Source organism: Scaptodrosophila lebanonensis, unplaced genomic scaffold, assembly GCF_003285725.1.
Source record: "Scaptodrosophila lebanonensis strain 11010-0011.00,11010-0021.00 unplaced genomic scaffold, SlebRS2 tig00000224-arrow-arrow-pilon, whole genome shotgun sequence".
NCBI lineage: Eukaryota > Metazoa > Arthropoda > Insecta > Diptera > Drosophilidae > Scaptodrosophila > Scaptodrosophila lebanonensis.
Genome location: NW_022060621.1, coordinates 397,301 through 468,364, shown reverse-complemented (window position 1 = coordinate 468,364; position 71,064 = coordinate 397,301). Strand labels below are relative to the sequence as shown.

Genomic DNA, 71,064 nt, shown 5'->3' with positions numbered 1-71,064 from the left:
ATTTGCCGACACTTCTATATTCAAATTTGGATGAACAGCTGGATTAGCCATATTTTGGGAAATGTGTTGTTGTTTTCTTGTTTGGGCCCTAGTTTGATGTTGTTTTGAACCAGAAGGTGTATTATGGTCCGTAGTAAGGCCACTTAACGAACGGGCCTCGGTTGGATTCAGAGACTGCCTACACACTGGACAAATTCCTGCTGAGCCTACTTCTGTATTAAAACAAGCCTTATGAAAAGTATGGCCGCAAGTTGTAATCAGAAGCTGAGTCTGATGAGCAATTACTTCAGAACAAATGAAGCAGTTTTGGTTAATACTGTCAACCAAAAGCAAACTTTCTGGGCTGCGCGCTAAAGGCATTTTCAAATTCCTTTTTAATTTGTTCTATATAACGAATAAAATATACGATACTAATTAATAGCTATTCAAATCGATTCAAAATAAAAATATTCCAAAATTTTCACAGAAGATATTTGAAGCCATGCGATTGGTTTGCATTTATTAGGTATGTTAGAACTTTTATGTGTTTTCTTTGAACGACAATTTATGAAAAATAAATAAAAGGAAAAATAAAGGAGGAGGATCAACTAAACAGTAACACTATGCTGCCTATGTGGGGTAGTTTTCCACCCTATCCTACACACGCCTAGCAATGTATACTTTAGTTTAGCCGGATCCTGGTAGAAAGCTAGTTTGTTTAAGCACGTCTTTGGATTGAAAAGGCAAAAGACAACAATTCGATCACCTGACCGTTGCGATTCCAAACTGAAGCTCAAAAATGAAATTAAAAGAAAAAGTTGGGAGGGGATTGGTTGCCTAGGCGACGCACTTAATATTGAAAGTGAAGTAACTTCCATCATGCAACCGAAGGGTGTAGCTGTTCAACTGTTTGCGCCAATGGAATGGCCGTAGCTCAGTACTCCACGTAAAACCAATAGACAACATTGGCTCCCCAGTTTTGCAGCAGCACAAGGATTAAATGGCTTAAGCAGAATTAGACAGCGGAGTCATTGCTATCTGAAGCTATGACATATCCAGCGAGTCTTGCCTAAACACATAAGATAATTGATATATTTTTAGCTATTTCAACAATTGTGAACAATATGCTAATTTCTTCAATCACTAGGACAAGGGAAGGACTAAAATATTCAACCAAGATAACAAAATGATGGTGGGTGTAGCGGCTAAGCGGAGCACGCGCTTGTTCCGGCTACGGCGGTTGTCGGCAATATGGGGGTGGTTCTTCTTTATGGCTGCAGTGCTACCTGCTCGATCGCTAATATTTAATGCCATTAAAATTCGCGTGCTTTTATTTATTTTTTTTCACGGATATTTTGTTTTTGGTATGTCTGGAGGAAAGTATTAGATCGGAAAAGAAAGCGAGTACGGAAAAACTAAATTGTCGTTGTAAAGGGTTCTACCTCTGGTCTCTGCTGCGCTGCTGGTGTTGCGTCAGCAGGTTCGGTGCCCACCCTACCATGATCACCTTTGGCCGCAGGTCGAAACCGGTGATCCCTAATATTACCAGAACCTACGTCAAAAACCCACCTCTCGTCATGGCTTCTAATAAATTACGACACGTTAAAACATCGTGGTGTAACTATTCATTTAATTTAAATTTGGAATAAAATTCATTTAGATACCTATTCGTGGTGGTTAACCATACAATAAAAATAATTTCAACCTTGCTTATCAATCGTACCAATTCATATAAAGATGTATATAATGTAAAGGCAAATATTAAAATTTATAAAATAATAAAAATTATGGTTAACAATTTAAAAATTCAAAGGTATAAGTGCAGCATCAGGGCAAAATAATATGACTGGCAAATTTAAATAATTTAAAGGAAGTTTTCCAAAGTTAAATTCTTTTAATTACATTTTTTTTTTGTAATTACTATAGACAGCAAGTGGCCTGCCGTATGCAGCGAACATATGACAAACAATATATTTATCGTAATAATAATTCATATATATATATATATTGCTTGCCGGTTTGTGGCACCCGCGCATTCGCCCTCAGACACAAACAAAAAAAAAGAACAAAAAAGCTCTCTCAGAGAGGCGGAGTAAATAAGTAAAGCGAGTACTCACATTCACAGCTGGTGGATCCACGTCCAAAAGATCTTTTGTGAGCGGCGGCCAGCTGATAAACAGAACAATATTACGCGAGAGAGGCGGCGGCGTCAAAGCAAATTGCTGTACATTTTTTTTTTTCACTATATTGGTGGTGTTAAAACTTATTTTCTCTTTTGCATTGCGCTAGCGCATATTTTGGCTTCTGCATATATGTACATATGTATGTAATATTTCACTAATTTTTATCGCAATATATGCACTATAACAAAAAAAAATGACTTCACAGAAAAAAAAATCCAAACCATAAAATAAAAGAATATATAACTATATAGGAAATGGGTGTCGTCTACGCCCTTTTTAAGGTTAGGGGACGGACCCTTAGCCGACTTTTGTCGCAGCTTCAGCTTCAAGCCGAATCTTCCACGTAGACCCGTTGCTGGCCCGTTCGACGCGAGTTATTATTTCCCTTTTCGGTGGCCCGAGGTCAATGACTCCACTGGGTAAAATCTCATAAGCAGCTGACTCGGCACACTACGTCCGAACTAAAAATTGAACGGCACGCGGCGACTGTCGTATATAAAGGCCGACGGTGAACTGTCGCCTATTTCCTCAGGGTGACGGAGTCGGTGCAGAGCTTTTCGAGGGGTAGGCTGCACTTGTTCTAAGACCTCGAACAAAATAGCAATTGTGCTTGAAACTGCACTTGTGCTTGATTTTGCACTTGTGGTGCCAATTCTAAATATAAGAGAGCCTTGTTACAAACAAAAAAACAAATATATATATGATGCCAATGACCTACCCTAACTGGAACAGCACCACAAATTATGTGAACTAATTCCCTCGGTTCTGGGTGGGCTTCTATTGCTTCATTCGCTCGCTCTAAATTAGAATTACATTCCTACTAATCAACACATATGGAAATGGTGCAAAAAAAAGCAAAAAGTCAACACTAACCTTGTAAAATTTGCAGGCAAGACACAGACCACTTACTGGTAAATACGGCGCTTGGACAGTGACCGAATAAATAATTATATCTCTGGGCTACGTTCACCACAATATTACTTTTAAATAATCTGGTATAAGTTAAACTTTTCCACTTATAATCGAGCTAAGCGCGCACAACTGTTCACTACAGGGGTCGAAACCAAAAAGAAAGAGCTTGACCAACATCGAAGAAAGGAAACCTTTGTTTGCGGGAATTCCTCCTTTCTTCCGTCCTTTGACAACGAGTGTCATGCCAAAAGAAATTCTTGATGACGTTACCACTTTCACTATCCACCAGAGGGCGATAAATCCTACGAAATAGGAACAACCAAACAGAAGAGAACCAAAATAACTCCTTTGCCTACTTCTGGGCTCAAAAAAAAAGAATTGAAAAGCGGTTATGCTGCGCGAGGCAAGCGCACTACACTTGTTAAGATATATATTTTTGTTTTCTTTTCCTTTTTTTTTCTTCTGCAGAAACTTAAAGGGGGCGGCGTGTGGGACCCGGCAGGTACAGCTCACATCAACATTATAGGACAAACGGCGCGTGGGATCTCTGCCTGGTTGTTGCTGCTCAACCGCAAACAACAGGCACGGCGCGTGGCCAAGGAACGGACTCACCGGCTTTTCTATCCTCCGCTGCTGATGGCGCAGACTGACGTGTCTGCTGTTGCGTTGTGGATGGCGGTGTCGCTGCCGTTGTGGAATGGGCTGCTACTGGTGCGCCAAAATTACGCTGCTGCCCTCGCGATGCCGCGTATGCTGCTGCTTGAGATGGCCGCTGATGGTGGTGCCGCTGCAGCCAATGATGGCGGTGCCGCTGAAGTCGCGCTGGCGCTACTGCTCGTTTGGAGTGGTCGCCTTTGCTACGGCTGCCACTGTTGTTGCTGCTTCTGATGACCGCTGCAGCTGTTGTGCACGGTTCCACCGCTTTCCGAAACTTGGCGATATGCCGGAAAATCTATGTGCCGAGGAACAAAAGGCATTTAAGCATGGGTCAGCACATTCAAGTGGATATATATATATATATATGGGTACGTATACATGGACAACGGCTCTGCCTTGTATTTCTGCCTCTGTTTGCTCACCTTCGAACTGCTTGTAACCCGCTTTTCTTTTGCAATTCCAGGTCTCAGCTCACTCTAACGAAAACCGGTCGCCGCCTCGTGGGTCCAAAAGGTCGCCCTAAAACAGGAATGGCGTGTTGCAGCTTGCCTTTTATAGGCCGGATGTCATCTCGCTGCGGATTTCTATGTCCTTGCGCATCCGTTCATCACGGCCTTGACGTTTCCCCCCTTCGGGGTGCCATCGGGACACAACCCTGCGCCTGTGCGACTGCAGTTGCCACCCCGGCTCCTCGCCCGCTAGATGGCGCCGCAGTACCAACTTTAAATTTCGGCGCCTCCCTTAGCGCTGCCACACAGTCTTTTTTGTGCCCAGCCCGATGCAACAAATTTTGATTTTAAAATTAGGACGTTCCGCCATAATCGGAACGTCCGGCCATGCTGATATGTACATACATATGTACATTTTAAATTTTCATACATATGTATGCGTGTGCATATGTATGTATTCAATTTTGCAATTCAACTCTCATATCTGTCTCCAATTCAAAATATGATTGTTGTGAATGTAAAAGGCGTGTTTCTGCTTTTGTAAATCGCAAGAATACATTCACAAAATAAGCTTAACGCTAAATGACTCCCAGAATTCTTCATAATACATTTGTAGCTTCGTTACCGATTTACGGTAAATCGCTGTAAATATGCGATCAGCTGAGATGCTAGAGATGGGCATGTGTCAGTTGAATCCATCGATACTATAAATAGTTCCATCGAATGCAATAAAAAGATGATTTAAATAAAAACATTTTATAATTTGTTGAGAACAATTACAACAAATCATTTGTATTAAAAACAATGGTTTATCCACTGCTTATGGTTTAAAACAACATCAGCAATCAGAAATTAATTGAATGTTCAAGTCAATTTTTAAAATCTGTCGCTAGTATCGATAGTGCCATTGATACTATTTGGTATGGCTGTGAGTTTTGTGATGTCCCCAACTGTTTGATATTAACGGTTGTTTGTTTTTTGTTGTTGCTGCATCAAATTAACCAAATTAACTATGGTTTTTTTTGCCCGTTTTCTGGCAGAAACTCGAAATATTAAGATATTTACCCCAAATTAAGTTTGTACGCATATTTTGGTACCTCAAGACGACATACCAAGTTTGGTTCAGTTTGGGCCACTATTTCATATAGCCGATATGGCCGACTTTCACTAACTTCAGTATTTTGAACTGTATCAAACCAGAAACTGGCCTATATTTTTCTCCCATGCAATATATTTTAGTTCACAAAATATAAATAATTGAATATGATTTTATTTTATTTTTTTTGATTTTCTCCCTCCCCTCTCGCACGCGCTACAGAATTTCGTTAATACTGTTTACATTTCAAAAGCTACATAAACAAAACTTTCCATTCGTATAATCGCCTCAGAGACTGCAAACATGCTTACACAGACATGAATGGACACGCATAGACATGCATACACTGACATAGACGCAATTGCTATGTGAATGTGCAATTATACACCCTTTACGTGAGTTCGAATAACGAGAAAGGTAAAATCGATCCACTTTTTTTTTAAATTCTCTTAATTTGTTTAATTTCTATAATTATTCTAAACATATGTATTTACAGAGTATTTCAAAGTCAGGACACCCGACTTTAGCTGTCCTACTTGTTTTACAATAAGAATGTATTAAAGCAAATACCTTCAACTTCAAAATTTATTTTAAATTATCAATTTTGGAACAGTCTAGCAAAAGTTTGACCACTCTGAAATGAGCTTTTGTTTTCACAAAAAGGTTACTAAGCGCTGCAGTGTTGCAAAAATGAACACGTGTTCATGCTATTAATTCTATTTTTAGAAAGTCCCGTTAGATTTCCGGAAAAACAGGGAGTCATTAGGGAGATTGGACATTTTAGGGACAATTTGTTTATATTTTTTCCAATTATTTTGTAATCATTTTTATACCCTGTACCCAAAGGGTGAAAGGGTATACTACCTTTGTGCGAATACATGTAACAGGCAGAAGGAGGCGTCGCAGACCATATAAAGTATATATATTCTAGATCAGGGTGACAAGCGGAGTCGAGTCTAAGAGTTTAAGTGTGCAGAGAGTCAGCTGTAAGTCGAGGCACAGCAAGGTCAACCAGGCGACTAAACTAAATTTCCGCTAAAGGTTCTACCAATTGTTACACCAAAACATTTAAAAACAAACAATAATCGCAATCATGTCCGATAAAGTGGTTCAGCATTTCCAAACAAGGCAGATCTCCATAGAGAAATATTAGAAATAATATATCTAAAAGGAGACCTGTCTAGGATTGAGTCGAAAGCGACGGAGTCCGTTTAAAACAACTCAGCTCGCGTCAAAGGTGGAGTGATCGATCACCAGTATTTCAACGAGAGGATCTTCGACACCACCATGGCTCGCATCCAACAATATAGTCCTTGATGAAGAGATGAGGTTTTGGGCTGCAAAACTTCTTTCAGAGATATTCCAACAGCTTCAAAGCGGAATTTAAGCCCAGTTCATCAACTGGTTGAGATGGCAGACAAACGGGCAGAGCGCCCCAGGCAATACCTTACACAGGTGCACCAATGCCTAATGGGTAATGATATCGAGGAATTTCTAGATGCCAAGGACAGGAAGCAAGTTTTATGGTCAACCGTCCAAGGCACGCTCGATAAATTGGAAAGCAGATATGAAAGTTTCGTCTTTAATATAGACGAAATCGATTTGACAGGAAGGCATATAACCTCAAGATGCAGAAAGAATTGCCCGAAATAGAGCTTCCCAATTTGAACTGGAACTCGAAAGACTGGCCAATATTCTTAGAGCTGTTCAAGGAGGTCATACACGAAAGGAAAGATCTCAGCATCGCATCGCAATTACCTGAAGACTTGCCTCAAGGGAGAGGCCAAGATGGTAGTTGGCCACCTGCTGAACCGTTCAGCATCAAACTATGATTTAGCATGGGACCTAATTTGCAAGCGATATGAAAATAATTCGCCGATCGTCTGCGCAAGATTTTAGGGCTGGAACCACTGAATCATGAGTCAGAGGAAAGCATACACAAGTTTTTGAATACAGCAACGGAAAGTATCCATATCATTAAAGAAAAGGGTAACATTGGGCAGGACTCAGACGTAATTTTTGCGCAAATATTGCTAGGCCGATTTTCAGTATAAGACAGTTGTATGAGCAACACGTGAAAAGGGAAGGACAGATCCAGAAGCTGCAAGACGTTTTTGAATTTATTGAACAAATTTACAACTATGACTATGACAGCAACAAAAACAACAGCTGCGAGCAGAGCATGGGCAGCGATTTTATTTATGGCTATAACTTTCTTCAGAATTTACCAATCATGATGAAACTTAACATACGGAGGTAACTGGAGGTATTTGCCAAATTTGAGTTCAAAATTCCAGGAGTTATGAAAAACACTAGCAGGTATTGCCCGTCTTAACCCGGCTCAATATGTTTCCAATTGTATTTATTTTGTGTGTGCATAACCTACCCATATGTTTTCACCTTAAAGGTTACCAATAGGAAGGCATTTAAGGTATTTAAATTAACATTTTCTGTTCTTGACAAAAAATTGTTCAGTAGTCCGTTACATTTTTGTTCTTGACGAACTAATATTTTTTAAAGCTCGTTTTCCCCCCGTTGGAGCTAGAATTTTCCAAAAGCCTTTCTTAGTGTGCTCCTACACTATGATGGATACTATGAAACAATACTTGAGTCCAAATTTAAATTCACATTTGAGTCTTTTCGTGCCATATTGAGTCAATACGGCCACGCACAAACTCGGAATATGAAACACGGCACTCGTGTCAATGCCGTGCAGCGATGAGCCACGATCAAAAAGCACTGGCACCGATACCATAAAAATATCAAAGTTTGAATGCAATAAGCAGAATATTTAAATAACAAAATCTAATTATTTACTGACATCAATAAGAACAAATCATATGCATACATACATCTGCCCGCAATGCGAAGCAGAATATGCGTAGCTCCGTTATTCGGTTTCTGCTTTACTATCGCTTACTCAGTCGTTGCCTAGCGACGGTAACTGTAACATTTTGGCGTTTTGCCTTTGCAATTAACATTAAATGGTCAAAACGAAAGAAGAAGAGCAAGCTAATGACTTGCAGTTGTTGTTGTTTTTAGAGCATGCTTTTTTTTACAATCAAACAACTGTGTTTAATTGCCCAATGTATACATTAATACGAATGTACATACATGCTATATTCATACACAGGCATACATATGTACATATGTTTCTCTTTACTTTTTCAACCGTACGTAGAGAACCGCACACATAGACACGAACTGTTGCTTGTTGTGTGTGAGTGTGTGTATGTGATGTCCCCAACTATTTGATATTTGTTGTTGCTGCATAAAGCTATTAATGAAAACACTAATGCCAAAAGCACTAAACAAAGAAAAAAGTACTTTTAAAAATGTAATATAATTTTCAATTAATTAACATTTCTTGCTCTGTCAGTGCAAGACGAATGTACATACATACATATGTAGATACATATGTACATACATAGATGTGCACATATGTAAAAAAAAAAAATTTACAAAACCGAGTATGCAGTTTTGTTTGTATTCTTTAATTGATTTTAGAAACTAAGTTTTAAGTCGATCGGTTGAAAAATGCGGATTTTTCAAACAAACTTTGGAGCTATTTCCCCCCCCTTTGGATCTCGAATTTTCCAAAATCCCTTCTTAGTGCTCATCTACACCATGATAGGATACTTGAGCCCAAATTTCAGCATCCTAGCTTTTACCGTGTGGGCTGTTGACGCGGTTTGCTTTTGTGCCCCAACATTTTTTTTACAGGAAAACTCCCATATTTTAGGCCCCAAAAAAATATCAAAAAATCAAGTATACAGTTTTTCTTGGAATTGTTCTGAGAGTATACAAACTAAGTTTAAAGTTAATCAGATGAAAACTGTAGATTTTTCATACAAACGTTGGAGCCTGTTTTCCCCCCTTTGGAGCTCGAGTTTTCCAAAATCCCTTCTTAGTGGGGACCTAGACTATGAAAGGATACTTGAGTCCAAATTTCAGCATCCTAGCCTTTACCGTTTGGGCTGTGCGTTGATCACCAATTAGTCAGTCAGGACAAACTGTTTTTTATATATAGAGATGAATTGCGGGGGAATGGGGAGGTGTATCAGAAAAAAGCTCGTCCTTTCTTAGGAGAATCTTTTTTTTTTCTTTTTATTCTTTATTATAGGTGACCAGCAGCACTTATGTGCCATATTCCACATATATAACGCTTACAAATCTAGGAGAATCTGGATACCAAGTTTGGTTATTCTTGTTCTTATACTTTCTGAGATCCTTGCGTTCATACAGACAGACAGACGGACATGGCTATATCGACTCGCCTTGTCATCCTGATCAAGAATATATATACTTTGAGGGGTATGCCACAGAGCTCGACACACCAAATTTTGCACAAATATGCCTTATGTGTGTACGCTGTGCAAGTTTGTTTTATTTTTTGATTTTCCCCCCACTTCCCCCTATGGGGTTTGCCCTGATTTTCCAATCGCCCATATCTCGGAGACTATAAGACGTAGGAACACAAAATTGTAGTCCAAGATGCCTTATGTGAATACGCAAAAAATGGGTATTCATAACTCCCATATTTATTGTAATTTCTAACTCAATTTTTTTAGTGATTATGTGTCCGTATGCTAAGTTTCACTATTATGGCCGATTTAAAAGGAAGTTATAGCCATATATGTAAATGACACCAAGCAGTGCCCGCAGCTGTTGTTGTTACTTGCTTTGCTCAGGCTAACGAGGCATACAAAAACACACACATGCACGCATAATTATTCTACACATATGTGCAGAATATTTCAAAGTCGGGATACGTGACTTTAGCTTTTTTACATGTTTTATATTAGAATTAAAAACATTATCTGGTTAATTTTGTCAGGATTGGTGGAATAGAATAAACAACGCTTTTCTGTTACTAAATTTCTAGCGTTATGCGTTCCGAAGCCGCGCTACTCGCTGGAATGCAATATATTTTGCAGCTTGTTTTGTGCAACAGAGAAACTCGCTTTCATTAAATTAATTAATTAATTTAATTTCTTTTTTGTGGGGTGGTACAGGGTATTTAAGAGTTGAGCCTGCTCGACTTTAGCATTCCTTTCCTGTTTACTACTGGCTTTAGAATCATATTTTTGCATTCGGTTTCTTCTAAACTTGGAATCTTTACAATATATAGCAAGGTTGTGCAAAATGGATACGTCTGCTAATTCTAGCATTTCTTCAATGTTTAAAGGTGGCATATTGCTTTTATTAAAACAAGTAAAAAAGCTAAAGTCGGGTGTCCCGACTTTGAAATACTCTGTACATATGTTTACAATAATTATAGAAAATAAAAAAAATTAAGAAAATAAAAAAAAATTCAATGATCGATTTTACCCTTCTCGGTATTCGAACTCACGTAAAGGGTTTATATTTGCACATTTACATAGCAATTGCGTTTGTGTGAGTGTATGTATGCCTATGCGCATCTATTCGTGTCTGTGTAAGCATGTTCGAACTTGCATGACCAATCTTTCTATTTTTACGAACAATTGATTGGTTTGCTTTCAAACAGTTCAGGCTCGGTCACTTCGTTTAAGATGACTGGGTCCTGATCGAAACAAACCAGACTTTGCTGAATGAGCGTTTGATCGAACGAGTATAGTGCCGTTATTGGTCGAGTATTGTTTGGGTAATGAGCGAGCTATACTTGGGTATTGCGCAGGTTTTACCCGAGTATGTCTCGAGTATTGCGCTGGTTTTACCCGAGTATGACCGTATAAAATGTGCATGTATGTTCATATTTATGAATTTGTGCGTGCATGTGTTCTTTGCAATTATGCGCAAACATTTGTGTTGCCGCCGCAGCACAGCCTAATTTGAAGTCATCGTTAATTTGAATTTTTAATACATCACCTATCTATCTGGCAACACCAAAACTTACGATCAAAAAGCTGGAGGTACGGCAGTTGCAGCACAGAGGCCGACGGGAAGCCACAAGATTATTTAAAGCTCTCGCTATACCTATTTTCGCGGTCGCGAATAATTTGTATTAATATCCAAAACTATTGAATAAATAATTACTAATAGAAATGAGTGCTATTAGAAGCTTGTAACTTCCTTGGCTTATGCCGGCTGCAACATTTCTTTAAAAAATCTTTATGGCTTTTGCGCGTCGATGAACAGTTGAGTTCCGCGCATTAGTTAAATGTGTAAAGTGAAATTGTGAAATACAATGCTTGTGTTTAATATTCTGGCAAGGGCGTCGTTAGAACATTAAGTTCCGCACTTGCAAAACTTAAATATAGCACAATATTTCCACAATATCAGTTTGTGCTTCCAGAAGACTAAGACGCCACGGAGCGCCTCTGCAGCTAACTGTAATCTTCTGTATGTAGCACGCTGTATGCAGCACTAACACACTAACACACACAATCAAAACAAGTAAACAAGCTAAAGTCGGGTGTCCCGACTTTGAAATACTCTGTACATATGTTTACAATAATAATAGAAATTTAAAAAAATTAAGAAAATAAAAAAAAAATTTGATCGTTTTTACCTCTCTCGGTATTCGAACTCACGTAAAGGGTTTATAATTGCACATTTACATAGCAATTGCGTCTGTGTGAGTGTATGTATGCCTATGCGCATCTTTTCGTGTCTGTGTAAGCATTTTCGCAGTCAACCAAACAGCAACATGAACAACAGCCGCTGGCAGCGCTTGAGCAGCGCTGCAGCAGCAAATATATTTATGGCTATAACTTCTCGGACGGACAGACAGGGCTAGATCGACTCGTCTCGTCATGCTGATCAAGAATATATATACTTTGTGGGGTCTGTCACGCCTCCTTCTGCCTGTTACATTTTTCAGCTCCCGCAAACCTAATATACTTCTGTACATTTCATGTACAGAGTATAATTATACCCGTGCATATAGCGTGTGGTGAAATTACAACAGTGTGGTGTGTATAACGCACATCTAAAGTACAGTCACTAAGCGTGAGTGCAGCGTTGAGATAAGCGGCAATCCGGACGAATGGCCCACCTTTATCAGTGCGTTCGAGAACAGCAGCGCTGCTGCCGGGCTCTCAAATATTGAAAACATGCTTCGCCTACAAAAATGCCTCAAAGGGAAGGCGTACGAACTGGTGAGAGACAAACTTCTTTTACCGTCAATGGTGCCTGAGGTTATAGGCACATTAAAAACATTTTATTGAACGCATGATTGAAAAGGCAAAAAATATATACATAAGTAAAGACAAGTTGGACTCACTTATCGACAATGCATTGGCAGTGCGAAACATCTGCGCCACTATGGAGGCTTGCAGCTTAGACGCGCACTTAAATAATTCAATGCTTGTACAGGAGCTGGTGACCCAACTTCCAAACCAATATAAGTTGAACTGGGCTATGCATCCAAAAGAAACATACGTGCCAACTGTAAAGGCCTTTAGCGACTGGCTATATAGGATCGCCGAGGCAGCATCAACAGTGATTTCAATATCATCTACAAAACCACGTACCGTACACACACATTTGGGCCAACGAATGCAATCTCCAGAACGAGCCAATGTGAGACGTGACAATGATCCCCCATCTGAGAACAATAACAAATGTGGAGCTTGTACCGCAACACATCATCAGGTGACTCAGTGCGAAATGTTTAAAAATCTCACTGGCGAAGAGAAAGAACGTGTAGTTCGCGAAAAAGGACTATGCTACATGCGGAATAGCTGGCTGTGAATCGAGACATCATCCGTTACTCCATGAATCTCAGCAGCAGAGACCAATAAAACGTATTGGTTGAATAATGTGCACACAGTTAAAAACCTGGCTCTACCGAAGCAGACTGTGGATGTCAATTATTTGAAAACAAAATATAACTACCTGGACGGTATACCTTTAAAATCATACCAGGACGCCATACCCATGGTACTGATCGGCGCAGACAACTGGAAATTGGCAGTACCACGGAAGCTCAGAGAGCGCAAATGGGAAGACCCTATTGCCTCCAAATGTATGCTGGGCTGGGGACTGCAAGGTATGTCAAAGCCACACAACTACATCTCAATGCATCATTGTCAGTGCAACTGGGATGAAATTGACAGAACGATAAAGGAGTGCTTCAGCGTAGACCCGTTCCGTTCGGTCGACGACGAAACTGCTCTTAAAGTCCTAGAGGATACGTGTATTAAGCGCGAAGGACGCTTCCAAGCGGGACTGCTTTGGTGTCATCAGAATCCAGTATTGCCTGAAAGTTTTAGTACGGCACAAAAGCGATTGAATTGTCTGAAAGCGAAAGTGAACAAGGATCCGGAATTGTTCGAAGCAATTGAAAAGCAAATCAGCAATTTGTTAGAAAAGAGATACGCCATTGAACTGACTGACGACGAAATAATGAAAGGAAATGATCGCACATGGTATCTCGCCATATTTATCACCCGAAATCCTAATAAACCACAGAAAGTAAGACTAGTGTGGGATGCCGCCGCCCGATCTCACGGAAGATCACTTAATGATTTTATGTATAATGGGCCCGACCTTCTGAACTCATTAACGGATGTCCTTTCGGGTTGGTAACGTCGCAATATGTGGCGACATTGCTGAGATGTTCCATCAGATCAACATCCAGGAATCTGATATGCACGCTCAACGCTTCCCATGGTTCAGCAAAGACAAAGCTACAAGAGTCTTCGTCATGCGAGCAATGACATTTAAAATATGTTGCGCGCCATGCATTGCACATTATGTGCGCGACAAAAATGCAGAGGAGTACCGCCAAAGCAATCCACGTGCATTTGAGGCTATCACCAAGGCGCACTACGTCGACGACTACATAGAAAGCATGGAAAGCGAAGACGAAGCAATCGAGTTGACTTCTAAAGTTCGAGAAATACACGCATCAGGCGGCTTCTATATTAGAAACTGGACATCCAACTCGACCAAAGTATTTGAACATTTGCAAGGCAATAAAATGGACTCCCAAAGCCCCAAAGAAATCTGAGATACTGAAAAAGTTCTCGGTATGTATTGGGACCCATCAGCTGACGTGTTCAAATATATTTTCAGATTTTCGAGATTGAGACGAAATGTTCTTACTGAAGAAACAATTCCGACAAAGCGAGAGGCGCTACAAATTTTAATGTCGATCTTCGATCCATTGGGCCTACTCTCGTGCTACACAATTGGTCTGAAGATGCAACTTCAGAAGGTCTGGCGCTTGGGAATAGGCTGGGATGACAGCTTGCCGGAAACACTCCATAAGTTCTGGGAGAAATGGAAAAACTTACAAGCGCAAGCCGCGACGGTCAAGATCTCCCGTCAATACTGTCGGATTCTTCGTACAGCCGATTGTGTCGAACTACATACCTTCGTGGATGCAAGTGAATACGGATATGCAGCCGTCTGTTACCTACGCGTCAAAAAAGGCGATGAGCTAACACTCTCCTTGGTCGCAGCGAAAAGCAAAGTGGCTCCTCTCAAGCCGCTTTCTATACCAAGAATGGAGCTTATGGTAGCCGTGATCGGAACACGTATGGCTCAAAAGGTACGGTGCACTCGCAACTTAAAGATCAGCCACGAGTTCTTTGGGACCGACTCCAAAACTGTGCTTTCTTGGTTAACAATGGATCCCCGTAACTTCCACGCCTTTGTGATGCATAGAGTTGGTGAAATATTGGAGAGCACTAACGTGACGCAGTGGCGATGGGTGCCAACAGAATCAAACGTCGCAGATATGGCAACGAAGTTTATTCCAAAGCCGAATGTGGAAAACTGGATTAACGGACCAAATTTCCTTCGAGAGCCAGAGAATGAATGGCCGCAACAAGGCGCGTGCGTCAACAATGATGACTGCAACACCGAGATTCGCAATCATGTTATGGTGACGAAAATAATAAACATGACACCACTGCAGCTCATTATCGAATGCTTCTCTGACTGGAAAAGGTTGTACAGGGCAACTGCGACGTTTCTCCTCTACTTGAAAATCCTTCGAGCCAAGGGTACCGAAGATAAGCTAGCAAAGACGCTTACAGAGGAGTTGACGAATTCAGCTAAAAGGATGCTCTTCAAAAACGCACAACAGGAAGCTTTCAACAAAGAATTAACAGACCTCCAGGCTACGGGTATTATCCTACAACCAAGTAAACTTATCGGAATGAATGTTTACCGTGACGAGAACGTATTGATGCGTGTACAAGGTAGAGCAGAAGGAATCAATCCAAATGACGATTTTATCGTTCTGTCAAGGAGCACCTACACCACTCAGTATTAGTGAAGTACTTCCACGAAAGAAACCATCACCTATTACATGAGGGTTCGATCAATCTAATACGAAGTAAATATTATATCCCTTAACTACGAATTGTGTACAAGACTGTACGGAAAGCATGTCAAAGATGCAAAATTAATTCTGCGAAGCCGCAGCCACCCCAAATGGCCCCACTACCAGTAGCAAGAAGAGCCAATTTCGAGAAACCCTTTAGGTACACTGGCGTGGATTTCTTCGGACCGATGCTAGTAAACGTAGGAAGGCATAAGGAAAAACGCTGGGGAGTCGTCTTCACTTGCCTAACCCTAAGAGCAGTTCACATCGAGATAGCACATAGTCTGGACACGAGCTCGTGTGTCATGTGCTTGACAAACTTCATGTCGCGCAGAGGTACACCACGAGAGATATTCTCAGGCAATGGTACAAATTTTAAAGCAACTGCAAAGGTCGTCAAGGAGGAGCTGAAGAAAATTGACTTCGCTGGCCTAACCATAAAGTATGACGAGATTAAATGGCATTCCAATCCACCAGGCGCACCTCACATGGGTGGGGCTTGGGAACGACTAATACGCACTATTAAATCGGTGCTGCAATCGATCTGCTCTACAGGAAGTTACAACGACGAAACACTTAAATGTGCCCTGATATAAGCCGAGTATGTAATTAACTCTCGCCCACTAACCTTTGTATCCTTAGAAACAGATGATGATGCTCGGATCCGCCGATGGATATAAGCCCATTGCTTCAAGCGAGTGCGATTTAAAGCAACGCTGGACTCAGACTCAGCAGTTTGCCGATCTTTCCTGGAAACGATGGGTAAAGGAGTATGCGCCAATGCTGATGCGACGTTGTAAGTGGTTTTGCAAAATGCCACCAATATCCATCGGGGACGTCGTTCTCGTGGTCGATTAAAATCTACCGAGAAATTGCTGGCCTAAAGGACGCATTGTGGACGTCGTGGCAGCGAAAGACGGGCAAGTACGAAAGGCAACTGTGAAAACTCAACATGGTCTCATGGTTCGCCCATCAACAAAATTAGCTATACTGGACGTCGACAAATAAGTAAGCCCCTAAAGCTCGTTTACGGTGGGGGGAATGTTGCCGCCGCAGCACAGCCTAATTTGAAGTCATCGTTAATTTGAATTTTTAATACATCACCTATCTATCTGGCAACACCAAAACTTACGATCAAAAAGCTGGAGGTACGGCAGTTGCAGCACAGAGGCCGACGGGAAGCCACAAGATTATTTAAAGCTCTCGCTATACCTATTTTCGCGGTCGCGAATAATTTGTATTAATATCCAAAACTATTGAATAAATAATTACGAATAGAAATGAGTGCTATTAGAAGCTTGTAACTTCCTTGACTTATGCCGGCTGCAACAATGTGTATATGTATGTACGTATTTAATATAAAGAGCCACAGAATGAAAAGAAAACATATGTAATACATATATTTATTTTTATAGTTGTATTATGTAATTTAGCATGATTTTATTTCTTTAAAAAAATAACTCTGTTTGGTCAAGCAGCAGGCGCAGGCAGCGCAGTCGTCCCCAGCAGACGCATAATTATTCATATATACAAATTGTATATTGTAAATTGTATTGATCGCGCTCAATATTTGCTCTCTTTGTACATTTCCTTTTGTTATCCTTTTCTTAGTCTCTGCAGCTGCCAGTGCAGCTGCAATCGAAGTTAGTTGACCTAGATTCGCCGTGCCAATCTAACGCTTCTCGCTGTGCTGGTGTACGATACAACGCACTTCTACTTTGGCGCATATTGTTTAAAAGTTCAACTATTTGAGTTGGTGGCCTCTTAAATTCGTGTATATCAATTCGGCTTATAGACAAACATAATTGGCCCTGCGCGGCAGAATATACATATGTGCATTTAAAAAGAAATCGTTCTTGTTTTAATTGTCGTGTCTGACGCCCGCTTCAGACAAAACCCATAGACTAAAAAAGACTCCCGAAAAAGCTCGGTGCCTCAACAAAGTCAAATATCTTAAAATAAACAAATTAATATAGCATAACTTTTTTAAATTTAAAAAAAAGGAAGGTATTTCTTTTCGCTAATAGCTTTGTTGGATTCTTTAATTTATATGTATATACATACTTGTGTACGAAGTTACTATTCAACTAATAGCCGAAAAAACAAAAGAAAATGCAAGTGCACGTGCACCCGCCGATATCATTGGTCATTTCGGTCATGCGGGCATGATTGTAAATACGGCGTTCGATCATTTCTAGTACGCAGGCAAAAAGTTTCGGTCACCGCTGCTCATTCTGAGTCTTTGCAGTTGTGAGTCGAACCGACTGGTTGGCGAGCGATCGTTTAAAACCAATCATTGCTTGTCACTATACCCAAATGAAATAATCATACCGAGTATGGGTAAATACTCGAGTATGACCGAAAATGTTATACTCGTTGCAGTTCTCTGATACCGACCTCTGCTTTTGGTAACGATTCCGCCCTAAAAAATTAAAATTAAATTATTCAATGTACTTGTACATATAAGAAATGTATGAGCATGAGTTTCTAAAACTTTTAAAATTTTCCATGCTTTCTCTATAAATGTAGGAAAAGCTACGTGTTGGTAAAAATCTTTTACAGCGACCTTCAGGGTATATGCTGCACATTTTATGGAGGCTATGGAATATATATTTATATCTTTAAACAGTGAGTCATCATCCAAATTATCAGAAGAAGAATATACATATGTATATACTTTGTGGGGTCTGCCACGCCTCCTTCGGCCTGTTTTTTGTATGCTTTAAAAAACGCGCCTGTGTGAGGGAGTTCTTAAAACTTTTGCAATGCATAATCATCCAAATTATCATCGCTGCCATCAGTCCCGTCCCGTGGCATCAGTATTTTCAGCCGGCCAATCAGTTACCAGCTCTACTGCTTTGAGGATGTTGCGGTTATTGTCAGTTATTGTTGTGTATGTTTAATTTTTATACCCTGTACCCACATTATGAAGTAAGTCTATCCGCCTGAGCGTACATAACCCAAACTTTGTATGCAGACGCTCCTAGTCCCTAGTCTATACGAGTTTAATTTATTTTACTGTTTTATATATAGAGATAACGCAACGTTTTAAGATAGACTATGTGCAAAAAAGGGGAATAATTATGAGGGTATATCCTTATTTTTAATTCACATTTGAGTCTTTTCGTGCCATATTGAGTCAATACGGTCACGCACAAACTCGGAATATGAAACACGGCACTCGTGTCAAAGCCGTGCAGCGATGAGCCACGATCAAAAAGCACTGACAATTCTCATCTCAATTTGCTAGAGTAAAACTTTCGATAGTTGAAGCCACCGATACCATCAAAATATCGAAGTTTGAATGCAATAAGCAGAATATTTAAATACAACATCTAATTATTTATTGAAATCAGTAAGAACAAATCATATACATACATACATCTGCCCGCAATGCGAAGCAGAATATGCGTAGCTTCGTTATTCGGTTTCTGCTTTACTATCGCTTACGCAGTCGTTGCCTAGCGACGGTAACTATAAACTTTTGGCGCTTTGTAATTAACATGAAATGGTCAAAACGAAAGAAGAAGAGCGAGCCAATGACTTGCAGTTGTTGTTGTTTTTAGAGCATTATTTTTTTTACAATCAAACAACTGTGTTCGATTGCCGAATGTACACATTAATACGAATGTACATACATGCTATATTCATACACAGGCATACATATGTACATATGTTTCTCTTTACTTTTTCAACCGTACGTAGAGAACCGCACACATAGACACGAACTGTTGCTTGTTGTGTGTGAGTGTGTGTATGTGATGTCCCCAACTATTTGATATTTGTTGTTGCTGCATAAAGTTATTAATGAAAACACTAATGCCAAATGCACTAAACAAAGAAAAAATTACTTTTCAAAATGTAATATAATTTTCAATTAATTAACATTTCTTGCTCTGTCAGTGCAAGACGAATGTACATACATACATATGTAGATACATATGTACATACATAGATGTGCACATATGTAAAAAAAAAAAAATTTACAAAACCGAGTATGCAGTTTTGTTTGTATTCTTTAATTGATTTTAGAAACTAAGTTTTAAGTCGATCGGTTGAAAAATGCGGATTTTTCAAACAAACTTTGGAGCTACTTTTTCCCCCTTTGGAGCTCGAATTTTCCAAAATCCCTTCTTAGTGCGCATCTACACCATGATATGATAATATGATGCACAAAAGGAAACCGCGTCAACAGCCCACAGCCTAAACGGTAAGAGCTAGAAAGCTGAAAGCTTTGGGGTCAAGTATCCTATCATAGTGTAAATGTACATTAAGAAGGCATTTTGGAGAATTCGAGCTCCAAAGGGGGGAAAATAAGCTCCAAAGTTTGTTTGAAAAATCCGCATTTTTCAACCATTGTGTTGGAGCTTGAATTATTGGGGTTTTAATATTTATTCACTATTTCAAATGAAAAGTTTGTGTTATAAATTTAGTCCGATCGATTTAAATGTTGGGTAATGTAATCTACGTAACTAAATCTACAACTTTGCATTCAAGGATTTTCAAAATATGTATGCATTTTACAAAAGCAGGCAGAACAAACAATTAAAAATATCAAACAGTTGGGGACAACTAAGTATACATACACACAAACACACACACACACACACACATATATCCAAGCAGCTGTATGTATGTATGTATGTATGACTGTAGTTGAATATAGCATGTATGTACATTTGTATTAATGTATACATTGGGCAATCGAACACAGTTGTTTGATTGTAAAAAAATAATGCTCTAAAAACAACCACAACTGTCATTGACTCGCTCTTCTTCTTTCGTTTTGACCATTTCATGTTAATTGCAAAGGCAAAACGCCAAAAGTTTAGTTACCGTCGCTAGGCAACGACTGCGTAAGCGATAGTAAAGCAGAAGCCGAATAACGGAGCTACGCATATTCTGCTTCGCATTGCGGGCAGATGTATGTATGTAAATGATTTGTTCTTATTGATCTCAATAAATAATTCGATTTTATTATTTAAATATTCTGCTTATTGCATTCAAACTTCGATATTTTTATGGTATCGGTGGCTTCAACTATCGAGAGTTTTACTCTAGCAAATTGAGATGAGAATTGTCAGTGCTTTTTGATTGTGGCTCATCGCTGCACGGCATTGACACGAGTGCCGTGTTTCATATTCCGAGTTTGTGCGTGACCGTATTGACTCAATATGGCACGAAAAGACTCAAATGTGAATGTAAAATTAGGATATACCCTTATAATTTTCCCCTTTTTTGAAAGATGGTGCCCCCCCCTCGCAGCTATTGAGAGCCCTAGTCGGCAATAGCTGCGATAACAAAATAGGCACGATCCTAGGTGGAGACGCCAATGCTCACCATACTCAATGGGGCAGCAGTGACATCAATGATAGAGGTGAGTCAGTATACGACTATATAATGAGTAGCAACCTTCTAGTCTGTAACATAGGGAGCGACCCCACATTTGTAACAAAAAACCGCAGCGAGGTGTTAGACGTCACAATGGCGTCTGATTTTCTCGCACGCAGAGTCCTTGCCTGGAGGGTCCTTAATGATCACTCATTCTCAGACCACAGGCTCATACACTTCAGGCTGGGGTACCACACCCCTGCCGCCATTAAGAACTTCAATCTGAAAAAAACCATTTGGGGGTATTATTTGAGATTGCTTATCAGAAAACTACCCCCCTACAAAGCTCTGAACCCAATACGGGAGAGAAATTGGACAAGTTGGTGGATACCTTCACAAAAACCTGCTCGGGTGCGCTCAAGAAAGCCTGCCCAAGTACAGTTTATAAAGAAAAATGCAAACCGCCCTGGTGGTCTACTGAATTGGATGGTCTTCGGGTCGAATGTCGAAGACAATTCAACGAGGCAAGAAGAAGTAGCACAGAGCCCAGTTGGGTACTGTATAAGCGCAAACAAAAGAGCCAAGCGCACCTCTTGGGCCAACTTCTGCTCAAGCATTGAGTCAACGTCTGCAGCATCGAGGCTCAGAAAAGTGCTGGCCAAATCATCCTCTCCACCAACTCTTCTGCAAGGGGAAGACGGCAGGTGGCTGGACTCCTGCAGAGACTCTCTAGATCTGCTCACTAATACACATTTCCCGGGCTGTACCGACAGTAGTAGTACACCCCTTATCCCCCACGTAACGGGGGTACCCAGCCATTTGATAGAAGATATCATTACCGAAGAACGCATCTGCTGGGCTGTTAAGACTTTTCAGCCCTACAAATCTCCTGGACCGGACGGCATCGTCCCGGCCCAACTCCAACATTCTCTGCGACACGTTATGCCCTGGATTCTGACAATTTTTAGAAGTTGTTTAAGAGTCAACCACATTCCGGCAAGCTGGAGAGAGGTAAGGGAGGTGTTTATTCCCAAGGACGGGAAACCGTCTCACGTTACGCCGAAAGACTTCAGGCCTATCAGCCTATCCTCGTTTCTACTTAAAACCTTGGAAAGGCTAATAGAAACATACCTAAGACAGTCTATCAATCCGGATCTGCTGTCGAACTCACAACACGCATACAGTAAGGGCAGGTCAACTGACACTGCCCTTCACTCCCTGGTCTCTAGAATAGAGAACTCACTCCACGTTAAGGAGTACTCACTGGTAGCCTTCTTGGACATTGAGGGCGCCTTCAACAATATATTACCGTCGGCAATCACCCAGTCGTTGACGGACCTTGGGGTAGATGTCTCCCTGGTAGGCTTTATCAGTCAGTTGCTCACTAGCAGGGTTGTAAGTGCCGAACTAGGGGGACAATCCTGCCGCAAGTTCGTTAGCAGGGGCACCCCACAGGGTGGAGTTCTGTCTCCGCTACTGTGGCTGCTGACGGTGAACCAGCTGCTGCGACGCATGGAGGTGGAAGGCCATGCAGTCATAGCCTACGCAGACGACGTATCAATAATCTGCAGTGGTAAATACCCACAGACTCTCTGTCACCTCATGAGGACGGCGCTATTGACGCTCTCGCAATGGGCGTCCACATGCGGCCTAGGAGTAAATCCTACAAAAACTGAGCTAGTACTTTTCACAAGAAAGTACATGATTCCGGAACTCCAGCCGCCCACACTAAAAGGAGTTCCTCTTAAATTCAGCCACAGTGCCAAGTACTTGGGAGTCATCCTGGACAGGAAACTGCACTGGAGTGACAACACAATAGAGCGGGTGAAGAAAGCCACAAATGCACTCTACATCTGCAAGAGAGCCATAACCACCAGATGGGGGTTCTCACCAAATATTGTACACTGGATATATACGGCCATCGTTAGACCGATTCTTCTGTACGGAATCGTAGTATGGTGGCCTGCGATGGACAAATCAACTGTTCTCACCCAACTCAGTAGGGTGCAGAGATCGGCAGAATTATGCATTAGCGGGGCACTTCGTACTACACCAACAGAGGCTCTTAATATATTCTTCCATCTTCTCCCACTAGACATAGTCGGCAAGGAACTTGCTACAAACTCAGCCCTAAGGCTAAGAGAGGCCTCTGCCTGGAAAAGCACGTCAAAAGGACATGCAGGCATACTCCTTCTTCAACCCGGGGTTCCGACCCATACGGATTACTGTGTACCAAAACTTATTTTTGATAAGAAATATGCAGTCAGGATTCCCGCTCGTGCAGAGTGGGATAGCCTACCACACAGAAGAAACGATGCCATAAACTTTTTCACGGATGGCTCTAAACTGGAACAGAGGGTCGGAGGTGGCATATTTTCTCCGGACCTGGAGATAGGACGGTCATTTCGTCTCACTGATCATTGCAGCGTCTACCAGGCGGAAGTGGCTGCGATACAAGAGGTCACAACGCACCTATCCCCTGATATGGAAGGCGGTAGACCAATATATATATATTCAGATAGCCAAGCGGCACTAAAAGCGTTAGACTCCAATGTGGACAACTCCAAAGTTATCACTGACTGTCGCAGATCCCTCAACGAGATGGCCCAACTAGTCAGTATCAGCCTTATATGGGTGCCAGGACACAATAATATTGAAGGTAATTGCATAGCAGGTGAGCTGGCAAGGGAAGGAACCAACGCAAACATCCTTCCCGATAGGGAAGGTATGGGAATGCCGTTAGCATCCTTTCGGCTTTTGACGCGCAACCATGCACGTCAAATAGCACAGCAGCGCTGGGAGAGCACGAGCTCGTGCGTTCGAGCTAAGCTTACCTGGCCATCCCTTAACATAAAAAGGACTTTAAAGCTTGTGAAGCTGAAAAGGAGTGAGATCTCCATGGTGGTGGGAACTCTCACGGGTCACTGTCCGTTTGGCAGACATGCATCGAGACTAAACATCCCGTTTAACGATTTCTGCAGAAGATGCAGAGACGAAGAGGAAAGTGTGGAGCATCTCCTCTGCCACTGCCCGGCGCTGAGCAGGCGCAGACTACGCACCCTAGGGAAGCCGTTCTTGAGCGACCTCTCGGAAATGAAAAATGTAGAGCTCGCGCATCTAGTTAAATTCTTAAATATCACCGGGTGGCTGAAGACTGACCAGCACAATTAGGGATTACATGGTATCACAACGGGCCTTAAGGCCTAAGTGGGCGGGTGAACGTTATCACCCCAGCCATTTCAACGTAACCTAACCTAACCTATCCTTTCATAGTATCCATCATAGTGTAGGAGCACACTAAGAAAGGCTTTTGAAAAGGGGGGAAAACGAGCTTTATAAAAAAATTAGTTATAGTGGTCATGTTCGTTTAACGAAATAGTTTGGCAAGAACAAAAATGTAACGGACTACTGAACAATTTTTTGTCAAGAACAGAAAATGTTCATTTAAATACCTTACATGCCTTCCTACTGGTAACTTATAAGGTGAAACCATATGGGTAGGTTATGCACACACAAAATAAATACAATTGGAAACATTATATTGAGCCGGGTTAAGACGGGCAATACCTGCTAGTTGTTTCATAAAATTGAATCTTAACTATGCCATACTGCCTCAATAAATGGATTTATTCGCCTTATATGTGTTTGGCTTGCTGAAACGAAATGGCTATATATGCGTACTTAAAAACGAAAAGAGACGAAAAATTAACCGGCCGATGCCCGAAGTTAGTATAGCCATGTATCACTTTTAACAACCATCCATGCTTTTAATACCCCGTACCAGAATTATAAAATCGTCTGAAAATAGTTATTAATGCAATTTTAAACTATAATCACAAAACAAAGATTGCAGCACTGTGGTCCAAACACATAAACAAATTTTAACAGGACCCAGTTGAGAAGCATGGCAGGAAGATTTAATAGCGCGACTTTGCAATCAACCAGAAATAATAATAATCAATATTACTATTAGATCACATTTTATTAATGTTGAAAAAATCGCAATACTTACAGAAATGCTTGGTAGCTGTGAGTGGTCGGTATTCAATTTTTACCCTCCCCCACGGGACACCCAAGGAGACAAAAACTTTTTTAGTTGTATTTATTTTTCTCTGCTTTATTTTCTTCCAATTTGATCGCACGACGCGTTTTTTTTTTTCATTATTATTAATTTTTGTTTCAAGGTCCTGGCTAAAAAATATTTTGCTTTTAGTGTTTGCTCGCTAGTTAAAAAATATTTTTTAGAGGAAGCAGAAATTATCTGGCATTCAGTTAATGATCAGCACTAAACCTTTTTACAGAAAGCGTATATTAACTATACTTCAACTGAGTAATAGATTTAAAAACGTGCCCTTTTTACATATGATGACAAATAGAAATTTAGAATGGGCAAATGCATGAAGAAAAAAAAACAAAAAATTACTAAAAACAGTATTTGTATTTCTATTCAAATGGACTTAATGGTCAGTTTCGCTCGGATGTGTGCTGGACTTGCTTCTAGTGAGTTCATATTGATTAGGAAGCCGCTGCCGGTTCTTTTGTGTGGATTTGCTGTCTACCGTGTGTGTCTTTCTTTGTGTATACATGTGTAGGTTCCTCCCTGATTTTTACTTTTTAAACTGTTTGGTTAACAAAAACTTAGAGATCTTCATCCTCATCAGGTAAAGCAGTTTCCTGTGCTTCCTGTAAGTCGCGTTCAATTTGCAACTGCCAGTCTTTGTCCATTTTGACCTCGGGAGGCAACAGGGCCGGCATTGCAACGAATTCTAAATTGGGATCGCCAACCAACTTACGTGCAAGCCAAAGGAATGGTTTCTCGAAGTTATAGTTCGACTTTGCAGAGATGTCATAATACTGGAATAGCAGAAGAAAGTACTTATTGTAAGAAAAGTACGAGTCACTGTAAACTAATAGAAACATAAGCAATCAGGCTATTAAAAAATATGTACATAAATATATTAATTTCTAGATTCACAGGCTTATGATTTCGAAAATCGTATAATCAAGTAAGTGAAAAGTCCGGTTTCCTAACTTTAAAATACGCTGTATCTATGTGTTAATTTATATAAAATTAAAACAAAATTAAAATGAAATTACACCAGTCTGTCTATGTAGCTTAAACGACTCTTCTTGCATGTTGATCAAAAATATATAGAATTTCGGAGTTTAGAAGGAGGCATCGTTCTGCCTGTTACATTTTTCACTTTGCACAAACAATATATATTTTGTACATTTAATTTACAACACTCACCTGCAAATTCTTCTTTCGGTGGAACACAATGCTTTTTGCCTTGACTTTGCGGTCTTTAATGTCCACTTTATTACCACCAGAGTGAGAATGAGTGCATACTCGTATTTCCATACATAAATTGTTGCTAAGGTGAGCAAAACTTTATTTCTTCAAACGTAGTAAGATTAAAATTGTTGTGATAAGTGAAAAGGTTTAACCGTTGAATGAGATAAAATGGTATAAAGTAAATTATACAAATTGCAGTTTCTACAATGGCAGCAAAAGAAAATAAACAATATATGTAAGGAGTGCTGCTATGAAGCTTTAAGAGCCACTAAATAGTCAAAAATTACCATATACAAAGTGTTGATTACAAAACTGCTCTGATTATAAATGCCACCAAATGAATTTCCATTTTATTTTAATACATATGTTCTTTTTTTTACTTTTTAAAACTTTTGCCATTTGAATAAACCCCTCATTTTGTATGAATATACATGGCTCATTTAACGCGATTTCGTTTAACACGACGTTTTCAAGGAACGTAACCACCGCGTTAAGCGATGGCTAGGTGTACTTTGTGGGGTTGGCCACACCTCCTTCTGCTTGTAACATTTTTTAGCTCGTGCAAACCTAATATACTCTTGTACATTTCATGTACATCATTGTTTCATAAAATTGAATCTTAACTATGCCATACTGCCTCAATAAATGGATTTATTCGCCTTATATGTGTTTGGCTTGCTGAAACGAAATGGCTATATATGAGTACTTAAAAACGAAAAGAGACGAAAAATTAACCGGCCGATGCCCGAAGTTAGTATAGCCATGTAACACTTTTAACAACCATCCATGCTTTTAATACCCCGTACCAGAATTATAAAATCGTCTGAAAATAGTTATTAATGCAATTATAAACTATTATCACAAATTCTTCACGCAAAGAAATATCTCATCAAATTTCGAAACACCCGGGTCGCAAGATAATGCGAATGGCTATTTTGGGTCCCCGTAGGAGACCTGTAGAATTTCGGCATCAAAACGATGCAACGCTCAAACCCATGTTGATTGGATGCTCAATTAATTAAATATATAGTATGGACTGATGAGCTAAGGATTGACCGACTTGTCCCTGATGGTAGAAAATATATGCGAAGGCAAAAGGAGGTAGAACTTAATCCAAAATGTGTGGTACTGTGGTCAAGTATGGTCGAGGCAAAATAAATGTTTGGAATAGTTTGTCATGGAATGGAGTTGGTATCATATTCCGCATCGAGAGAATTTTCTACAACGGATAAGTTGATATATTGAGGGATGTCTTGATAGCATAGGTAAATGAAAGAATTCTGGCTGATTAATATTATATGTCAATGTTGCGGTGCACACTAAGAATTATATTTAACAAATTAAGAAAAACACAACACATTTGTTTTCAATTAGTTGTCAACAGCTGTACACTCATATGACATTTCTGCTATCAAATCTTTAAAATCTTCATACTGTCCTGGAGCAGACAACATTCCTAGTTGTGTTCTCAAGGAGTGTTCTAGTTCCCTATTACAGCCATTACTTAAAATCTTTAACCTGTCACTTGGTTCCTCAATCTTTCCAACTATTTAGAGAGAATCTTTTATTATTACTCTTCATAAAAAGGGTGGAAAGTCTGATATTTCAAACTACAAAGGAATTGCAAAGTTGTCTGCCATACCAAAATTATTTGAAAAAATAGTTTGCAGCATTTTGCAGCACCTCTGTAAATCTGTCATATCTCCAGCTCAACATGGATTCATGAAGAGACGGTCTACTACGACCAATTTGCTGGAATTTACTCCTTTGGTAAATGAAGCATTTACTCTAAAAATGCAGACTGATGTCGTTTACACTGACTTCAGTAAAGCATTTGACTCTGTGAACCATGATCTTCTGCTCTTTAAGCTAAGTCGTATAGTCCCTCCGCTTTTTTGTGTTGGATTTCGTCTTATCTAAAAGACAGATCCCAACGGATCTTGCTTAGGTCGCACATTTCTAAGCCCGTGTTTGCATCATCAGGTGTGCCTCAAGGTAGCCATCTTGGCCCCTTACTTTTTACATTATTTATTATGAGCTCCCCTCTACCTTGTCACACTCTCATATTCTTATGTATGCTGATGATGTGAAACTTATTCTGACTTACAAAGACCCTTCTCATTTTCATCGCCTGCAGGATGATCTGAACTGCATGCAATCTTGGTGCTTAGCTAACCACTTGCACCTCAATTGCTCTAAATGTAAGTTCATGACATTTCACCGAACCTTGCCTTATTTAGGGACGTATACGATTGACAATGTGCCATTGCAACGTATATCGACTGTTGAAGACCTTGGGGTTCTTTTTGATTCCAAATTGAACTTCAACCTTCACATATCTAGTATGGTTAATAAGGCTAAGGGTTTACTTGGATTCATTAAACGTTGGTCCAAGGAATTCAATGACCCATATACCACTAAGCTTCTTTACACTGCACTAGTACGCCCTGTGCTTGAATACTGCTCATGCGTTTGCTGTCCGCAGTATAGAAAGCAACAGGAACGTATTGAGTCTGTTCAGAAGCAATTCCTTCTTTTTGCTCTACGTGGTTTAAGCTGGGATCCCAATCTCCGCTTGCCATCGTACTCTAGCAGGCTGATGCTTATAAACCTTCCTTCCTTAGTACATCGTAGGCCAGATGCACAACCGATTACGCTTTGCACAATCGTTTTCGGGCCATGTGCAGACATAATAACGATCTTTCACATTTACTTTCGACAGGGCTCTCTCTCTGTTCTATCAAATCTATTCTTTATAATTATCTTCGGGGAAATCTCTGACCACATACTGCTGTGAGTTGGGGCATAGCTTGCCGGACTGGTATTTAAAATTTCCCCCACCGGGTTGGAGACTTGCCTCTTTTTCTTTTCGTCTCTCTTTCTACCTTTCTCTTTTTCTGTTCCTTTGTCTCTCTTTCCTTCTTTCTTTTTCTCTTTCTCGTTCTACTCCGTACTTTTTCTAATTAGTTGTTAAATAGAATTAATTTTCACCTTTATCTACTTCTTGCATAGTTTTTTAGGTCTTTAATGTCTCTGACCGCATATGGCTGTGAATCGGCGCATAGCTGGCCAATTGGCAAATAAAATTCCCCCAACGTGTCGGAGGCATTAATAGACGTCATTGTACAGCTTTGTGTTAGGCTTTCTTATCTTTTATTTTGTTTAGTTTAATTTGTTACATTAAGTTTTATAATACAAGTATAATCGACGGTAGTGTTGTTGATATTTTGAATAAAATAAAATAAAAAAATAAATTGTTCTCTAAATTGCTCAATATACAATCAATACATACATGAGTCGGGGCTCAAAGATTGCAGCACTGTGGTCCAAACACATAAACAAATTTTAACAGGACCCAGTTGAGAAGCATGGCAGGAAGATTTAATAGCGCGATTTTGCAATCAACCAGAAACACTTCTTGTACCTGAATAATCAATATTACTATTAGATCACATTTTATTAATGTTGAAAAAATCGCAATACTTACAGAAATGCTTGGTAGCTGTGAGTGGTCGGTATTCAATTTTTACCCTCCCCCACGGGACACCCAAGGAGACAAAAACTTTTTTAGTTGTATTTATTTTTCTCTGCTTTATTTTCTTCCAATTTGATCGCACGACGCGTTTTTTTTTTTTCATTATTATTAATTTTTGTTTCAAGGTCCTGGCTAAAAAATATTTTGCTTTTAGTGTTTGCTCGCTAGTTAAAAAATATTTTTTAGAGGAAGCAGAAATTATCTGGCATTCAGTTAATGATCAGCACTAAACCTTTTTACAGAAAGCGTATATTAACTATACTTCAACTGAGTAATAGATTTAAAAACGTGCCCTTTTTACATATGATGACAAATAGAAATTTAGAATGGGCAAATGCATGAAGAAAAAAAAAACAAAAAATAACTAAAAACAGTATTTGTATTTCTATTCAAATGGACTTAATGGTCAGTTTCGCTCGGATGTGTGCTGGACTTGCTTCTAGTGAGTTCATATTGATTAGGAAGCCGCTGCCGGTTCTTTTGTGTGGATTTGCTGTCTACCGTGTGTGTCTTTCTTTGTGTATACATGTGTAGGTTCCTCCCTGATTTTTACTTTTTAAACTGTTTGGTTAACAAAAACTTAGAGATCTTCATCCTCATCAGGTAAAGCAGTTTCCTGTGCTTCCTGTAAGTCGCGTTCAATTTGCAACTGCCAGTCTTTGTCCATTTTGACCTCGGGAGGCAACAGGGCCGGCATTGCAACGAATTCTAAATTGGGATCGCCAACCAACTTACGTGCAAGCCAAAGGAATGGTTTCTCGAAGTTATAGTTCGACTTTGCAGAGATGTCATAATACTGGAATAGCAGAAGAAAGTACTTATTGTAAGAAAAGTACGAGTCACTGTAAACTAATAGAAACATAAGCAATCAGGCTATTAAAAAATATGTACATAAATATATTAATTTCTAGATTCACAGGCTTATGATTTCGAAAATCGTATAATCAAGTAAGTGAAAAGTCCGGTTTCCTAACTTTAAAATACGCTGTATCTATGTGTTAATTTATATAAAATTAAAACAAAATTAAAATGAAATTACATCAGTCTGTCTATGTAGCTTAAACGACTCTTCTTGCATGTTGATCAAAAATATATAGAATTTCGGAGTTTAGAAGGAGGCATCGTTCTGCCTGTTACATTTTTCACTTTGCACAAACAATATATATTTTGTACATTTAATTTACAACACTCACCTGCAAATTCTTCTTCCGGTGGAACACAATGCTTTTTGCCTTGACTTTGCGGTCTTTAATGTCCACTTTATTACCACCAGAGTGAGAATGAGTGCATACTCGTATTTCCATACATAAATTGTTGCTAAGGTGAGCAAAACTTTATTTCTTCAAACGTAGTAAGATTAAAATTGTTGTGATAAGTGAAAAGGTTTAACCGTTGAATGAGATAAAATGGTATAAAGTAAATTATACAAATTGCAGTTTCTACAATGGCAGCAAAAGAAAATAAACAATATATGTAAGGAGTGCTGCTATGAAGCTTTAAGAGCCACTAAATAGTCAAAAATTACCATATACAAAGTGTTGATTACAAAACTGCTCTGATTATAAATGCCACCAAATGAATTTCCATTTTATTTTAATACATATGTTCTTTTTTTTACTTTTTAAAACTTTTGCCATTTGAATAAACCCCTCATTTTGTATGAATATACATGGCTCATTTAACGCGATTTCGTTTAACACGACGTTTTCAAGGAACGTAACCACCGCGTTAAGCGATGGCTAGGTGTACTTTGTGGGGTTGGCCACACCTCCTTCTGCTTGTAACATTTTTTAGCTCGTGCAAACCTAATATACTCTTGTACATTTCATGTACATCATTGTTTCATAAAATTGAATCTTAACTATGCCATACTGCCTCAATAAATGGATTTATTCGCCTTATATGTGTTTGGCTTGCTGAAACGAAATGGCTATATATGAGTACTTAAAAACGAAAAGAGACGAAAAATTAACCGGCCGATGCCCGAAGTTAGTATAGCCATGTAACACTTTTAACAACCATCCATGCTTTTAATACCCCGTACCAGAATTATAAAATCGTCTGAAAATAGTTATTAATGCAATTATAAACTATTATCACAAATTCTTCACGCAAAGAAATATCTCATCAAATTTCGAAACACCCGGGTCGCAAGATAATGCGAATGGCTATTTTGGGTCCCCGTAGGAGACCTGTAGAATTTCGGCATCAAAACGATGCAACGCTCAAACCCATGTTGATTGGATGCTCAATTAATTAAATATATAGTATGGACTGATGAGCTAAGGATTGACCGACTTGTCCCTGATGGTAGAAAATATATGCGAAGGCAAAAGGAGGTAGAACTTAATCCAAAATGTGTGGTACTGTGGTCAAGTATGGTCGAGGCAAAATAAATGTTTGGAATAGTTTGTCATGGAATGGAGTTGGTATCATATTCCGCATCGAGAGAATTTTCTACAACGGATATGTTGATATATTGAGGGATGTCTTGATAGCATAGGTAAATGAAAGAATTCTGGCTGATTAATATTATATGTCAATGTTGCGGTGCACACTAAGAATTATATTTAACAAATTAAGAAAAACACAACACATTTGTTTTCAATTAGTTGTCAACAGCTGTACACTCATATGACATTTCTGCTATCAAATCTTTAAAATCTTCATACTGTCCTGGAGCAGACAACATTCCTAGTTGTGTTCTCAAGGAGTGTTCTAGTTCCCTATTACAGCCATTACTTAAAATCTTTAACCTGTCACTTGGTTCCTCAATCTTTCCAACTATTTAGAGAGAATCTTTTATTATTACTCTTCATAAAAAGGGTGGAAAGTCTGATATTTCAAACTACAAAGGAATTGCAAAGTTGTCTGCCATACCAAAATTATTTGAAACAAGTAAAAAAGCTAAAGTCGGGTGTCCCGACTTTGAAATACTCTGTACATATGCTTACAATAATTATAGAAAATAAAAAAATTAAGAAAATAAAAAAAAAATTTGATCGATTTTACCTCTCTCGGTATTCGAACTCACGTAAAGGGTGTATAATTGCACATTTACATAGCAATTGCGTCTGTGTGAGTGTATGTATGCCTATGCGCATCTATTCGTGTCTGTGTAAGCATTTTCGCAGTCAACCAAACAGCAACATCAACAACAGCCGCGGGCAGCGCTTGAGCAGCGCTGCATCAGCAAATATATTTATGGCTATAACTTCTTGTTAAATCGGTCTATCATAATGAAATTTGGCATACGGACACATAATAACCAACTGGGGGTATTTCCAAAATTTTAGTTCGAAATTCCAAGAATTACGGGAGTTACGATTTGCGGGGTAGAGGGGGGAGGGAGGGGAATTCCAAAATATACATTTTCTGCGTATTCACATAAGGCATCTGGGACTAAAATTTGGTGTTCCTAGGTCTTAAAGTCTCCGAGATATAGGCGATTATACGAATGGAAAATCGGGAAAACCCCCATAGGGGGGAAGTGGGGGGGAAAATCAAAAAAATAAAACAAACTCGTATAGAATACACACATAACGCATCTTTGTGCAAAATTTGGTGTCTCTATCTCTTATAGTCTCTGAGATCCAGGTGTTCATACGGACGGACAGACGGACAGACAGACAGACAGGGCTAGATCGACTCGTCTCGTCATGCTGATCAAGAATATATATACTTTGTGGGGTCTGCCACGCCTCCTTCTGCCTGTTACATTTTTCAGCTCCCGCAAACCTAATATACTCTTGTACATTTCATGTACAGAGTATAAAAATAGTTTGCAGCATTTTGCAGCACCTCTGTAAATCTGTCATATCTCCAGCTCAACATGGATTCATGAAGAGACGGTCTACTACGACCAATTTGCTGGAATTTACTCCTTTGGTAAATGAAGCATTTACTCTAAAAATGCAGACTGATGTCGTTTACACTGACTTCAGTAAAGCATTTGACTCTGTGAACCATGATCTTCTGCTCTTTATTGGATTTCGTCTTATCTAAAAGACAGATCCCAACGGATCTTGCTTAGGTCGCACATTTCTAAGCCCGTGTTTGCATCATCAGGTGTGCCTCAAGGTAGCCATCTTGGCCCCTTACTTTTTACATTATTTATTATGAGCTCCCCTCTACCTTGTCACACTCTCATATTCTTATGTATGCTGATGATGTGAAACTTATTCTGACTTACAAAGACCCTTCTCATTTTCATCGCCTGCAGGATGATCTGAACTGCATGCAATCTTGGTGCTTAGCTAACCACTTGCACCTCAATTGCTCTAAATGTAAGTTCATGACATTTCACCGAACCTTGCCTTATTTAGGGACGTATACGATTGACAATGTGCCATTGCAACGTATATCGACTGTTGAAGACCTTGGGGTTCTTTTTGATTCCAAATTGAACTTCAACCTTCACATATCTAGTATTGTTAATAAGGCTAAGGGTTTACTTGGATTCATTAAACGTTGGTCCAAGGAATTCAATGACCCATATACCACTAAGCTTCTTTACACTGCACTAGTACGCCCTGTGCTTGAATACTGCTCATGCGTTTGCTGTCCGCAGTATAGAAAGCAACAGGAACGTATTGAGTCTGTTCAGAAGCAATTCCTTCTTTTTGCTCTACGTGGTTTAAGCTGGGATCCCAATCTCTGCTTGCCATCGTACTCTAGCAGGCTGATGCTTATAAACCTTCCTTCCTTAGTACATCGTAGGCCAGATGCACAACCGATTACGCTTTGCACAATCGTTTTCGGGCCATGTGCAGACATAATAACGATCTTTCACATTTACTTTCGACAGGGCTCTCTCTCTGTTCTATCAAATCTATTCTTTATAATTATCTTCGGGGAAATCTCTGACCACATACTGCTGTGAGTTGGGGCATAGCTTGCCGGACTGGTATTTAAAATTTCCCCCACCGGGTTGGAGACTTGCCTCTTTTTCTTTTCGTCTCTCTTTCTACCTTTCTCTTTTTCTGTTCCTTTGTCTCTCTTTCCTTCTTTCTTTTTCTCTTTCTCGTTCTACTCCGTACTTTTTCTAATTAGTTGTTAAATAGAATTAATTTTCACCTTTATCTACTTCTTGCATAGTTTTTTAGGTCTTTAATGTCTCTGACCGCATATGGCTGTGAATCGGCGCATAGCTGGCCAATTGGCAAATAAAATTCCCCCAACGTGTCGGAGGCATTAATAGACGTCATTGTACAGCTTTGTGTTAGGCTTTCTTATCTTTTATTTTGTTTAGTTTAATTTGTTACATTAAGTTTTATAATACAAGTATAATCGACGGTAGTGTTGTTGATATTTTGAATAAAATAAAATAAAAAAATAAATTGTTCTCTAAATTGCTCAATATACAATCAATACATACATGAGTCGGGGCTCAAAGATTGCAGCACTGTGGTCCAAACACATAAACAAATTTTAACAGGACCCAGTTGAGAAGCATGGCAGGAAGATTTAATAGCGCGATTTTGCAATCAACCAGAAACACTTCTTGTACCTGAATAATCAATATTACTATTAGATCACATTTTATTAATGTTGAAAAAATCGCAATACTTACAGAAATGCTTGGTAGCTGTGAGTGGTCGGTATTCAATTTTTACCCTCCCCCACGGGACACCCAAGGAGACAAAAACTTTTTTAGTTGTATTTATTTTTCTCTGCTTTATTTTCTTCCAATTTGATCGCACGACGCGTTTTTTTTTTTTCATTATTATTAATTTTTGTTTCAAGGTCCTGGCTAAAAAATATTTTGCTTTTAGTGTTTGCTCGCTAGTTAAAAAATATTTTTTAGAGGAAGCAGAAATTATCTGGCATTCAGTTAATGATCAGCACTAAACCTTTTTACAGAAAGCGTATATTAACTATACTTCAACTGAGTAATAGATTTAAAAACGTGCCCTTTTTACATATGATGACAAATAGAAATTTAGAATGGGCAAATGCATGAAGAAAAAAAAACAAAAAATAACTAAAAACAGTATTTGTATTTCTATTCAAATGGACTTAATGGTCAGTTTCGCTCGGATGTGTGCTGGACTTGCTTCTAGTGAGTTCATATTGATTAGGAAGCCGCTGCCGGTTCTTTTGTGTGGATTTGCTGTCTACCGTGTGTGTCTTTCTTTGTGTATACATGTGTAGGTTCCTCCCTGATTTTTACTTTTTAAACTGTTTGGTTAACAAAAACTTAGAGATCTTCATCCTCATCAGGTAAAGCAGTTTCCTGTGCTTCCTGTAAGTCGCGTTCAATTTGCAACTGCCAGTCTTTGTCCATTTTGACCTCGGGAGGCAACAGGGCCGGCATTGCAACGAATTCTAAATTGGGATCGCCAACCAACTTACGTGCAAGCCAAAGGAATGGTTTCTCGAAGTTATAGTTCGACTTTGCAGAGATGTCATAATACTGGAATAGCAGAAGAAAGTACTTATTGTAAGAAAAGTACGAGTCACTGTAAACTAATAGAAACATAAGCAATCAGGCTATTAAAAAATATGTACATAAATATATTAATTTCTAGATTCACAGGCTTATGATTTCGAAAATCGTATAATCAAGTAAGTGAAAAGTCCGGTTTCCTAACTTTAAAATACGCTGTATCTATGTGTTAATTTATATAAAATTAAAACAAAATTAAAATGAAATTACACCAGTCTGTCTATGTAGCTTAAACGACTCTTCTTGCATGTTGATCAAAAATATATAGAATTTCGGAGTTTAGAAGGAGGCATCGTTCTGCCTGTTACATTTTTCACTTTGCACAAACAATATATATTTTGTACATTTAATTTACAACACTCACCTGCAAATTCTTCTTTCGGTGGAACACAATGCTTTTTGCCTTGACTTTGCGGTCCTTAATGTCCACCTTATTGCCGCAGAGCACTATTGGTATGTTCTCGCAGACGCGCACCAGATCACGATGCCAGTTGGGCACGTTTTTGTATGTGACGCGAGATGTCACATCGAACATGATGACGGCGCACTGACCCTGAATGTAATAACCGTCACGTAGGCCCCCGAATTTCTCTTGACCGGCTGTATCCCAGACATTAAAGCGTATAGCGCCGCGATTGGTGTGGAATATCAACGGGTGCACCTCCACGCCCAGTGTGGCAACGTATTTCTTCTCGAATTCGCCGGTCACGTGGCGTTTGACGAATGTGGTTTTGCCAGTGCCGCCATCGCCGACAAGTACGCACTTGAAAGTGGGCATATCCTGACCATCCATAGCCATCTTGAAGTTGTTTCTCGTTTAAATTGGCTGCTGTTTGTTACTTTTCAGAAAATGGTCTTTGTGTGAAAAATAGGAGAACATGATTATATTAGTCGTACTTTCAAATTGAAGTTGTATATTTATTTAGTGATGTTAAATGTTGCGGATACTAGCAAAAATGTGACTGCGAGCACTCTTAAATAAAACGTACCTCGTTGACAACGACAAACGTTAAACGCGCCAAAGTAAGGAACACAGGGAATCAAAGAACAACAGCTGTTGTTGCCAAGTGGCGGAAGTTTGTTTCGTACACGGCGGGAAGAGAGCAAGAAAATGCAGCTGCTGTGGCAAGCGCAGGTAGCATGCAACGGCGCTGATATGAAAGGCTGTGGCTGCTGGAACTGCTGTTAATATAATACGAAAGGCATTACAAATGGACGGAATGAGATATTTCAGAGACCCAAATTGTCCAACATTGAGATGAATCACAAGAAATGACCGCGCCAGTTACTGTTACCGATGCTTGTATGTATGAACGTGCATATGTATATAGATACATACATATGTCTGTTTATGAGTTTTGGGAAAAGTGTGAGTGAGCTAACAAGAGAGCACACGCACAGCCGCTGTTAGCTACATAAAACTCAAACCGCGCCAAAATACCAGCCAACTATCACGCAAAGAATACATCCAAACCAAATGTATTGGTCGAAAATAATATTATTGAAAATCAATTACGAAATGCAAACTTTTGGTATTTAGTGAGCAAGCCAGCCCTTACGGAAGTGCACGCACATTCAAACAAAAGTCCTGAACAGATACACGCGCCTGAAAAATGACGCAAATTTATGCAATTCATGTTTAACCTCAAAAAATTTGTTGCGACCTCGAATTGCAAACAATGTACACTTAAACACAAAATCCAAAAATGTGTAAGTCGCCGAAGCGTTTATATACATTAAAGCCAACGCAACGAATTTGTTGTTAACACGCGGAAGCGACCTACGCCGGTCGCGTGTGTCGACACCAAAAATTTCTTCATGAATTGCACCGCCATCTCGACGGCATTCATCGAAGGGATTGGAAATGCAGTATTGTCGCTTCAGCACTAGCATTGCGATATTAGCGCTGACAAGCTCGTTCAACAATCAGTCTACAAATTAATATTACTTACATTTCCTTCTGCGCTTGGTGGCAATTAAAATAAATATGTATGTTTTCACACGCACGCACGACGGTCTTCGAAAATCTAATGTACAATTCTCAACCTCTGTTGCATCTAGACTTAGGGATGGGCATCGATATGGCAATATCGATATAATATCGATTTGATGATGGAAAATTTAAGTAAAATCCGATATGATATTCAATGCGGTGGTATATATCGAATGCATCGATTTTTATTACGATATATCTTCTCATCTCTTACATTATTTTCCCCGCTTTTTATGTATGTACTTCGTGAAGCTTTTTTGATTGCGTACTTCAAATTATGCCAAAGTATGTACATTTTAAACCTTTTTGTATATACTTAAGTATTTATTGATACTTTTTTGTTGGTTTCTTACAGAATCACCCAAAAGCAAGCCAAATTTTTCACAAAAATTGATTCGGCGCAACTTTTGCAAAAAATAGTGAAAACGGCTGGTAACACAACCAACCTAAACGCACATGTGAAAACGAATCACAAAGGCGAAACGATTGAATGTGCAGCCTACAATTGAAAAAAGTTTTTCTGCGGTACTGCCTAACAGGTTGCAAAAAAATTTTGGATAATGAACAAAACATTCCAAGATACATCAGCTAAATGGAAATCCTATTTAAATGGTAAGAAAGTAACCCTTACTACTGACATATGGACGGAAACAATAAATGTGAAAAGTTTTTTGGGAGTTACGGTCCACTTTGAAAGAGATTTGGAGCTCGTTTCCATTAATATTGGTGTGACCGAAATAACAGAGCAGCATACAGCTGCAAATATATTTGTTTGCGTAGAGTGGGGCATTCAGCTCCATAATGTTACGGCTGTGGTGACAGACAACGTAACAAACATGACAAAAGCTTTGGGTGACCTTTTCGGGAAGCAAATGCACTTGCCCTGCGTAGCGCACACGCTCAACCTTGTAGCAAAATGTGCATTGAGTATTGAATCTGTCAAGCCAATAATTACAAATGCTCAACGCTATTGAGTTGACAACAGCAGAAAAACGTTTTGCTCTTGCTACGCCCACTGGAATCCGCCACAGGGACCCGAAAAGTCGGTCAGAACTACTGTACTGCCAGTTTAGTAATCCCGATAATCAATAAAATGCAGGACGACATTGATAACTTAATTTTAGCAGACCAAATAGCACAGCAATGTCGTCGGACTATACTGTTGGAAATCCAAAAGCGATTTGGACAAATGGAGCAGGTAAATAAAAACTTCTTAAAAAACACTCGGCTTCGACTTTCTTATAAATCTGATTTCGAAATGAAATAAGAAAATGTTTAAAAGTATAATGTCTGAATTTCAGGTCTCAATATTGACAACGGCTACAATTTTGGATCCGCGCTTCAAAAAGTATTTTTTTAAAAACAAGCTTGTCGTAGCTGCAGCTATAAAAAAAAGCTGCCAAGTACGGGATTCTTGGATAATACCAGTAACATTGACCTTTTGGATGCTGAATCATATGAAGACGTTGTTGGGGGTGATCCAAGAACTTTTTGGAAAATGTTAACTACGCTACAGAAACAACAAACTCCAAGCATGAATGGTAGGGACGAAGTGCCGCATTATCTCGCTTCACCATTGGCGGACCATAAATGTAATTCCTTAAAAATATGGAAATTTGATAAGGATACATATCCAAGCCTTTTCAAACTGGCCTGTGAGTTTTTGCCTATTGTCGTCACTTCCGTACCGTGTAACCCCGATCCGAAACCGCTTAAGCCCCGAAAAGCTATCACAAGCACTTTTCCTTGGCAGCTTGCCGAAAAGTGATTGGAAATTTTAATTTCACCTTTTAACCTAAAATGCATAAATGGATATGCGGGATATTTGTGTTTCAAAATTTATTAAATTTGACTGCACCGAAGTGAAAATAGTTCCTTCTTATAGCCTGGGACCAAAAGGTAAAAGGCTATACTAGTTTGAATTTGATCTCTACTGAAATTTTTTCATTACAAATATTTTATGTTCCTTATTATTTTTGTAATTTAATCAAATAATTAATTTGTTAAACTTTTGCCTTCATTTATATACATATATACATTTGTTTTTACTATAAACACCTAACATTTGTTGCTAAAACAACATATTTATTAAAAATATCTTTTATTTCATCATTTAAAAAAATTTAGCTGTTCAATATCGATATTTATATATTCATGCGAAATCGCCGATATTTGACATTTTCCATATGATATCCTAGAAGGTTTTTTGTCCGATATAAATATCGGCATTTTCTTGTCGATATCCATCCCTAACCTAGACCGCTAACCACACAATATATGTTACCTAGACTGTCGTAAAACTTTCGATAGGGCTGATTCATCGATAGCACTATATTTAAATTTATGCGTAGATGATTCAAATTAATCTAAAAAAATATTAATCAGTATAATTAGAAATACAAGAAAACACATTTTCGAAAATATTATTGCTAGCTGCACCTATAAAAAGAAGTGATTTTGACAACTTAGCGACATGGCATAGGCATAGTATGTACAAACAGTAGCAGTAGCTGATTTTAATATGGCGGTCCTATCTGCTATCGATAGATCGCCTGGCAGTAAATACGATAAGTTGTCGAACAATGAGAGACATGTTTGGAATAAATTGTTACTATAAGTTTAAGCGCAAAATGATCATTGATTTTTTTTTAACTTCAATGAATCTAAGAATTCAACATCGATGAAGTTCTCAATTGCATTAAATAAACTTACAAGATAACTTCATTGTGTTATATTGATAATCAGCAGTAAGCCAAATTGAAGAAGACATAGCCCTGCGTTTTGTGTAGCCTAAATAAGTTTCGAGACCGATTTATTATCCAAATAAGGGTAAAAAAATAATAATAATATAAAATTTCTTCCGAATTCTTCTTATCCAAGCGGATAATAGTAAAATATTTAAATAACTGAAAAGTGAAACAAATTTTTATATAAGCTAAACAATTTTTTAAAAAATTGGATGATATATAATGGTGGTATGTTGTATATTTTTACAAAGCATAAATTTACTATTACAGTGAAAATTATAACTGTTCAATTTTTCTTCATTTTTTTGTAATTTAATTACATGGCGGCATTTTTTCTAGGTATGTGCCAAAAACCGATATTTAGAGTAATACAACATAGCCGACTTTCATCGAAACGTCGAACAAAATACATCTAGTTACAATCTAATCAGTCGCTTGTATGAAAATCGATGTGTCGATATTTATATACATACATCACTAACAGCATCCAGCAGCTGTGTCGTATCTGTCGCTATTAGCAATTTAATTTTAGTATAATCGAAGAATATCTAACAAGCAGTGGCATTGGACGTGTTTATTAGCACCGACGACCCAAAATCATTAATTATCATCCGATTGGTTTGTTATTAATAAAAATATGTCAACACGCCGGCAGGCCATCACATTATACCGTAATTTGTTACGTGAGGCTGAAAAGCTGCCTTCATACAATTTCAGGTGAATATTGTGAAATATGCAAAATTTTGCTATTTAGTGTACGAACAATAAAATATCTCACACCTACGTCATTGCAGAATGTACGCTGCCCGTAAAATACGAGACACATTCCGGGCCAACAGAACTATCAATGATTTTGAAGAAATCGATCGACAAGTGGCAAATGCAAAACAAAATCTCGACCTGATAAGAAGACAGGTAAAAACTTTTCCTTCGTTTATCAATGAAATGACTAGTAAATGCGCGTGACAGAATTCTGTAGTTACTTCAGCGCGGTATCTGCGCCTCCAAACTGTCGTCGCTTAGTATGAATACTTACCTACCACTTTATTTGGTTGCAGGTTATTATTGGCCATCTGTATACCGCGGACAAGCTAGTCATTGAACACAAGAAGACACTTCGCCCAGACTGCTGAGGCAAGATAACTTATTTATGAAGTGTCTGACCGCCGCCAGTTAAGAACATGTTGAGCAGAACCCTTTAGTATCACATTGTTCTGGTTCTATTTAGCTTTCTTTACCATTTTAATTTTTTGGAATTTTAGAATGTAAGGCAACCCACTTAGTCGTGAAATGGAAGTTGCTGCAGAAACACCAGTTTAATAGTATGTATAAAAGCACGTGAATTTATACACAAATAATCCTTACATAAAAAAGTACTTCTACTTGAAGTAAAAAATAAAAAGCAGTACAATCCAAACGCCTGGCAAAGACATGGGTTGTGTGGAATGTGCGTTTGCATTAGCGTCCGTTATGCCTGGTAAGTGCTAGCCGAGACATTACCACCTGTTCCAGTCCAGTTTGTGTGCACAAATTTGCCCTCTTGGCCGAGGAGCTCGTAGGTGTGGGCGCCAAAATAGTCACGCTGCGCCTGTAGCAAGTTCGCCGGTAGCTTAGCTGATCGATAACCATCGTAGAAAGACAATGCTGTGGAGAGCGCTGGCACAGGAATGCCCCAACAGAAGGCACTAGACACCACTGTGCGCCAAGAAGCCTGACCTTTCTCTATTGCGCACCGGAAGAAGTCGTCGAGCAATAGATTTGTTAGCGTCGGCTGACGTGTATACGCCTCCTTGATGTTGCCCAGGAACCCACTTTATAAAAGAACACTGATTATGGAAGCAAAAATAATCTTAGAACTAAGGACGCACCTTCTAATAATACATCCCCCGCGCCACATTAGTGCAATACCACCGTAGTTCAGCGTCCACTTGTTTTCTTTGGCTGCCTCACGCATCAACATAAATCCCTGGGCATAGCTAACAATTTTGGCACAGTACAGTGCCTGTTTGATGTCGTCGAGAAATTGTGCTTGGTTTACCACGGTCGCCTGCGTTTCCGGACCTTTTAGCCGGCGGCTAGCGAACATACGTTCGTCCTTCAGCACTGACAAGCAGCGCGCATAGACAGCTTCACCAATAAGTGTGACCGGAACACCATAGTGCAGAGCTGCAATGGCAGTCCACTTTCCAGTGCCCTTTTGGCCCGCACTGTCGCGTATGCGCTCTAGTAGATGGCCTTGGCTATCTTTGTAGTTCAGTATGTCGCGCGTAATCTCGATGAGAAACGAGTCCAGCTCCGCGGCATTCCATTTTTCAAACTCCTCAGCCATTTGAGGCGCACTGAGCCCAAGACTCTGCATAATATGATAAGCTTCGCATATTAACTGCATGTCTCCGTACTCGATACCATTGTGAACCATCTTAACAAAGTGTCCGGCGCCACCGTCGCCCACCCATTCGCAGCAGGGCTCACCATTCACCTTCGCACATATGGCCTGGAAGATTGGTTTGATCAATGGCCAGGCCGCCTCGTGCCCCCCAGGCATAAGCGAGGGACCGTGCCGCGCGCCTTCCTCGCCCCCGCTCACACCTGATCCAACATATAACAGGCCTAGCTTTGCTAGCTCGTTGCATCGTCTTGAAGTGTCCTGGTACTCGGAGTTTCCGCCATCGATGACAACATCGCCGGCCGAGAGCAGCGGCACTAGCTGGTGTATAAAGTCGTCAACAGCGGTGCCAGCTGAAAGGAATACAGGGTCGTTTTTTTTAGAAAGCTAATTTCAGGTTAGGTGTTTGCTACCTATGTAAACAAACAGCCTTGTCGCATAGTAGCTTAAGTAGATGACCTTGAAGTAGTGTCAGAGAGCTCGTTTGTTGAATTCGATTGTTGAATACAATATTCGCAAGCTTGAAGTATCATTTAATGGAGAAAATACATACATACATTCACATAGACGCAATTGCTATGTAAATGTGCAATTAACCCTTTACGTGAGTTCGAATACCGAGAGAGGTAAAATCGATCAACATTTTTTTTAATTTCTATAATTCTAAACATACATATGTACAGAGATTTAAAAGTCGGGACACCCGACTCTAGCTTTTTTACTTGTTATACTCTGTACATAAAATGTACAAGAGTTTGCGGGAGCTGAAAATGTAACATGCAGAAGGAGGCGTGGCAGACCCAACAAAGTATATATATTCTTGATCAGCATGACGAGACGAGTCGATCTAGCCCTGTCTGTCTGTCCGTATGAACACCTGGATCTCAGAGACTAGAAGAGCTAGAGACACCAAATTTTTCACAAAGATGCCTTATGTGTATACGATGTGCAATTTTGTTATATATTTTTTTGATTTTCCCCGCTATGGGCGTTTTCCCGATTTTCCATTCGTATTATCCCCTATATCTCGGAAACTATAAGACCTAGGAACACCAATGTGCCTTATGTGAATACGCAGAAAATGTGTATTTTGGAATTTCCGTTTCTCCCCCCTCTCCCATGCAAATCGTAACTCTCGTAATTCTTGGAACTCAAACTTGACAAATACCTCCATTTAGTTATTATAACTCCAAATGCCAAGTTTCATCATGATAGGCAGATTTAATAGGAAGTTATACCCATATATGTACATAAGACCAAGTAGTGCTTGCAGCTGTTGTTGTTGTTACTGCTATGCTCAGGCACACGAGACATACACAGACACACACAAATACACACATACACGCAGAGTACACATATGTACAGAGTATTTCAAAGTCGGGATACCCGACTTTAGCTTTACTTGTTATAGCCTGTACCCAAAGGGTGAAAGGCTATACTAGTTTTGTGCGCATGTATGTAACACACAGAAGGAGGCGTGGCAGACCCCACAAAGTATATATATTCTTGATCAGGATGAGAAGACGAGTCGATATAGCCATGTCCGTCTGTCTGTATGACCGCAAGGATCTCAGTAAGTACAAGAGCTAGGATATACAAGAGCAATACAATAGAGAACATAAACTGATTAAAACTAAAGATAAAAAAGCCTATAAAAATGACAAAAATATCTAATAACGAATCCGGCACGGTGGTGGAATTTTATTTACCAGACGGCCAGTTATGCCCCGATTCACAGCAGAGAGTAGTCAGATACGTTATTAGACCTATCAAAAAAGTGGAGATGAAAAAATATAGCAATAAACGATAGAAGAAAACAAATTAAAATACTTAAATAATAAAATATATTTTAAAACAAGATAGAACGCTACAGTCGAGCAAGCCCGACAGTAAAATAGCCTGTACTCTCCACAAACAAGAAAAATTAAAAAAAAAAAATGAAATTATTAAAAAACTGAATGAATGAATTAATTAAATTAAATTAGAATACATGTTTATGTTCAGTTTTAACAGCATACATTTACATCACGTACCTATGCGTGTTTATATGCGTGTATGTATGCAGCACTAAGTTGAACCAAAGTAACAACAACAGCTGCGGGTAGCGCTGCAGGCAGCGCGTGAGCAGCGATTTTATTTATGGCTATAACTTTCCTCACAATTGACCTATCATGATGAAACTTGGCACACTGACACATTAGTACTAACTGGATGTACTTACCAAAATTGATTTCTAAATTCCAAGAATTGCGGAATTTATAAAAAAACAAGAGAGAACGCTACAGTCGAGCAAGCCCGACAGTAAAATAGCCTGTACTCTCCACAAAAAGGAAAAATTAAAAAAAAAAAAAATTTAAAAAAAATTAAATTATTAAAAAAATGAATGAATTAATTAATTAAAATAATTAATTAAATTAAATTAGAATACATGCTTATGTTCAGTTTAAACAGCATACATTTACATCACGTACCTATGCGTGCTTATATGCGTGTATGTATGCAGCACAAAGTTAAACCAAAGCAGCAACAACAAAAGCTGCGGGACCTATCATGATGAAATTTGGCACACGGACACATTAGTACTAACTGGATGTACCTACCAAAATTGATTTTTAAATTCCGAGAATTACGGAAGTTATAAGAAAAAATACGAATTGCGGGGGAGTGGGGGGGTGTATCAGAAAAAATAAACAAACTCGTTCTGCCTAGGGCTTATAGGAACCTTGATACCAATTTTGGTTATCCTAGCTCTTGTACTTACTGAGATCCTTGCGCTCATACAGACAGACGGACAGACGGACATGGCTATATCGACTCGTCTTCTCATCCTGATCAAGAATATATATACTTTGTGGGGTCTGCCACGCCTCCTTCTGTGTGTTACATACATGCGCACAAAACTAGTATAGCCTTTCACCCTTTGGGTACAGGCTATAAAAACAGGAATTACGAGGCGGGGGGGGGGGGGGGGGGGGGGGGGGTTGGGGGGGGCAACAGAATAAAAAAATTAACTTGACCTGCCTAGGACTTAGGGGAACCTCGATACCAAGTTTCGTTATTCTAGCTCTTGTACTTCCTGAGATCCTTGCGCTCATACAGACAGACGCACAGACAGACGGACGGACAGACGGACATGGCTATAAAAAAAAAACATTTTAAAAATTTCACTTTTCCATTTATTTATTTAATATTTTTTCGTACGAATGTCGCGTCACGTCAGATTGGAAATGCCCATATATATGTATATATAGCTATTTCACCAAATATCCATATATACCTATATATATATATATATATACCTATATATATATACATGCATTTGTGGGCCGTAATAGCTCACTCCTACAAAAAATTTCGCAATATGAAGTCGAAGTACATTCATTATTATGACACACTATAACGCCTTCAAAAGGAACTGAATTGGGTTGCGCAATGTTCTTACGTATGTAAAATTATATGGTACACACATAGATATTTCTCTGCGTTTTACATGAGCATATTGCATTTATGTATGCATTTGTGTGTCTGCATACCATTGAACTAGGGATGTGCATAGAACTCTTAAAACGTGGAAATCTCAAACACCAATCACTTCTCTAGAATAAAAAGTGCATGAGCATATACTTCATATACATACACATACTTAGCTAACTCAGGCTGTGAAAATTATCGCTCTTGTTCCTATCTCTTGCTATAAAATGCATTGAAATTCACCTCGATCGCTCTCTGTTTTTCAGCAATATTCGTTGTGATTTTGACATTGCTTTGACTTCCACTTACACATTCATATGTATGTACATGTACAAACGTCGTAAATATATACTTACATACATTTATGCATATATTGTATATGTGTATATCACTTCACGTCGCTTTCTATAATATATCTACAACACGTCATTACCTTACCTTTGACCAACAGCATAATTTTGCGAGGCGTTTTCAGCTTATCAACCATGTCCTTTAAGGATTCGGCACCGATCACTTTGGTTCCTTTAGCTTCGTTGCTAAGGAACTCTTTAACCTTAGTAACGGTGCGATTATACGCACAGACCACAAAGCCCTTTTCATCCATGTTCAATATGAGGTTTTGGCCCATAACGGCCAGGCCAATTAATGCAATATCGGCTTTGCTGCAGAAAGGAAAGCAGTAAAAAGTTGAAGGTCAAAAATAGCGGCATTAAGAATTACTCACCCGTTCATTTTAATATATGTATTTGCTAATGCTTAAGTTTCTGCACATGTGTACAACTAGTACCTGAAAACTTCTATGTTGTTTCGTTTACGGTCACGGAATGAAACTGCCGGTTTTTCTGTTCTTAAAACGATAAACGTGTAAGACAGCGACAATAACGAAAGCTTTGGCCGAGCTTTTGCAACGTAAAGTGGCCTCAAACTAGCTCTCACACCCACTTGAGTAGAGGTGGAGAAACATCGATGTATCAATGTTTTTAATTTTTTTAGAACATCGATTGTTTCTGCCGACTATCGATGTTTCTCGCTTACATCTCTATGCAAGTGAAAGTTCGATCTTCTCAAGCAGACGCGATTAGAATCTTGAGACAACATCTAGAAAATTTAAATAAACCGGAGGAATGTGATCCTCTCTTATATTGGAAGGTAATTCCGATATTTTAAATAATATAACAATATTAATTATAAATCATATTTTTAGATGAAAACAGAAGGCATGATGGCGTTTAAAAGCACAGCACAAAAATATTTATGCGTTCCGGCAACTTCATGTGAAGCAGAGAGAGCTTTCAGCAAAGCTAAACATATAATATCTGATCGTCGTACTCGCCTAAAGCCGAACCACTAACCATACAACATGTTGTATGGTTAGTGCCTATACCAAAGGGTGAAAATATATACAGTTTAGTGCGAATGTATGTAACAGGCAGAAGGAGGCGTGGCGGACCCCACAAAGTATATATATTCTTGATCAGCATGACGAGCCGAGTCGTTCTAGCCCTGTCTGTCTGTCCGTATGAACACCTGGATCTCAGAGACTATAAGAGGTAGAGACACCAAACATTGCACAAAGATGCGTTATGTGTGTACGTAACTACCAAAATTCCAAGCATTACGGAAGTTATAAAAAAAAACACGAATTGCGGGGGAGTGGGGGTGTATCAAAATAAAAATAACAAACTTGACCTGCCTAGGACTTAGGGGAACCTCGATACCAAGTTTGGTTATTCTAGCTCTTGTACCTTCTGAGATCCTTGCGCTTATACAGACAGACGGACATGGCTATATCGACTTGTCTTGTCATCCTGATCAATAATATATAGACTTTGTGGGGTCTACCACGCCTCCTTCTGTGTGTTACATACATGCGCACAAAACTAGTATAGCCTTTCACCCTTTGGGTACAGGCTATAAAAAGCGGGAAAAAAGCTTTCACATATCTAACAAATCCAGAATTCCCGCAATTCCAAATTTTTTGCCGCAATAGGCCTTACAAAACAGCCAGATTTGACCGAGAAAAAAGGAAATTGGCAGCCCTGTATCCATACGTCTGTGCATGCGCAGTAGTACTGGACGATACTTTGTAGGGTTGAAAAAAAAAGTAAAAAAAAATATCGATGTTTCAGACAAAACATTCATAACAAAACACTAGTAATACAATAAACAATGAATATTTATTCATGTAATTATTATTGATATTATGTAGCTAATTATTAAGTATTGCTTTGAGCTATTCTGCAATGAAACAATTTATCCATTTCATTTCATAATCAAAATCTGAAAATGTTTTAATTAATTAATTAATACCTTAGCATTATTTACATTTATTATTTTATACTTTTTGGTAATGATGTAATTTTATGTTTAAATTAGACTATTGCTTTTTCCACTAAATTCCGTTTTCTTTTGAATTGTATATATAAATAGATATGTTACGCTTTCGATGTTTTTGTATAAACTTCGATGATCGTCGATGTATCGCGTTCAAAAAAACATCGATGCATCGATGTTATGATATTTTTTAGACATCGATGTTTTATTGCCGGTGTTTGATGTTCTTTACTACTTGTTAACTGCTGAATTTTTATTTGTGTATGTTATATTTTCTTTTGTTTTTGTTATATTCCTTGAATTTGTAAAAATATTGTTTGTTTTGAAACCTTTTCAATTTAACAAAAAACCTTAGCTTTTTAAATAATATGCCAAATCAAAATGAAGTCCCCTATGTTTAAACATCAATAGAACCTTTTTAAAAATTCGTTAATAGAAGTGCGATGAATCGATAAATCGATGCTCGTCCGTTAAATCATCGAAACATCAATGTTGGTAAACATCGATGGTTTTCCATTTCTACAGTTCAGATTAGGGATGGGCATCGATATGGCAATATCGATATAATATCGATTTGATGATGGAAAATTTAAGTAAAATCCGATATGATATTCAATGCGGTGGTATATATCGAATGCATCGATTTTTATTACGATATATCTTCTCATCTCTGACATTATTTTCCCCGCTTTTTATGTATGTACTTCGTAAAGCTTTTTTGATTGCGCACTTCAAATTATGCCAAAGTATGTACATTTTAAACCTTTATGTATATACTTAAATATTTAGTGATACTTTTTTTTTTTGTTTCTTACAGAATCACCCAAAAGCAATTTTGGCAATTTTTCACAAAAATTGATTCGGTATCTGCTCGGTGCACCTTATGCAAAAAATAGTGAAAACGGCTGGTAACACAACCAACCTAAACGCACATGTGAAAACGAATCACAAAGGCGAAACGATTGGGGAGGGCTTGAATGTGCAGCCTACAATTGGAAAAGGTTTTCCTGCGGTACTGCGTAGGGTGGGGCATTCAGCTCCATAATATTACGGCTGTGGTGATAGACAACGTAACAAACATGACAAAAGCTGTGGGTGACCTTTTCGGGAAGCAAATGCACTTGCCCTGCGTAGCACACACGCTCAACCTTGTAGCAAAATGTGCATTGAGTATTGAATCTGTCAAGCCAATAATTACAAATGCTCAACGCTATTGAGTTGACAACAGCAGAAAAACGTTTTGCTCTTGCTACGCCCACTGGAATCCGCCACAGGGACCCGAAAAGTCGGTCAGAACTACTGTACTGCCAGTTTAGTAATCCCGATAATCAATAAAATGCAGGACGACATTGATAACTTAATTTTAGCAGACCAAATAGCACAGCAATGTCGTCGGACTATACTGTTGGAAATCCAAAAGCGATTTGGACAAATGGAGCAGGTAAATAAAAACTTCTTAAAAAACACTCGGCTTCGACTTTCTTATAAATCTGATTTCGAAATGAAATAAGAAAATGTTTAAAAGTATAATGTCTGAATTTCAGGTCTCAATATTGACAACGGCTACAATTTTGGATCCGCGCTTCAAAAAGTATTTTTTTAAAAACAAGCTTGTCGTAGCTGCAGCTATAAAAAAAAGCTGCCAAGTACGGGATTCTTGGATAATACCAGTAACATTGACCTTTTGGATGCTGAATCATATGAAGACGTTGTTGGGGGTGATCCAGGAACTTTTTGGAAAATGTTAACTACGCTACAGAAACAACAAACTCCAAGCATGAATGGTAGGGACGAAGTGCCGCATTATCTCGCTTCACCATTGGCGGACCATAAATGTAATTCCTTAAAAATATGGAATTATGATAAGGATACATATCCAAGCCTTTTCAAACTGGCCTGTGAGTTTTTGCCTATTGTCGTCACTTCCGTACCGTGTAACCCCGATCCGAAACCGCTTAAGCCCCGAAAAGCTATCACAAGCACTTTTCCTTGGCAGCTTGCCGAAAAGTGATTGGAAATTTTAATTTCACCTTTTAACCTAAAATGCATAAATGGATATGCGGGATATTTGTGTTTCAAAATTTATTAAATTTGACTGCACCGAAGTGAAAATAGTTCCTTCTTATAGCCTGGGACCAAAAGGTAAAAGGCTATACTAGTTTGAATTTGATCTCTACTGAAATTTTTTCATTACAAATATTTTATGTTCCTTATTATTTTTGTAATTTAATCAAATAATTAATTTGTTAAACTTTTGCCTTCATTTATATACATATATACATTTGTTTTTACTATAAACACCTAACATTTGTTGCTAAAACAACATATTTATTAAAAATATCTTTTATTTCATCATTTAAAAAAATTTAGCTGTTGAATATCGATATTTATATATTCATGCGAAATCGCCGATATTTGACATTTTCGATATGATATTTTGTCCGATATAAATATCGGCATTTTCTTGTCGATATTCATCCCTAGTTCAGATGTACATATTTTGGTAGGTATTGGAATATGCAAACAAAAAATACAGAATTAAGCAGGGTGTTATTTTGGAATTAAAAAGACAATCATAAACATTTATTTTTTTAACGTATGTGTGCTTAAGCTGACTTTAAAATATATTAGAAATACCGATACCATTCCGTTATCGCCAAGGTGGCATCTCTAGGTGTCATAAGTATTTAATAAGTAAACAAAGAAAATGAGGTAACCACGACGCATCAGAGGTGACCATCAATGACTATAAATATTCAATTTATGCAACGGGTAAGTGTTATCATTCGAAGATTCTTACATGCAATGAATAAAATAACTTAGGTTATAATAACAAATACAACTATTTAGATAAATGCTTGCATCCATACTCAATAGGTCAGATATACATACATATGTATATGAATACAAATGTATGTACATACATACATACATATGTGCATTTATCATAAACGCTTTTTAAGTTAAGTATCCATTGCTCTGTTCTGTTCGTTTTGACCTACCAGTTTATGTATTAATGCAAGACCACCTACAGGGCAGCGAAATTAAACGCGAGTTAACGCAGATGTATGGCCGTCGGAAAAAGTTTATGGGGGCTCTCAGAATCCTTTCCTCGATTTTAGATGGGACTATCCGTAGGACATCGGTGGATTAAGAAGAGGATTTGCACTGTTTTACTGTACATAAGCCTTTAATACAAATCCACTGTAAAATTAAACTTGTGTTTGTTTCGAACTGAAAACATACATATGTATGTACATAGATTGGCTCTTTTATTGAATACGCTAAAATGTTGGTTTAGCAACATCTTACCCTCTAGAGTCTACACCAGCGTTCGGCACGAGATTTTAAATCGGGAGCTGTACAACAAAAGCTACCGCTAAGATTCTGAGCAAATTCTACTGAAAATCGACGAACGACACTCTGTATAGTTTGTTTTTGCATCAGTCTGCTTGTGCGACTCGCTGGCGACAACTGCATATATTCTGTTTTTGTAATTCACTCGCGATTGGTCATTTGCTTGTGCATCTGGATAGCGCCACTTACCAAAACATAACGGAAAGAGGCCTGTGGGCCCAAAGAGCAACTACGTGCCCACCGCTGCTCCAGACCTGCTTAGCTAGTGCAACTATGTAAGTGTCAAGAAAGTGGTCAGGAACTTCAAGTGCTGCGCAGTGCCATATTATCAATATTACAATGTACTGGTGCATTGTGGGCAGAGAAACATGGGACTTATGTACGTTTGTATGAAAAATCTACAGTTTTCATCTGATTACCTTTAAACTTAGTTTGTATACTCTCAGAACAATTCCAAGAAAAACTGTATACTTGGTTGATATTATTTTGGGGCCTAAAATATGGGAGTTTTCCTGTAAAAAAAATGTTGGGGCACAAAAGCAAACCGCGTCAACAGCCCACAGCCCACACGGTAAAAGCTAGGATGCTAGGATTTGGGCTCAAGTATCCTATCATGGTGTAGATGAGCACTAAGAAGGGGATTTTGGAAAATTCGAGCTCCAAAGGGGGGAAAAGTAGCTCCAAAGTTTGTTTGAAAAATCCGCATTTTTCAACCGATCGACTTAAAATTTAGTTTCTAAAATCAATTAAAGAATACAAACAAAACTGCATATTCGGTTTTTTAAATTTTTTGTTGGAGCTTGAATTATTGGGGTTTTCTTGGGGCACCAAGGGAATCCGCGTCAACAGCCCACAGCCCAAACGGTAAGAGCTAGAAAGCTGAAATTTGGGCTCAAGTATCCTATCATGGTGTAGATGAGCACTAAGAAGGGATTTTGGAAAATTCAAACTCCAAAGGGGGGAAAAGTAGCTCCAAAGTTTGTTTGAAAAATCCGCATTTTTCAACCGATCGACTTAAAACTTAGTTTCTAAAATCAATTAAAGAATACAAACAAAACTGCATACTCGGATTTTCGAAATTTGTGTTGGAGCTTGAATTATTGGGGTTTTAATATTTATTCACTATTTCAAATGAAAAGTTTGTGTTTTAAATTTAGTCCGATCGATTTAAAATTTGGACAATGTAATCTACGTAACTAAATCTACAACTTTGCATTCAAGGATTTTCAAAATATGCATTTTACAAAAGCAGGGAGAACAAACAATACAAAATATCAAACAGTTGGGGACAACTAAGTAGCAACACACACACACATATATGCAAACAGCTGTTCGTGTAGTTGCGTGCAAACGATTGAAATAGCCAAATCAAAATGTGAGACACTAATGTGTGAATGTCCATAGATACATATGTGCACATCTATGTACATATGTATCTACATATGTATGTATGTATGTAATGCTTGGAATTTCGAAACCAAATTTGGTAGTTACATCCAGTTAGTGATTATGTGTCCGTATGCGTTTCATAATGATAGCTCAATGTTGAAGGAAGTTATAGCCATAAATATAGTCTCTGCCGAAGCTCTGCTCGCAGCTGTTGTTGTTGTGGCTTCTTGGGTTCAACTTTGTGCTGCATACATACATATGGACAAGTACACAAACACGCATAGACACTACAAGTATTCTGATGTAAATGTGTGCTGTTGAAATTATACACAAACACTTATGTATATATGCATGTGTTGAATATTTTATATTTAATTAAATTAATTAACAATTTTTAAATACATTTTTTTTGGTGGTACAGGGTATTTAAGAGTTGAGCCCCCTCGACTTTAGCATTCCTTTTTTGTTAAATATTGTTTGGGAGTTGGCACAGTGTATTTCACTGTTAGGCTTGCTCGAAAGAAAAGCTGTAAATACTTGGAAAATTGTCGTATAAAGATTGGAAATGTCACCAGCAGAATCCGCTTTTCGGTTATTTCAAAACACGGAAAGTGGTAAGGAGTGTGTTTTGTGCTTAGAGTTAACGAAATCATAAAAACGACGGGGATCATAACGAAAGTTTAGTCGGAAACGATTTAGATAGTCTTTATAGCGTTCAGTGTTTACTAAATTGGTTTGGACCTAGCGACAGAGTAACGAGAAAAAAACTACATTTGATCCAGATTTTTTAAATTTTTTCAGGTTCATTTCATTTTTTAGGTTTGCGCGAGCTGAAAAATGTAACAGACAGAAGGAGACGTTGTAGACTCCACAAAGTATATATATTCTTGATCAGCAGACGAGTCGATCTAGCCATGCCTGTCTGCGTATGAACACCTGGATCTCAGAGATTATAAGAGACACTAAATTTTGCACTAAGATCCCTTACGTGTGTACGCTGTGCAAGTTTGTTTTATTATTATTTCTCCACTTGCTTGGCTTAGTTAAGTACCGCGTAAACCATAGGGGACCACGGGAAGGGATACAAGACAGCCATGGAACACAAACATCAAAAGTTCCGTACAATGTTCGGTATAATCCCTATTGTGGCATCGTCCAAATTTATGCATAAATTCAAGACTGACATCATATAATTCATTAAAGGATAATCGCATTTACGGAAATTGCGTTTCCCCTGTTAAAATAATGGAAGGTCTTAATATAACACGTGTTGAGCTCGAACAGAATTTGCAGTGTCGGGTGGTAGGGATCTTCGGGAGTACATAGAAAGAGGGTTGATAGTTGATACATTGTATCTTGGGCTATCATCCACAAATTTGAGACCAAACATTTTAGCACGGTAGTACTTGAAACACTTAATGTAAATGTACATATGGCTGCAACTTCCTGTTAAATCGGCCTATCATGATGAAACTTGGCATATGGGCACATAAACTGGATAGATTTTTCAAATTTCAATGAAAAATTGCAATAAATACGTGAGTAATAGAAAAGCCGTGATTTCGGTGGAGAGGGGGAGTGAGAGAAATTCCAAAATATAAATTTTCTGTGTATATCATCGTTCCCAAGCAGTGCCTGCAGCTGTTGTTCTTTATGCTTTATACAGCCACACGGTACATACATAGACACAAACAAACACACATAGACACGCATAATTATTCTACTAATCCATATGTACATATTTTGTTCTCGCCATGCATAAAGTTTCTTTTCGTACATAATATTTGTTGAATTGAAGGAACAATAACCTGTTTTACCATAGCTTTAATTGCACTGCTATCCTACTCACAAACAACAGAAAACGTTGGTTAGGGATACGGCATTGTGGCTATTTCGTTATTTACTTGCTAACGGCTGTTTGTGCGATTGGCATGCCAAACCCAAAGAGCCCCACTCCTCCCTTTTCATTCAAAAATGCACCCATTTGTAATTGCTTTTAACAATATCAAAGAAACGATTTGTTCCATGTATTAAAAACAGAAAATGATGTACGTACATTCTGTCTGGCTCATACACAAGCATGAAAGTTACTTTATTTAATATCTCTTGCTTTTTAAACAACGGTTTTGACTGAATTGATTTTTGGCCTTTTACGTTTATGCCATAATTATCTATAGAATAAAAAAAAATCAACTAAGTTGGTTGAAAATTTTGGGCAGCAGATGGATACAGACGCTTTTTTCATTTTGTTTTTGATATAAAGATATATAGAACTATACTTAGTCACTTAGTTAAGCATCTTGTAGGGGTTTAAGATTCCATTAGGATCAAACATATTCTTCATATCACGCATCCAGCTTATGGCCACTGCATTTTTTGAGTACTTTAAATAGTCCTTCTTAAGAAAACCGATGCCATGCTCCGCACTGATGCTGCCTTTTAGCTTTGCTGTATATTCGTATACAAAGGGCTCGACACACTTGTAGATTTTGTCGTTAAACTTCTCACACGAAATATTTAAATGCAAATTGGAATCGCCCAAATGTCCATAACCGCACACAACAGTTGCCAGGGGGCCGCAGCGCTCGCGCATTACGTTGACGATGTTATAAAAGTCACGTAGCGGAAGCGAGATATCATACTTGAAGCAGAAGCTTTTCTCTATCAAGCCTAAAGGCACCATCTCTCTTATTTTCCATAGTTCCTGCACCTTACCCGGCTCTGCAGTAATGGTCCCATCTTGTATTTCTCCTTTACTCATGCCCTCTTGAATAAATTCGTTCATCTTTTCCTCATCGTGCATGCTGTTGCTGCCTAAGGTCTCAATAAGCATATAAAACGGGTAGCCTGAGATGGGGGAGCTATATGTTGGGGAATCACATAGAATTATTCTCCTACATTGAAATATCGTAAATATTTGATTACTTGAGAAACTTGAACTGGTCCAGAGCCGTGTTTAGAGCCCGTTCATCAATCAGCTCGCAAGAGCTAAGAATCTCCCCGAGATTTCGCTTGGCACTAACGAACGTTTTTAGCACGTCTTCAAAAGAGTTCAGTCCCAAAAAAGCTACATTGACAGCTTTGGAGGTATGTGGACAGAGCATTGCCAGCTTCGTTACAACGCCCAACGTGCCTTCTGATCCAATAAACAAATGCTTCATATGGTAACCGGTGTTATCCTTCTTAAAATCAGACATGAGGTCCAACACTTGCCCGTTGGCCAAAACTGCTTCTACGCCTAGCACCGAGCCGTGCAAGTTACCGTAGCGCACAACACGCACTCCACCAGCGTTGGTGGAAACATTGCCACCAATGTGACAGCTCGCCTTGGCGCCCAGATCTATTGGAACTGTGAGTCCTACTTCACGGGCCCGCTGATCAAAGTTCTCTAGTATACACCCCGCCTCCACCACGGCAATGCCAGTCACTTCATCCACTGAGATCACCTTGTTAAGGCGCTGCATCGAAAGTACGATCTCATCACAAATAGGCACCGACCCACCCACGAGACCAGTATTGCCTCCTTGCGGGCAGACTGCCAGCTTGCGTTCATTGCAGTGTCGTAAAATCGCAGAAACTTCAGCAGTACTACCGGGTTTCAGCACTAGCTTGCTGTTTCCTGAAATTTATACAATGATTGGATTATGCAGACTGAAACCCATGCTTAACTGATGACTCACCATATATGCGCTTTAGAAAACAGGTGTTGTAGCCTTCTAAGTCATCGGTAAGAACCTGGCTCTTTCCCAGAAGTTGTTCGAAATAAGCCACATCTTTTTCATTTAGTGTAGAATAATTGCCCCTCTGTACATTGTCTGTTATCTGTAAAGGAACGGGATATTTATTGTTGAGCTTTTCGCTTTACATTTATATTTACGATGTACTTTACTGCCCTATACTAAGTTGTGAAATTAACCTAATGAAAGATATAACATTTTATCAAGAATATACCATTTGCAAGAAAACAACAATTAAATGTTGAAAACGTACAACGCAAATGCTTGAGAAGCGCATCTGATCTCTGTACCATTAGGATGTCACGTAAGTGTGTATTTGATATTTCGGGTCTTTTTATATACAATTACAGCTTTCGCTATCTTCTAATTCACAGCCTGTAGGCCAAACACCTGGGTCCCTGTGACGCCACCAGTCGCCCTGGTCTCCCTCTTTTTTTTTTTATAAGATTATTAGCAACTCTTGTACAAGAGTATATTAGGTTTGCGGGAGGTGAAAAATGTAACAGGCAGACGGAGGCGTGGCAGACCCCACAATATATATATATATTCTTGATCAGCAGATAAGTCGATTTAGCCATGTCTGCCTGTGCGTATGAACACCTCAGAGACTATAAGAGCTAGAGACACAAAATTGTAGATTTTCGCCCCTATTCTGATTTTCCGTTCGTATAATCACCTGTATCTCGGAGGTTATAAGACCTAGGATAACAAAATTTTAATCCAAGATGCACTATGTGAATACGCGGCAAATGTTTTTTTTTTGGAATTTCCCTCCATTCCCCCCTCTGCATTGCAATTACTGATTTTCCATAACTCCCGTACGCTCCGTGTACCAAGCTTTATCAAGATAGGCCGATTTAAAAGGAAATTATAACCATAAATGTATTCTTTGCCCAAGCGCTGCCCCGCTGTGTTTGTTGCTGCTTTGCACAAGCACACGCGACATACACAGGCACAAACACGCTTAATTATTCTACACATATATACATACAGAGTATTTCAAAGTCGTATGCGTAGAATATCTATTTGATTTCTCTAGCTCTTTTATAATCTTCGAAATCTAAGTGCTAATAGAAAAACAAGAGAGAACGCTACAGTCGAGCAAGCCCGACAGTGTAATACCCTGTACACAGGTAAACTTCCGTCACTGAGTTATATGCGCCCAAAGCAGCAGCAAAAAGAGGAAGAAGAAGAGCGAACTTGTTGCTGCAGTTTGGGGGGTTTGCACTGGCGAGAATTTGTTTCGCTAATAACTTTTCTTAGAATCGACAGAATTGAAAAAACAGCAGTAGATATTTATTTATAAATTATTTGTGCAAAGTTTGGTTTAGGTAGCATTTGAAATGTGGACGCTATTGACGAAATTCTGTAGCGGGGGAAGGGGGGGAAAATTCCAAAAAATAAAATAAACTCGTCCTTACTCAGACCTAGGAGAATCTGGATGCCAACTTTGGTTATTCCAGCTTTTATAGTTTCTGGGATTCTTGCGTTCATCCAGACAGACGGACAGACGGACGGACATGTCTAGATCGATTTCTCTCGTCATGCTGATCAAGAATATATATACTTTATGGGGTCGGAGATGCTTCCTTCTGTATGTTACATACTTTGCACAAACCTAATATACCCTTTTTACCCTTCGGGTACAGGGTATAACAAGAAAGGAATGCTAAAGTGGAGCAGGCTCAACTCCTAAATACCCTGTGGTACAGGGTACAAAAAAAAGTATTTAAAAATTGTAATTAATTAATTAAATTAAATATAAAATATTCCATACATACATTTACATCAGAATCGTGTCTATGCGTGTTTGTGTACTTGTATATACATATGTATGTGTGCATTACATAATTATGTCAAAGCAGCAACAAATACAGCTGCGGACACAGCTTGGGCCTGGTTATATGGCTATAACTTTCTTTCTAATCAACCTATCATAATGAACATTTGTATACAGATATATAATCACTGACTGGATGTTTCAGTTAAAAATTCCAAGAATTACGGGAGTTATAGAAGAAAAAAAAAAGAAGAGAGAACGCTACAGTTAAGCAAGCCCGACAGTAAAATATCCTGTACTCTCCACAAAAAGGGAAAATTACAAAACAATTAAATTAAATTAGAAGATATGTGTATGTTCAGTTTTAACAGCATACATTTACATCACGTGCCTATGCGTGTTTATATGCGTGTATATATGCAGCACAAAGTTGAACCAAAGCAGCAACAACAACAACAGCTGCGGGCAGCGTTGCCCGTTGTATTATGATAAAACTTGGCACACGGACACATTAGTACTAACTGGATGTACCTACCAAAATTTATTTCAAAATTCCAAGAATTACGGAATTTATAAAAACAAGAGAGAACGCTACAGTCGAGCAAGCCCGACAGTGTTATACCCTGTACCCAGGTAAACTTCCGTCACTGAGTTATATGCGCCCTAGCAGCAGCAAAAAGAGGAAGAAGAAGAGCGAACTTGTTGCAGCAGTTTGGGGGGTTGCACTGGAGAGAATTTGTTTTGCTAATAACTTTTCTTAGAATTGACCGATCTGAATAAAATTTTGAAGAACAGTAGACAATTATATATAAATTATGTGTGCAAAGTTTGGTTTAGGTAGCATTTAAAACGCTATTGACGAAATTCGGTAGCGGGGTAAGGGAGAGAAAATTCGAAAAAATAAAATAAACTCGTCCTTTCTCGGACCTAGGACAATCTGGATGCCAACTTTGGTTATTCTAGCTTTTATAGTTTCTGAGATCCTTGCGTTCATCCAGACGGACGGACAGACGGACGGACGGACGAACATGTCTAGATCGATTTCTCTCGTCACGCTGATTCAGAATATATATACTTTATGGGGTCGGAGATGCTTCCTTCTGCATGTTACATACTTTGCACAAACATAATATACCCTTTTTACCCTACGGGTACAGGGTATAAAAAGCACGAATTGCGGGGGAATGGAGGGGGTGTATCAGAATAAAAAAAAATAAACTTTACCTGCCTTATGGGCTTATGGGTAAGGGTATATTAGTTTTGTGCGAGTGTACATGGCACACACAGAAGGAGGCGTGGCAGACCCCACAAAGTATATATATTCTTGAACAGGACGATATAGCCATGTCCGTCTCTCCGTCTGTATGAACGCAAGGATCTCAAAAGTATAAGAACTAGAATAACCAAACTTGGTATCCAGATTCTCCTGAGCCGGAGAAAGGACGAGTTTGTTATAGCCTGTACCCAAAGGGTGAAAGGCTATACTAGTTTTGTGCGCATGTATGTAACACACAGAAGGAGGCGTGGCAGACCCCACAAAGTATATATATTCTTGATCAGCGTGACAAGACGAGTCGATCTAGCCCTGTCTGTCCGTCCCTATGAACACCTGGATCTCAGAGACTATAAGAGCTAGAGACACCAAATTTTGCACAAAGATGCCTTATGTATGTACGCTATACGAGTTTCTTTTATGTTTCTGATTTTCCCCTTCACTTCCCCCTATGGGGATTTTCCCGTTTTTCCATTCGTATAATCGCCTATATCTCGGAGACTATAGTCCCAGATGCCTTATGTAAATACGCAGAAAATGTATATTTTGGAGTTTCCCTCCCTCCCCCCTCGCCACCGCAAATCGCGATTTTCTCTAACTCCCGTAATTCTTGGAATTTCGAACTAAAATTTTGTAAATGTTATAGCCATAAATATATTTGCTGCTGCAGCGCTGCTCAAGCACTGCCCGCGGCTGTTGTTGGTGTTGCTGTTTGGTTGACTGCTAACATGTTTACTCAGACACGAATATACGAGCATATACATACATACACTCAGACGCAATTGCTTTGTATATGTGCAATTATACACCCTTTACGTGAGTTTGAATACCAAAAGAGGTAAAATCGAACAATTTTTTTTTTTTTTATTTTTCTAATTTTTTTATTTTCTATAATTATTGTAAACATATGTACAGAGTATTTCAAAGTCGGGACACCCGACTTTAGCTTTTTTACTTGTTTTTAATGTTTTCAGTGTCTGCTTTGGCAACCACCGTTTTTATTTTATTCACGACTTATTGCCCACCATGACTGCACCATTTTCTTTGTGCTGCAACATTACAGTATAGGGCGCTGGGCTTGGCTTTGGATTTTGCTTCACTATTCAGTTTGATTCGCTTCGGGTCGCTTATATTCACATAAGCCCCGCCCATCTCAAACCTGCTCATACCCGTGCGCTCCTCATGCAAACTTAACTCACCACGATTTCCTTACCTGTGTTAACTGTGGCTTCGACGCCACACTCCTTACCAACGTACGCAATGTATGCACGGGTTTCAGCTTCAGGGTAGTCGCGTGACGACGCAAATGCAAAAGTGGTTGAAAATTCATAACGCACAATGGTTGTTTATCGGTTTTGTAGTATACCTAAAATTTTTTATAGACTGAAAGCAAAAGAGGTGAGATCTGTGTTAGTATAACAGTTGATTTTCGCTAACAAATTCGACCCACTCGGCGACACACAAGATGCGCCAAGCTTGTTTAATTAATACATAGTTATTTGGAACCTTTTTGAAAGAGGAATGGCGTCAAATATATATATTATTATTAACTTTCGTTTCACTCACTAAATAAGACTTAACTCCGCAAAATGTGATGTTTGATAAATGTAAATTTCTATTTGGGCCAAGTGGCCATCTCTATTGTGCGGTTGTTTTGGATGCTATGTGTTAATGTTAGTGTTTTAACTATAGGTTTATTAATTTGCTAATTAATTAATATTTTCATAGGATATACAAAATATTTTTGATGATGATTATTTGTGTGTGGGTAAATGCCTTTGTCAGTGTTTTTAATCAAATCTCCAGGCAAAACATACGACATTTGAAACCCAAAGAAATTTCTGTGGCACCGAGAATTGGTTGTGAGCCGAAATTTGCGAGGAAGAGATTTCTGTGACACCCCTGTATATATGTGATTTAATAGGTTTTTGAGCTAAGGAACCAATCACATATTATGCTCTGTACATGAAATTGCGCGAGCTGAAAAATGTAACAGGCAGAAGGAGGCGTGGCAGACCCCACAAAGTATATATACAAGTATTCTTGATCAACATGACAAGGCAAGTCGATTTAGCCCTGTCTGTCTGTCCGCCTGTCCGTCCGTCCGCAGAACACCTGAATCTCTGAGAATACAGAAGCTAGAGACACCAAATTATGCACGAAGATGCCTTATACACTGCGCGTCATCAGGTTAGAACACATACATCAGCCAAATATAATTGCTTCTGATTTTGTTGTTGTTAACTTTAACTTTAAGCAACTTTTTATAGCCTGTACCCAAAGGGTGAACGGCTATACTAGTTTTGTGCGAATGTATGTAACATACAAAAGGAGGCGTGGCAGACCCCACAAAGTATATATATTCTTGATCAGGACGATATAGCCATGTCCGTCTGTATGAACGCAAGGATCTCAGCAAGTACAAGAACAAGAATAACCAAACTTAGTATCCAGATTCTCCTAAGACCGAGAAAGGACGAGTTTGTTCATTTTTCCCGATTAACCCCCCCACTCCCCACCTATTCTCGATTTCCTATAACTCCCGTAATTCTTGGAATTTTGAGCTAAAATTTGGCTAACACAGTTAGTGATTATATATCTGTATACCGTATATTCATTATGATAGGTTGATCAGAAGGAAAGTTATAGCCATATAACCAGGCCCAATGCATACATACATACATACATACATACATACATACATACACCAACACGCATAGACACGATTCTGATGTAAATGTATGTATGCATGTATGGAATATTTTATATTTAATTTAGTTAATTAATTAAATTAATTTAATTTAGTTAATTAATTAAATTTAGTTAATTAATATATAATTTATTTGTATAATTCAGTTAATTAATTTAATTAAATTAAATTAATTAAATTAATAGATTAAATAAATTAATTTAATTTCATTTTTTATGGGGTGGTACAGGGTATTTAAGAGTCGAGCCTGCTCGACTTAAGCATTCCTCTCTTGTTTTTATTTTATTTAGTTACAAATTAAGTGGTTTATAATCGCTACAATTTTTAGAATTTTATTTACACATTTTTCATCATATTTACATACTTACATCTTGGACTGAAATTTGGTGCTCCTAGGTCTCATACTCTCCGAGATATAGGTGATTAAATAAACGGCGTTTCCGAAAATCAAAAAAATAAAACAAACTCGTATAGCGTACACACATAAGGTATCTTTGTACGAAATTTTGTGTTTCTAACTCTTTTAGTCTCTGAGATCTAGGAGATCATATGGACGGACAGACATAGATCGGTCAAACCTAGAAGGTTTATGCAACCCTATTGGTAATGCTGGCAACAAAATGGGAAATAATAGTATCGTAGAAAAAGACACAATTTCAATATCAACCGATTTATACAGAAATGACATCAGTTTATAAAATTAATGGGCTTAGCATTATTGAACTGCTTGTGCAAAAACATCGGCATGGTTTATAACGCTATGAAAGAAAACATTAAGGTTCATTAACAGAAAGCGAAAGTTCTATAGGGGATGATAAGATTCTTCTTTGAATAGTTAATGGGTGAAGATCTAGAGATCACTACATCAAACACGAAGTCAAGCAATCTAATGAAGTGGTTAATTATTGAATTGATTTGAGCCAGCAAAAAGTTTGAATAGACAACCTACATGGTGCTAAATCGACCAATGAATATTTGTCAAATTTAAATCGCTAACGACAGCTAACGTTCCAACCTTTATTGAATTTATTTCTTTCAGACCAAACTCAGGATAACTACAATATATTGGGACCTTGCGAACGAAACCATTACCAATCAAAAATATATGTGATATGATTCAAACGTGATACAGTGAAAAATTTATATAAATTTCTTAAAAATTTATTGAAATGGATATAAAGGCCAACATAGATTTGAGTGGATTTGAGTATCCAGACTGTTGGAAAAATAAAGTTAAAATGCAGGGACTATTTTCCACATTTCGGCCACGCAATCTAAATGCTGAAGCCGAGAATGAGTACGTGTCTAAGATGACGTTCTGGAAAAATCTAATTGGGCGATACTGCGAGTTTACAGGAAAAGCTATATTCACACAGCAAGAACTGCAAATTCAGTTTATGCGCGGAGATCAGTTGCCTGCATGTTTGGGCACAGTAATAACCGATATGCTGCAGCAGAAAGAAATCCGCGCACGCAGCGAGTATGAGTACGATCCGCAGAATACCTGGAGAGGCTGGGCCATCAATAAATTTGTGAAGCGACCTCTACTGTGGGGCTGGAGTAAGATTAAGCAAAGTAATATCGTTGAAGATCTGGAATGGGTGTATTTGGATGTATTAGGTGTAAGTTACCTTTGAGCATATTTGACATTATACATACAAAAATATGCAATATCTTCCGCAGAGCCAATGTAATAAGCTTGAAACTCACATATTAGAAAAGAATTGTGGTAAAATATTGAATTTTGAAGCACTTCAAAATCTCTGTAGCTGTTGCCTACTTAATATACACACAGAATCCCTTGTACTGTGCCTACTGACGCTGCAAGCCCGCAAAAAAGTGGGCTTACATTACAAATGTGAAAATCCGACGCGATCAATTCATCTTATTAAAATACCAGGTAAGTATTTAGTATTAATAACCGATATTACATAACTGTCTAACTTAAAACATCATCGCAGCCACAGTCAATGCGGGTATCAGTTTTAGCGAGGAAGATCTTGGCGTCCACAGGCTACAGATGACCCAATCAAGTCTGTTAAAAGAGCTGGAAAAACTCGAAGAGGATATAAGAGTAAATGATCAAAAAGTGCAACTTTATGTTAAAGAGAAGAAAAGGCAAATGGCTAAAACATATTTGCGCAAAAGACATTTGATGGAGAAAAATCACGGTGGGTCGCTCTGATTATACTATTTTATATTTAATATGTAATTTTTGTAATTACAGAGCGACGTAGCATTGCCTTGCACAATATTGAGGAATTGCTATCCAGCGTGGACGAAGCTCGTAATAACGGTGTTGTTCTGGATGCTTACAAAATCGGAGCAAAAGCTTTGCAAAAAGCCCTCACAGAATCGGGCTTGAAGTATGACCACGTCGATGAGGTTCTCGCTGATGTGCGTGATACTATGGAGCAACACAAAGAGGTACAACACACCATATCAAATGGTGTTTCAGATGTAGCTCTAGTCGAAGACGATGATCTCGACCGTGAGTTACGCGAACTTTTAGGCGAAACGACTCAAATTGATTTCCCATCACACACTCCAACTAACGAGAAGCCAGGGATTACAGATTCGCAACTGATTGAAATGCTAAATGGGTTAGACGTAGAAGAAGGTAATTTGTCCGACTTGATTGTCGGTAAGCAGAGTTTACCAAGCATTTAAGAGACTATTAAATGTTTTTAAATATTTGTTTTTGAATAAAAAAAGTGCATTTGCATTTAATAATAAAACTACTACTTACTGCAGCTCTGTCGGCAGCGCTGCCCGCAGCTGTTGTTGTTGTTGCTGCTTTGGTTCAACTTTGTGTTGCATACATACACGCATAGGTACGTGATGTAAATGTATGCTGTTAAAACTGAACATAAACATGTATTCTAATCGCCTATATCTCAGAAACTATGAGATCTAGGGACACCAAATTCTAGTCTGGAAGAGAAATATCATATATGTATGTAGTAAATAAACGTATAATTGTAAGCACAAATGCTGAGCCCAGCCAAGACGGGCAAGACTTGGTAGTCTAATATATTCTTGGACCTTTCACGTATAGTCGGACATGGCTATATCGCCTTGTCATACTGACCAAGAATATTTATACCTTGTGGGTTACATCCACTCCCACTCAACTAATATAGCCTTTTACCCTTTGGTTACGGGACATAAAAATATACACTTAGTAATATAGCATTAAAACTATTTAAGGATACCTGAATATTTATTGTACCAACTGTACATGCGTCATATGTATGGTAGTTCAGTATGTCATGTTAAGATAAGCGGCGTTTGCCCTCGGTCAACAGGTTGCATAATTACGCGATTTGTTGAAAGCAGATTGTAAACGTACACACACACACTTAAACACACGCACTTAAATCTACCTTAACATAAATATGCATGCAGACACAAACATATATGAAAAGAGTATGTTATATCTCTATTAAACATCCATACATACCAAGATACGTCGGGTAATAGAGAAAATAAATACAGACACGCGTCCACCGAGTGAGCAACAAGAGTATCAGCAAAGCACTCGAATGGAATATAACAGAAAGCTCTGTAAACTTTCATATACTTAATCAAATGAGCTGTGTAGCTTGATGGATAAACATATTTACATATTATTTTTACTCACACTTTTAATCTATGTTATTTTTTCACTTATTTTAGAACTATTAAAAAACAATTGTTATTTTGTTATTTATTCCTTGGTGGCTGTTAAAACAATATCAAACTGCGCAACAGCTTGATTTTATCTGCTCTGAGTGTAGGGCCTAGCAATATTTAAGGCGGAAGCCGCGAGAACTTGCAAGCACAAATGTTAATAGAGTGCAAAAGCTTTAAACGTCGACATGGGAACCATTGTTAAGCTTTTTATAAGCACATACCACAAAAGCAAGAATGCTCTACATTGAAATGCTATGCACAAACATGGCTGGAATAGGAAAGTATAACTTTTAGAATTATACAAATTATTTTCGCTTGTTTCGAATTTAAATACCCTTATCTACAAATAAATATTTAATTTTGTATATTCTTAATAAATAATTAAACAAATTTAAACAATAGAGAACGCTACAGTCGTGCAAGCCCATAGCAGAAGCAAAAAGAGGAAGAAGAAGAACGAACTTGTTGCTGCAGTTTGGGGGGTTGTACTGGAGAGAATTTGTTTCGATAATAACTTTTCTTATAATTGACCGAATTGGATAAAACTTTAAACAACAGTAGATAATTATGTGTGCAAAGTTTGGTTTAGGTAGCATTTGAAATGTGGACGCTATTGTCAAAATTCTGTAGCGGGGGAAAATACAAAAAAATAAAATAAACTCCTTTTCTAGGAGAATCTGGATACCAACTTTGGTTGTTCCAGCTTTTATAGTTTCTGAGATCCTTGCGTTCATCCAGACGGACGGACATACTGATTCAGAATATAGACTATACTTTATGGGGTCGGAGATACTTCCTTCTGCATGTTACATACTTTGCAAAAGCAGGGTATAAAAACAATGAACAGCACACCATCAAATGTAAATGATTATTAGTACCAAAATCATGAAATTTGTTAAATTAAGAGAATGTAATAACCCAAGTATCCTTTCATAGTGTAGGCTGGCGATAAGAAGGGATTTTGGAAAATTCGAGCTCCAAAGGGGGGAAATCGAGCTCTATAGTTTGTATGAAAAATCTACCGCGTCAGGAAGCTGAAATTTGGACTCAAGTATCCTATCATAATGTAGGTGTGAACTAAGAAGGGATTTAGGAAAATTCGAGCTCCAAAAGGGGGAAAACGAGCTCCAAATTTTGTTTGAAAAATCTTCAGTTTTTCACCAATCAACTTTAAATTTGATTTTTATAATCTATTAAAGAATACAAGCAAAACTGCATACTGGGATTTTAGAAATTTGTGGTGGACCTTGAATTATTGGGGCTTTAATATTTATTCACCTTTTTAAATGAAAAGTTTGTGTTATAAATTTTTTCCGATCGATTTCAAATTTGGGGACTGTAATCTACGTAGCTAAATCTACAACTTTGGATTTTTAAGGATTTTCAAAATATGCATTTTACAAATGCAGGTAGAACAAACAATACAAAATATCAAACAGTTGGGGACAACTAAGTATACACACACACACACACAAGCGCTCTAACTTCCACGCTGAAGCTGGGGCCAAACCATCGAGGAACTTGGTGCAGGCCACGTACCCACGCGAGGCCCCTACAGATGCCGGCGCATCTTTGGAACAAAGTGGCAGGTGGCCAGTTCCAGGCGCCGGCAAGACAAAGCCCAAGCCCTGCCAAGACGCACTCGTCCGGAGGCGATAATAATAAAGCAACAGGAAAATCTTTCATACAGCGAAATTCTGCGAATGGTGACCAGGCGTACGGACAATAAGCTACAGGAAGTTAGCACTAACATTAGCAAAGTTGGCAAAACGCGGAACGGCGATCTTCTGCTGGAGCTAAAAAGGAGTAGCACCGAAAGCGCCGAGAAATTAAAGGAGAGCTTAGGTCAAACTTTAGGTGATAACGTCTCAGTTCGGACCCTCGTTCAGGAGCGTCGATTTGAAATAAGGGACCTGGACGAGCTTGTTGTTGCGGATGACGTTCGGATGGCAATTGCTACTTAGGCCGGTATTGACCCAGAGTTATGCAGCATCAAGAGTCTGCGTACCTCGTTTGCAGGCACGCAAACTGCCGTCATTAGCCTACTAGGTTCACCTGCCGAGAAGCTACTCGCGCTTGGCAAGCTTAACATCGGTTGGTGCAGCTGCCGTATCAAGGAGCGCGAAACTGCCCAGAGGCGCTATCTGTGCCTGGCACTAGGCCATATAGCAAGAAATTGTAGGAGCAATGCAGATAGAAGCAACTGTTGCTTCAAGTGCGGTGCAGTCGGTCACAAAGCTGCCCAGTGTAGCGGGAATCCGCCGTGCTTCCGGTGCAGCAACAAAGGGCTCGCCGACATGGCTTCATGGCTTCGTGCGGGCTAGAATCGGCAACTGCTGGGTGTATAGCTGCTACCTGGCCCCCAGTTTGCCTCTTACCGAATTTTCCAGAATGGCATGTCTAGCGATTGACGCCAGGAGCCGCAACCGCGTGGTCATTGCGGGCGACTTCAATGCTTGGTCTGTGGAATGGGGCAGCGCCTCGACCAACGCTAGAGGCAGAGTGGTTATGGAGGCCCTTGCAACGTTGGACATCGCCCTGCTAAACACGGGATCGAGAAATACGTTTAACAGAGCTGGTGTTGTCTTCGTAGTTGGCCTAACGTTTGTCAGTAGCGCACTGCACCGATCCTGCACGTGGAAACTAGGACTCGACTACTCCGCCAGCGACCACGAGGCCATCTACTGCGAGATTGGAGCGAGGTCTAGCCTTCTACGCAGCAGCATTCCCCCTAACAGAATGTTCCGCAGCGAGTCGCTTAACACACAAACCTTCGCTGGGGCCCTAGAGGATCTTTGTGCCGCAGGCTCAGCCCAAACAATGGCAGAGTGTATTTCGGCCAGGGTGGAAGAAGCTTGTTTAGTGAGCATGAGTGTCCGCAAAGCAAACCGGCGCCAGTTTACTGGTGGAGCGAGCAAATCGTTGAAGCTCGCAGAGCCTGTCTCAGAACGAGGCGACGCTACCAGCGCTCGAGAAATACACCGGAGTTCCAAGCACTTCAGGAGGACTACCGATATAAAAGGAGTGTCCTCAAGCGAATAATAAAAGAAAGCAAGAGGCGCTGCTTCTTGGAGTTATGCGACACAGCTGATCACGATCCATAGGGCAAAGCCTACCATATTGTGGTGAAGCGCCTGGGCCTCAAGGCGTCATCAGTGCCTTCGGACGCACAGTCTCTAGACCGCATTGTCCAAGCGTTATTCCCTCACAGCCTGAACTTGGCACTGGAGAGAGCTGGAGGGCTATCACCTAACCAGTATGGCTTTCGGAAGGCACGATCGACCGTAGATGCCATCAGCAGCGTGGTTAACATAGCTACTGAAGCGATGGCGGGTACGCGTTGGAAAGGAGGCACAAAAAAATACTGCCTCATCACTACACTCGACATATGGAATGCCTTCAATTCGGCTGACTGGAGGCCCTAAGGCACTTCTCCGTCCCACAGTACCTCCTCGCTATAGTGGAGAGCTACTTCGACGAGAGGACTCTGTCCTATGGCACCGACGAGGGAATTCGCTCTCATCACATATCCCAGGGTGTACCCCAGGGATCCGTTCTGGGACCGCTCCTGTGAAATATGATGTATGATGGAGTACTGCGGGTGCATCTATCAAGGGGTGTCCATATTATTGGATTCGCGGACGACGTGGCCGTTGTCACGGTAGCCAAAGATCTGTGTGACGTGGAGGTGACCTGCAATGCAGCGATCGTACAAATTGCAGCCTGGCTCAGCGCTGCCGGACTAGAGCTGACCCCTCACAAAACCGAGGCTGTTCTTTACAGCAGCCGGAAGACGGTAGAAACGGCGCGCATTACGGTAGGCGGGACAACGGTGGAATCGAATCTTGGCGTGATGATAGACACTAGGCTCTGTTTTAGAGAGCACTTAGCTAATGCAAACCATAAGGCGTCGGAGTCTGGGAGAGCGCTAGCACGGATCATGCTGAATACACGTGGTCCCGAACAAAGCCGAAGAGCACTGATAACAAAAGTAGTGAGATCTGTTATGCACCTCAACATTGACCACGTTACGGCAGAGGGTTAGGCGGCGTAGTATTGAGCGCT

At 39.1% G+C, this 71,064-nt stretch overlaps 8 protein-coding genes across 9 annotated transcripts; 4 read left to right on the top strand and 4 right to left on the bottom strand.

Annotated features, from left to right (window-relative positions):
- Positions 1–25,289: 25,289 nt before the first annotated feature.
- On the bottom strand, positions 25,290–26,230 carry LOC115630021 (GTP-binding nuclear protein Ran-like). The gene is made up of 2 exons (XM_030526658.1): positions 26,120–26,230; positions 25,290–25,722 (listed from the first exon to the last, which is right to left on the bottom strand). The coding sequence occupies exons 1-2, from the start codon at positions 26,228–26,230 to the stop codon at positions 25,507–25,509; spliced, it is 327 nt and encodes a 108-aa protein (XP_030382518.1). The 3' UTR covers positions 25,290–25,506.
- A 9,449-nt stretch (positions 26,231–35,679) lies between these two features.
- LOC115630037 (GTP-binding nuclear protein Ran) lies at positions 35,680–38,225 on the bottom strand. 2 transcript variants are annotated; one of them, XM_030526669.1, is made up of 4 exons: positions 38,100–38,225; positions 37,137–37,329; positions 36,512–37,002; positions 35,680–36,114 (listed from the first exon to the last, which is right to left on the bottom strand). In XM_030526669.1, the coding sequence occupies exons 3-4, from the start codon at positions 36,944–36,946 to the stop codon at positions 35,899–35,901; spliced, it is 651 nt and encodes a 216-aa protein (XP_030382529.1). In that variant the 5' UTR covers positions 36,947–37,002; positions 37,137–37,329; positions 38,100–38,225; the 3' UTR covers positions 35,680–35,898. The 2 variants fall into 2 exon arrangements, with proteins under 2 accessions (XP_030382529.1, XP_030382530.1); XM_030526670.1 differs by lacking the exon at positions 37,137–37,329 and having other exon boundaries at positions 38,100–38,221.
- An 851-nt stretch (positions 38,226–39,076) lies between these two features.
- LOC115630020 lies at positions 39,077–39,645 on the top strand. Its single transcript, XM_030526657.1, has 2 exons — positions 39,077–39,338; positions 39,442–39,645. The coding sequence occupies exons 1-2, from the start codon at positions 39,234–39,236 to the stop codon at positions 39,643–39,645; spliced, it is 309 nt and encodes a 102-aa protein (XP_030382517.1). The 5' UTR covers positions 39,077–39,233.
- A 1,747-nt stretch (positions 39,646–41,392) lies between these two features.
- On the top strand, positions 41,393–42,304 carry LOC115630038 (protein bcn92). Its single transcript, XM_030526672.1, has 3 exons — positions 41,393–41,604; positions 41,682–41,802; positions 41,946–42,304. Exons 1-3 carry the CDS (start codon positions 41,525–41,527, stop codon positions 42,018–42,020), a joined length of 276 nt encoding a protein of 91 aa, XP_030382532.1. The 5' UTR covers positions 41,393–41,524; the 3' UTR covers positions 42,021–42,304.
- LOC115630036 (6-phosphogluconate dehydrogenase, decarboxylating) lies at positions 42,174–47,642 on the bottom strand. Its single transcript, XM_030526668.1, has 4 exons — positions 47,469–47,642; positions 47,183–47,406; positions 42,756–43,626; positions 42,174–42,698 (listed from the first exon to the last, which is right to left on the bottom strand). The coding sequence occupies exons 1-4, from the start codon at positions 47,474–47,476 to the stop codon at positions 42,356–42,358; spliced, it is 1,446 nt and encodes a 481-aa protein (XP_030382528.1). The 5' UTR covers positions 47,477–47,642; the 3' UTR covers positions 42,174–42,355.
- Positions 47,643–50,257: 2,615 nt separating this feature from the next.
- On the top strand, positions 50,258–50,826 carry LOC115630019. Its single transcript, XM_030526655.1, has 2 exons — positions 50,258–50,519; positions 50,623–50,826. Exons 1-2 carry the CDS (start codon positions 50,415–50,417, stop codon positions 50,824–50,826), a joined length of 309 nt encoding a protein of 102 aa, XP_030382515.1. The 5' UTR covers positions 50,258–50,414.
- A 913-nt stretch (positions 50,827–51,739) lies between these two features.
- LOC115630024 (charged multivesicular body protein 7) lies at positions 51,740–66,057 on the top strand. Its single transcript, XM_030526660.1, has 5 exons — positions 51,740–51,850; positions 64,364–64,946; positions 65,008–65,224; positions 65,286–65,495; positions 65,552–66,057. The coding sequence occupies exons 2-5, from the start codon at positions 64,494–64,496 to the stop codon at positions 65,992–65,994; spliced, it is 1,323 nt and encodes a 440-aa protein (XP_030382520.1). The 5' UTR covers positions 51,740–51,850; positions 64,364–64,493; the 3' UTR covers positions 65,995–66,057.
- LOC115630022 (D-2-hydroxyglutarate dehydrogenase, mitochondrial) lies at positions 55,874–66,894 on the bottom strand. Its single transcript, XM_030526659.1, has 5 exons — positions 66,788–66,894; positions 61,828–61,997; positions 57,505–57,646; positions 56,750–57,443; positions 55,874–56,685 (listed from the first exon to the last, which is right to left on the bottom strand). Exons 2-5 carry the CDS (start codon positions 61,942–61,944, stop codon positions 56,112–56,114), a joined length of 1,527 nt encoding a protein of 508 aa, XP_030382519.1. The 5' UTR covers positions 61,945–61,997; positions 66,788–66,894; the 3' UTR covers positions 55,874–56,111.
- Positions 66,895–71,064: the final 4,170 nt, after the last annotated feature.

Bases quoted from the DNA above. Each gene is read 5' to 3' on its own strand.
- LOC115630021 (XM_030526658.1), bottom strand. From the start codon at position 26,230: ATGGAAATACGAGTATGCACTCATTCTCACTCTGGTGGTAATAAAGTG. The intron at 25,723-26,119 runs GTGAGTGTTGTA...CTGCTATTCCAG, and splicing joins ACCGAAAGAAGAATTTGCAG to TATTATGACATCTCTGCAAA.
- LOC115630037 (XM_030526669.1), bottom strand. From the start codon at position 36,946: ATGGCTATGGATGGTCAGGATATGCCCACTTTCAAGTGCGTACTTGTC. The intron at 36,115-36,511 runs GTGAGTGTTGTA...CTGCTATTCCAG, and splicing joins ACCGAAAGAAGAATTTGCAG to TATTATGACATCTCTGCAAA.
- LOC115630020 (XM_030526657.1), top strand. From the start codon at position 39,234: ATGCAGGACGACATTGATAACTTAATTTTAGCAGACCAAATAGCACAG. The intron at 39,339-39,441 runs GTAAATAAAAAC...TCTGAATTTCAG, and splicing joins GATTTGGACAAATGGAGCAG to GTCTCAATATTGACAACGGC.
- LOC115630038 (XM_030526672.1), top strand. From the start codon at position 41,525: ATGTCAACACGCCGGCAGGCCATCACATTATACCGTAATTTGTTACGT. The intron at 41,605-41,681 runs GTGAATATTGTG...ACGTCATTGCAG, and splicing joins CTGCCTTCATACAATTTCAG to AATGTACGCTGCCCGTAAAA. The intron at 41,803-41,945 runs GTAAAAACTTTT...ATTTGGTTGCAG, and splicing joins TCGACCTGATAAGAAGACAG to GTTATTATTGGCCATCTGTA.
- LOC115630036 (XM_030526668.1), bottom strand. The intron at 43,627-47,182 runs GTAAGGTAATGA...TATTCCTTTCAG, and splicing joins AATTATGCTGTTGGTCAAAG to CTGGCACCGCTGTTGACGAC. The intron at 42,699-42,755 runs GTGCGTCCTTAG...TCTTTTATAAAG, and splicing joins GGGGGATGTATTATTAGAAG to TGGGTTCCTGGGCAACATCA.
- LOC115630019 (XM_030526655.1), top strand. From the start codon at position 50,415: ATGCAGGACGACATTGATAACTTAATTTTAGCAGACCAAATAGCACAG. The intron at 50,520-50,622 runs GTAAATAAAAAC...TCTGAATTTCAG, and splicing joins GATTTGGACAAATGGAGCAG to GTCTCAATATTGACAACGGC.
- LOC115630022 (XM_030526659.1), bottom strand. From the start codon at position 61,944: ATGAATTTTCAACCACTTTTGCATTTGCGTCGTCACGCGACTACCCTG. The intron at 57,444-57,504 runs GTGAGTCATCAG...TATAAATTTCAG, and splicing joins TTTTCTAAAGCGCATATATG to GAAACAGCAAGCTAGTGCTG. The intron at 56,686-56,749 runs GTAATCAAATAT...CCCAACATATAG, and splicing joins GACCAGTTCAAGTTTCTCAA to CTCCCCCATCTCAGGCTACC.
- LOC115630024 (XM_030526660.1), top strand. From the start codon at position 64,494: ATGGATATAAAGGCCAACATAGATTTGAGTGGATTTGAGTATCCAGAC. The intron at 65,225-65,285 runs GTAAGTATTTAG...ACATCATCGCAG, and splicing joins TCATCTTATTAAAATACCAG to CCACAGTCAATGCGGGTATC. The intron at 65,496-65,551 runs GTGGGTCGCTCT...TTGTAATTACAG, and splicing joins TTTGATGGAGAAAAATCACG to AGCGACGTAGCATTGCCTTG.